At 38.8% G+C, this 60948-nt stretch overlaps 1 protein-coding gene across 1 annotated transcript; it reads right to left on the bottom strand.

Annotated features, from left to right (window-relative positions):
* Positions 1-18824: 18824 nt before the first annotated feature.
* LOC121507063 (ubiquinol-cytochrome-c reductase complex assembly factor 1) lies at positions 18825-50521 on the bottom strand. Its single transcript, XM_041783206.1, has 9 exons — positions 50310-50521; positions 44934-45041; positions 40591-40698; positions 34850-34922; positions 32208-32265; positions 32014-32122; positions 25388-25465; positions 24979-25092; positions 18825-19791 (listed from the first exon to the last, which is right to left on the bottom strand). The coding sequence occupies exons 1-9, from the start codon at positions 50382-50384 to the stop codon at positions 19657-19659; spliced, it is 858 nt and encodes a 285-aa protein (XP_041639140.1). The 5' UTR covers positions 50385-50521; the 3' UTR covers positions 18825-19656.
* Positions 50522-60948: the final 10427 nt, after the last annotated feature.

The raw sequence follows: 60948 nt of genomic DNA, 5'->3' as shown, positions 1-60948 counted from the left end.
GGCCTGAAGCAGGCCTTGACAATGGCCATGAGGAGGCGAGAGCAGTACAGGGCCAAGGCTGACATATCAAATTGCCAAACTGGCATATGCTCTCATACCTGACCAGACTAATCCTTAAGGTCTCATTTCATTTTCAAAAACTCACAGACAGCTCAGCAGGCAGGTCAGAAGTCACCTGCTCATTGTGTTATCTAACATTCCCTTTTTACTGTTCACTTAATTCCTTTTAAATCCATTACAAGTTTTTTTCCATGGTAAAGTCCATGGTATGTTTCTATCTAAACAAGAACCTTAAGTTTACAACATTAGAAATCCAAATTTAAATCCAAAATGATTCAAAAACAATTCTGAAAGCAGAACAGTAGAATTTTAAACTGTGGCAAAAAGGATGCATTTAATCTTGATTAACTACAGCAATTATGAGATAAATGTTTAAGAAAGTTAGATTAGAAATGATGTGGAAGAGTAGAAATTACAGCTGAAATATCTACTTTTAGTCCTTATTTGAACTTTCACTGATAAATAAGTCCACTCAGAAAGAGAGACTTATTTTTGCCAGCAGGTGTTTTCAGTGGGCAGTAATGAACCCTTTTGTCCTTCTTTCATTCAGGGAGTTAAATGAGGAACTATTTAATTGTCAATAATTGCGAGGCAGTGTTGAAGAATGGAGGCAGGGTGGCACCAACACATGCATCCTTTTGGAACAGATAATAACAGCCTCAGCATCATAGAGCTGATTCAACACCAGGATCCAGTTCTATCTACAGCTACAGAACAAGAGCACAAGCAAAGAATGCTGTTTTTGGTGCCTTTCTTCTGTAAGCAAATCTTTTCATTGTTCATGAGGCTGTTAGCTTAAAAACTATACCAGAAAAGATAAAAAGCTATCAGCCATGGCTAGTGTGTGAGTCTGAACTTCTACAGGGGGACTTTTCCCTCAAAGGAGTCTGGTAACCCTGCAAATGACGTAGCATGACCAAAATGATTTCGGTCAACTAGGCTGTAGATTTAGAGTCAAGTTCAAAGACACATGCGAGAGTCTCAGACATAGACAAGTACGAGGAGAAAATCCATTTAGGCCTGTGCACACTTATGGCAATGTGAATGAACGGCATTAAAAAATGGGAGGCAAATTTTGATGCACCTTTCTATTCACATCAGGAGGGATGCAACTCTCCCCTGGCATTCTCCTCTGGTAAATGGAAATATTTTAGAGTGTCGGTGCCATTTTATTTCACTGGATCATGATCAGCCCTGCTCCCTGCTCCTTAACAAGTAAGTAAACACAATATTGTGCTACCAAAGCAATCACACATCAGTTATCAGAGCAATGGATTAGAAATGTAGTGATAAAGAAAAACGCAAAAGTGAAATAAACTAAAGAAAATAAAACAGTACATCAGGATGTTTTTGATCAATTGTGAGACGAGCCTTTGTGTTCTTTTAAGTCAGAAGTGGTTCTGGCCTTGGAACTCTCCCATGGATGCCATTTTTGCCCAGTCTCTTTCTTATTGCTAAGTCATGAACACTGACCTTAACTGAGGCCAGTGAGTGGGTTGTCAGTGCACCCTTGGAGTCATTTTGGTGGCTTGGGTTCACCAATGTTTAAAGGTTTTCTCCATTTGTGGTTAATGGCTCTCACTGTGGTTTGCTGGAGTCCCAAAGCCTTGGAAACATCTTTGTAACCCTTTCCATAGTGATAGATGTCACTGACTTTGTCATTTTTCTTGAATTTCATTGGAAGGCACCCTGATGTGTTGCTTTTTGAAATCTTGTAGCCTACTTCATGGTCAGGCTGGTTCTATTTTGGGATTTCTGGATTCAACAGGTCTAGCAGGAATCAGGATGTGGGTGTGGCTAGTGAACTTAAACTCAGCTTTCCAAAAAAACTGATCAATCTGAGTTAACTTGTGATTTACAAAGGGGGAGATGACCTTTCACACTTTAGGCCAGGTAAGCATATGGCTTTTTCCCTTCATAAACTAAATCACTGTTGCTTTGTTGCAACTTTGGAAAAAATCGACCAGGGTCCAAAAAAATTCTTGCTGCATTTTTGAAAGTTAAAGTGTGAAAGCTTGGATTTACTTGCTTAAAAAGTTATTGTATGTAAATTAACTCAAAATCATGTTCCAGTCTTGCTTCCATTAGTTACACAGTACCAGCACCTCTGACTGTCTGTCTGTTTGTTGTCTTGTGCTTTTGTCCCTGTGGAGTGACAAGAAACCATGCAGAGACTACAGGAGGTGTCTTTGACAAGCTGAGAATCCGTCTGACGCTTCACACCTCCTCACAAGATCACAAATGGTTGTTTTTACTGCACTTTATGTAGACAGACAGAACAAACAGGATTGAAAGTGTTAAAACAGAAGCTTTGTTGGGGCTGAATGGTTGGTATTGATACCTCTAGACCAAGTAAATGAATCTGTTCCCTCCTGTTCCTGGTCTTCAGGCTGACTTAGTCGGACCTCTAGTAACTGCTTTGGTCACACGTGAATATTTTCTTCTTCAGCACAGACAGACTTTCACTTTCTCGCTCTCCACCCACAGCTCCCACACTGTGACAGACCGGCATTGATGAAAAGCAGCTCTGGTTAGCAGCTAAAGGTTACAGCTCAGACCACAGAGTGAGAGACTTTAGCGCAGCCAAAAGACAGTTTGTTCTCTCTGAGAAAAGAAAAGGTTGAAATTAAAATTAAACTTACAAAAGATCTTTTGTTGGGTCTGCAGGCTCAGAGCTGTGGGTGAGATTTTTAATGAAGCCATCAGTGAAAGCTCTGTGACTCTAAACAGTGAGTCAAGAGACTGACATGACAAAAACAATGGGTATGTAATATATCTGAAGCAAGTTACCCTCACAAATATGCAAAACCACAGAAAACTAGATGTAAGCAGTCTAATATGAATGTATCAGGCTGCAGAGCTCTAAAGGTTAGGTTAGTGTGGGTGTTGACTACATAGTTGTCAAACACAAAGACCCATACAACTGGACATGACCACTCCTATTCACCAGTTTGTGGAAAAACATTATCAAGCTTTGAATATGGAGATGAAACGACTGCCACCGTAGATCCACTGAGTCAGTAACTACATTTGGACCAGAGATGGGTACGAATCATTCCACACACGTGGGCAAAATTGTTTCCGCTAAAGAGAGAAAAAAACTCAGCCTGGAAAAAAATGACGGTGCCCTTAACTCAGTGGTTCCCAAACTTTTTCCTCATGGCCCAAGTTCCTACCTTTTTTATTTACCGCAACTTAGATCCTCAAAAAAATTTTTTTTTAAAATCTGACTCTCTGAATATGAAAAATTCCCTGAAAATGAAAGATCTGTCAACATTTTTTAGGACTGAGTTATACTTCCGGTCCTGCAATCATTTCAGTGATCCCTGTGATCTTGTTTTGTGCTACAGATCTTCTCAGGTCCTGGGTGCAATTGTGAGACTACCACTCTCTGTTCATTTGCAATGTCCAGCTTTTCTCTGTATCTTGTCTTGGTTGACATAGCAGCAGTAAAGCCCATCTCGCACTGGTAGGATGTTGCAAAAGGTAAGCATCTGTCCAGGGCTTACCTGCCAAAAAGTGGGCACTCTTTTTTACACTCCAGTCAAAAAACACATCTTGGACTTGAGCTGCACCCGCATTGTTGAATCTGGGGTGACATCAATTAACTACTCCCCTTCTCCTGTGCTAAAGTCATCAGCTGGTCTTGCTTAGCCTTGCCTTGCTGCAACCCCCTGTCATGACACCATGCCCCCCTGGGGGGGTTCACGGCCCACTTTGGGAACCACTGCCTTAACGTAAGATTTTGTTGCACAACCTTTTGAGGCAATCACGGCAATCAAGTGATTTCTGTTACATTGGATTGAGACTTCAGCACCTGTCCACAGGTATTCTGACCCACTCCTCTTGAGCAAACTGCTCCAGCTGTCCCAGGTTTGAAGGGTGTCTTCTCCAGACTGCACGTTTCAACTCCTTCCATAGATGTTCAAGAGGATTTAGATAAGCGTTCAGAGAAGGCCACTTCAGAATAGTCCAATGTTTTGTTCTTAGTCATTCTTGGCTGTTTTTAGCTCTGTGTTCTGGGTCATTATCCTGTTGCAACTGAGACCAAGCTCTCTGACACTGGGCAGCATATTTGGCCCCAGAATGCCTTGATAGTCTTGAGATTTTGTTGTACTTTGCACAGATTTAAGACACCCTGTGCCAGATGCAGCAAAGCAGCCCCAGAACATAACTGAGCCTCCTCCGTGTTTCACAGTAGGGACAGTATTCTTTTCTTTGTGTGCTTTTCTTTGTGTGCTTCATTTCTGCATCTGTGAACATAGAGCTGATGTGACTCACCAAAAAGCTCCAGTTTTGTCTCATCTGTCCAAAGGACATTCTCCCAGGAGCTTTGTGGCTTGTCAATATGCATTTTGGCATATTCCAATGATCTGCTTTGAACAGTGGATTCTTCCTTGGCCGTCTTCCATTAAGTCCACTTTGGCTTAAACAGCGACGGATGGTGCATTCTGACTCTGATGTACCTTGGCCTTGGAGTTCACCTCTGATCTCTTTGGAAGTTGTTCTGGGCTCTTTGGTCACCATTCGTATATCTGTCTCTTCAATCTGTTATCAATTTTTCCTCTTGGGGCCACCTCCAGGGTGGTTGGCTACAGTCCTGTGAACCTTAATCTTCTGAATAATACGGTCAACTGTAGCCACAGGAACATCAAGCTGCTTGGAGATGGTCTTATAAGCTTTTACCTTTAACATGCTCGTGTATCATTCTCTTTCTAATCTCCTGGGACAACTGTCTCCTTAGCTTTCTGTGCTCCATGTTCAGTGTGGTACACACCATGATACCACACAGCACACTGAGTACTTTTCAGCCTTTAAATAGGCAGACCAGTGCTTCTGTATCCAAACGGGAAGTCAGTCACCCTTAGTTTAACACAGTAAAAAATTCCAATGGAAGAAAACCAGTTTATAGGCAAATTAGTGGAGTTTAAAATGCATCAAAGAATACCAAGTAAATCTTATTTACCGGGGAACTTCTGAGATTAATCAGAATTTTTTGAAACATATAATTCTTCAACAGCCCTAATTTTTACGTGATTTACTTTCCAACCCTGATATTTAAAAACTCTGTCATCTGGGTCACATTCCTTATTTTAACCTTAAACAATCATTCATTCTGTACTAGTGTTGGACCAATCACCAAACAGACCATCAGTTTGATCCCTAAAGCCAAGAGCAAGCATGGCTGCAAAAGCTTACATCAACTGTTGGTCTAAGCCTCAGTTTCACCCATCCACACCCTTTTTCCTCTCTGCAGTAAAAGCACGCTCTGTCCCACACTTAGGTATTCCCCATTTATGAAACATGCTGTTACAATAACTGTAGTGTGTGTTAAGGGTGAGAAAGCAAACACTAAGCACTTATAAAACCAGGACAGGACAAACAAAACTTCACACTCAGATACAGAAGCGAGAGGGGATCTTAAGGGCTTTAGGTCCACAGGTGAGTCAAACACTGACATGTATAGTTTGAACTGATAAGCCTTAAATTAGGTCAGTAACACTGGGACTGATCCTGGCTCGGCTTTAATGTACACACGACTGAAACAAAGAAATAACTTGGTCTTAAAGCAGTTTGACGGCTTGACTGTGGACCAGAAGAACTAGAGGCCAAACCTTTGTGGAAAAGCCTCTAAAGGCTGAGTGGAAAAAAGTGAAACACCTCTACTGACTGAGTCATGAGCTGCTTTATGAAACACCATGTGCTAAAAAATGTGCCGGCTGTGTGAGCATGACTATTACCCCAGTTATTACACAGTATGCAAACACTGCCAGTCTAACAGCTGTCATGTCAAATAAAAGCCATGTAGTCATGGTCAGACATTGCTTTATAATGGTGTTTGACAGCTGGCTTATTCTGCGCTGATAAGTTCACCTACAGTGCTGTGAATAAGTGTTTCCCCCTTCCTTATTTCTTTTTTTTTTTTTTCATTTTTGTCACACTGAAATGTTTCAGATCATCAACCATTTTTTAATGCAGACAAAAATGGTCTGAGTAAATATAAAATGCAGTTTTTAAATGATGATTTCATTTATTGAGGGAAGAAGTCATTGCCCTCCACGTTAAATCATAAATTAACTGTGATTTACCACATTTTTCTGTTAAGCTGAGTTCAAATTTACTAGCCACACCAAGGCCTGACCACTGCCAGATTTGTTGAATCAAGAAATCTCCTGAATAGAACCTGTCTACAAATGATGCAAAACTCAAGAACAGATGAGAAACAAAGACATTATGATCTATTAGTCTGGACAGGGTTGCAATGCCATTTCTAAGGAGTTGGGGCTCAAGCAACTGTACGGAAAAAGTGCAAGTAATTTATCTACTTACTGTAACACAAATGCTGTAAGAAAGCACTGGTTAAATGCTTCTCTTCTTGTGCATATTGCACTAATTAATCTACCTGTTTTAATAACTTTAAATCTATTACCCATACTCAAACGCTACAAGTAATTTATCTATTCACTGCAACTCAATGCTGCGAGAAGGCTCTCTGTGGTAAAAAGCCTAAATTCTTGTGCATATTTGCGCTAATGAATCTACTAACTATATTCAAATGCTGCAAGAAGGCTTTCTGTGGTAAAAGCCTCACCTCTTCTGCTCATTGCAATAATCAGCTATCCTAAATTGTCTTATCTCCCTCATGTAAATCTGCCTACATCCTTTCATATTTTTAGTTAGCATTTATAGTACCATCCTTGCAACCATACTATCAATGCTTACAGACTTGTATATGCTAGAAATAGTACCAACAAAACCTTGTACATATCTAAATCCTTATTTTGAAATTTTGTAAGTTTATTTACTCTTGTATTTATTGTTCAATCCCTGTATACTGAAAGCAAAGCTAACCGCAGTCAAATAACTTGTTGTGTAAGCATACCTTGGCCAATACAGCTGATTCTGATTCTAAACCATGGTGAGAGCCATTTCCCTCAAATGGAGAAAATCTGGAACCTGGGAGCGGCCAAAATAACTCCAAGAGCACATCAAAGACTTCTCTAGGATGTAACAAAGAACCCAGAACAACGTCTAAAGAACTGCAGGTCTCACTTGACTCAGTTATGGTCAGTGTTCACGATTCAACAATAAGAAAGTCACGGGGCAAAAATGGCATCCATGGGAGAGTTCCGGGGACAAAACCACTGCTGACAAAAAAAAAAAGCACAAAGGCTCATCTCACACTTGACTGAAGACATCCTGATGACCCCCAAGACTTAGGGAAAAATATTCTGTGGATTGACCAGACAAAAGTTGACCTTTTGGAAGGTGTGCGTCCCGTTACATCTGGAGTAAAACTAACGCAACATTTCATTGAAGGAACATCAAACCAACTGTCATAAATGGTGGTGGTAGTGTGATAGTCTGGGGCTGCTTTGCTGCTTCAGGACTTGGACCACTTGCTGTAGCTGATGGAACCATAAATTCTGCTCTCTAGCAGAAAATCCTAAAGGAGAATGCCTGACCATCAGTTTGTGACTTCAAGCTCCTGCTCACTTTGGTTATTCAGGAGGACAGTCATCCCAAACACAACACAAGTCCACCTCTGAATGTCTAAAACAAAACAAGGTTTTGGAGTGGCTTAGTCAGAGTCTGGACTTAAATCTGATTGAGATGTTGTGGCATGCCCTTAGACAGGCCGTCCATGCTGCATGTGCCTAAATTAAAACAATTCTGCAGAGAAGAGTGGGACAAAATTCCCCCTCAGTGATGTAAAAGACTCATCACCAGTTATCATTAACACTTGCAGTTGCAGGGTGGAGCATCCAGTTATGCAATGACTTTTCCCATAGGGCCAGGAAGGATGGCTTTTTCTCCTTTCTCCTTTTTTCAGCAAAACAAATACTAGTCTGTCACGTCTATCTCTGTGATGAAGATAACAATTAAAGGTTAAAAAAAAAAAAAAAAGTTATACACAGAGACAAGAACATGTTATATCACAGACAGGTTTCGTGTTCCAGCAGGTTCAGAACAACTGAAAGTATTCCCTCATGATCGTGTGAAGAGGACAAACGTCTCTACGTTTTCCCAGACTGGATTTCTGTCTGCATGTCGTGTGTTTAGGGTGAAGTCGTTAATGTGCACCTAGAGCTGAAAAATCAGATTTATGAACAGATTTATGAGATGATTCAGTCTGTTCTAACACGTCTGAGCAGTGATCATTAGAATCAAACCTTCTCAGAATAGAACACCCAGTCCTGGGTTAACAACCCCTGAATTAATGAATCCAAATTAGGCCAGTTCAAATAATTAATGCAAACGTTGCAACTCATTAAAATTCTGCTGTTTAATTTGGTAGCAGGATTTATTTTGGTGCCTGTTTGGCTCCGTTCACAGAACAAGGACCTGCATACAGAGGCTACACTCCTCATCACACAGGTCAAAGGTTTGCATGGTGCTTTCCACACCCCACTCTCTCCAAACACTTTCTGAGAGTCTACAACTCCATTTAAGATGTAGCAGAGTTTTTCATCTTTCAAGGATCATATTTCTTGTAAGCAAAGCTGCACATAAGTGGGGATAAAGGGACAGCTTTCTGGGGCACAGCCAAACTAGGGGCTCATGGACATCAGCAAATCATGGTCCGTTTTTTGAATAAAGTTGTGATGATAATATTTTTTTTTACTTGAAAATAACCACTCTTATCAGAGCAACCAAATGTTTTTTTTTTTAAATTATTCATAGACTTTTCAAAATGTAGACCCTTTTTTATGAAACACACTACCTTTTAATTAGTGATGTTAACAATGTGGATGGACACACTGAGCTAAATGATTAGGAAAGTAATGTCAGACTTTATAGCTAGGAAATAATGTGCACAAATGTCAGGATGCCAGAAATCAAAGTAAAAGAAACTGTGACAACCTTTTTGGAAAAGAATAGAATAATTGTGACAAGAGACAAAAAAAATGATTTAAAAAAGTAGCAATGGATTAAAATAGTAAAATAAAATGGCATTGATGGATTAAAAGTGGTGAAATGGGTAAAAAGTGTTAAAAAGAAGTTGCAGAAATTTGCAAAACATGAAAAAAGTGAAATAAAAAAGTGTTAAAAATGGGTGAAGTAGGCAAAAGTTGCAAAAAGATGTTTGCATGTTGTCCCTGCATGCATGGGTTCTCACCAGCCCCCTCCCACAGACCAAAAAACATGCTTGTTAGATTCATTGGTGACTCTAAATTTCCCGTAGGTGTGGGTTGCGTCACACCTGGTTGTCTCGATACTACAGCCCTGCAAGTGACTGTCAACCAGTCCCCCGTTCCCCGCCTCCTGCCAAATGACAGCTGGGATTGGCTCCAGCCCCCCATGACACCCAACAGGATAAGCAGTGTAGAAAAAAAAATGTAGGGATTTTATATACCTAGATATGTGTTTTTGACTGAAATTTGCTATTTGGTCTGGTAGTTCTCAACCGTCACCTGTCAAACAACAAACTCAAAATACTGATTTTTTAAAATCCCTTTTCAGAGACAGTCATTTGTGTTCAAATTATGGAGTATGGAGTTGTTGCCTGTTTTTGCTAAGCCACATAATTCTCATTGCATTTCTATCTTTCTGGAACATTTTTTATCCAGAGTTTATTCAGAGTTCTGGTACTACAAACTTGCATCGCTAAATTCATAATGATATATCATAATAATACTTTTGTTTTTTTTTTTTTGTGTGTGTGAAAATCTATGTTTTTATCTGTCCTCCATTTTGACACCAGAAGCGAAAATCAATAACTTCCTTTTACCCGTTGGCCAACCAAGCTGCTCCAATTTCTTCTCTATTTTTTTCTTGGCTGAAGAGACCATCAGGCCAGCCAAAGATAAACAATAGACAAGATAGTTATCTACCAGTTAGGCAAGGAAAGAAAAAATGTCCCATATTGAGAAGGCATTTGCATTCCTAAAATAGGATTTAAATGCATTCATCCCCATTGGCTCAGCCAGTTAAGCAGCTAGCTGGTAAGTTCCACAACCGGGGAAGAAAGTGAACCAAGGTTTGAATCTCGCTATTACCACAATATCCTTACTATCACTAAAAAAAAGCTTATGCATGTGTGTTGTGGTGTGGAATAATGTACTATTTAGTGGCTAGATAACTCAAGAGTACCTTGCTGCTGACAAGATGGCCGACATACATCCAAGAAGTCTCAACCGGAAGTCCGTACGTCTAAGGTTAGGCTTAGGCATTAAAACCCGAGTGGTTAGGTTCAGGGTAAGGCAGTGGGGAAGGTGATATAGTTGAGATCCAGCACCAAGGGTTAGGCTTAGGCGTGAAAAAGACTGACAAACACTGGCAGCTGAGTCCAACACAAAGAAGAAACTTCATCTTGGGACTTCCGGCATGGATTGGATGTATAGCGACGCCCATGGCGGCCATCTTGACTGCAGTTGGGTCCCTCTCAGATAACTCAGTGGTCGCTGACTTTGCTACAGGAGAATCAGGGTTAGAATTCCTGTTCAGGGTACAATCGGTTCCCAGTGTGGGTCCCTGGGCAAGGTCATTTACACCATTAACATTTGTTCCTGATTGAACAGACAAGGCTTGTAGGAGGTAAATACAGATGTGAAAGCTTGTTGATTGTTGATCTGGGTGTGATGTGTAATAAGTTCTCTAAGATTCAATTTCTGTTTGTTGTTTTAGATGATCTTTCTGGTCATGTAACTTTTGATACTTTCATTTAACATCTTTGCAGCACAAATATTCTGACAGTCTGGGTTGTCCAGGACAAAAAAATTCCTGTAAGTTTTTTTTTTTTTTTTTTTTAACAAGGTTGAGATTCTGCAGGCATTTTTGCATAAAAAAATACAGATGGACCAAAACTAGCAAAAACTGGCTTGGTGTTCCAAGGGTTAAATCGGTTAAGCTATGAAAATCATGTAGTAAGTATCCAGCTAATGATGGGTTTATTGAAGCAGGTTTGTGGAGTGTGGTCGGCCAGACAAAGCAGGACAATAGCAATAAAACTGATAAAAAAAATATCAGGATCCAAACTGACAATACTCACCAACTTATCAGCCTCACAGAGACAGAGATGACACAGAAAAATATACTTTTCGTTTAATTTGCTGCCTGAACAACCAGCTTTCTGATCTGCAGCCGATCAGGAGGTTAAAGCTTCTCTGTGACCCAGATGTCAGAACTAACAGTCACCCAGGGATCCTCCATAATGAATCCTGGTCTGTGACCCAGTTCAGCATCCAACCAGGGACCGAAATCAACACCTGCAACCTGCCAAAGAAAGCTGAATGTTGGCGTGAGCAGGTAAAATATCAGCTCACATGCCAAAGTGGCATAAAGGTTGTACTAAATGATGTTTTCTAAACCAAAAAAAACCTTAAAATAGTAGCAACAAAGTCAATCTAACAGCGCAGCCACTTTCAGCATGAAGAATGGCATCTGTATCTTTTCCACGGAGTGCCCTGGCCACCTGCTTTCAGCACCATGTAGCTTTAGCAACGTAACTTTGGTTATAACTAATGAAACTTCAGCACTCTAAGTGGATTTAAAGCAGTAACTATGAACCTAACTTCATGCTGAGTTTGAACTCATAACTGGTAAAAAGAGAGCCAGTTTGATGGCATAGAAACTCAGACTTCAGGCCCAACAGACCAGGCTTACCCTCTAATCTTCCTTCATGGTTAACCCCCCTGGTTAGAGCAGACGCTGTACTCATGAACACAGCTCAGTTCTGTGCTTCAACATCCTTGCCGTGACATGTTTTCAAAGTCTGTCTGCACAGCACATGTCACTTTGGTGTTCATTTCATGCATTCTGACACAGGGTGTGTGTCTCTGCAGTGTAAGCTGAAATACCTCCTGTCAGGGCGATGCCTGCTATTATCACTGTCTGCACTGATTATCTTTACTGTGGATCCTTCAGGAGATTTTAATGTCCTGCATCTGTGGAAGACTCATCCATGCACAGTCATAGTTTAGGATGAAGAGTGCTGCAAAAGCTTTACGTGCAAAATCAGACAGAAACACCTGCTGATATTTTAGTTTAAACATGACCAGCAAATTTCATGCATCAAAGTCAATTGTTGCGAATCATTGCCATCTCAGGCCCTGATAGAAATAATAAGCAAATACTCCTTTAAATGTAGTTTATGGAAATTATTGTATTTTTTTAACTGTGGAGTTTTGGGAACATAGTGGCATTTAAAGTGTTAAAAAAAAAAAAAAAAAAAAAAATGTCATTAACATATGATGTAAATTTTAGGCTGAAGTAGTTTTAAAAGACTGACTCGTTTAGATGGAAAAAATATTAATATATATTTTTTCTACAGGAAATTTTGGGAAGCAGACATATGTTAGGATATTAAAGGAACTCTTAAGGGTTAAAAGTTCTAAAGCCACTGAAATGCTGCTTCAAAAAAAAAATATATATATATAAAGGATGATTTAGACGTTCAGCACCAGTAGTAGATATTCACTATACAGTCGCAAAAAAAAGTATGTGGACCCTTTGGGATTTCTTGGATTTCTGCATAAATTGGTCATCAAATGTTTTCTGATCTTCATCTAAGTCACAACAATAGACAAACACAGTCTGCTTGAACTAATACTGCACAAAAAATGTATTTTTTCATGTTTTTATTCGACAAAACATGTAAACATTCACAGTGCAGGGTGGAAAAAGTATGTGAACCCCTAGGCTAATGACTTCTCCCTAATTGGAGCCAGGAGTCAGCCAACCTGGAGTCCAATCAATGTGATGAGATTGGATGTGTTGGTTAAAGCTGCCATGCCCTATAACAACAAAAAACAGTTTTGAGTTTGCTGTTCTCAAGAAGCATTGCCTGATGTGAACCATGCCTGCACAAAAGAGCTCTCAGAAGACCTACGGTCAATAATTTTTGACTTGCATGAAGCTGGAAAGGGTTACAAAAGTATCTCTAAAAGCCTTGATGTTCATGTGTCCACGGTTAGACAGACTGTCTACAAATGGAGAAGGTTCAGCACTGTTGCTGCTCTTCCTAGACGTGGTTGTTCTGTAAAGATGACTGCAAGAGCACAGCGCAGAATGCTCAATGAGGTGAAGAAGAATCCTAGAGTGTCAGCTAAAGACTTACATAAATCTCTGGCACATGCCAACATTTGTGTTGACAAATCTACAATAAGTAAAACATTAAACAAGAATGGAGTTCATGGAGGACACCACGGAGGAAGCCACTGCTGTCCAAAAAAAACATTGCTGCATGTTTGAAGTTTGCAAAAGAGCAGCTGGGTGTTCCACAGCACTACTGGCAAAATATTCTGTCCACAGATGAAACCAAAATTGAGTTGTTTGGTAGGAACACACAACGCTATGTGTGGAGAAAAAAAAGGCACAGCACACCAACATCAAAACCTCATCCCAACTGTGAAATATGATGGAGGGGCCATTATGGTTTGGGGCTGCTTTGTTGCCTCAGGGCCTGACTGGATTGCTGTCATTGATGGAAAAATGAATTCCCAAGTTTATCAAGACATTTTGCAGTAAAACTTTAGACCATCTGTCCACCAACTGGAGCTCAACAGAGGATGGGTGATGCAACAGGACAACAACCCAAAGCATAGAAGTAAATCACCAACAGAATGGCTTCATTCAGTCTGGAAGGAATTGGGCTGGAAATCAGAAGGTCCCGGTCGGAGCATGTCTGGACTTCGGCCTGGTAGCTGGAGAGGTGCCAGATCACGTCCTGAGCACTGTCGAAGTACCCTTGAGCAAGGCACTGAACCCCCAACAGCTCACGGCGGTGCTTCAATGAGAGCAGCAAGGCCATCACTCATCACTGTCTATGTGTGTGTAGCATGTAAAACAAAAAGATCAAAAAGTATGACTTCACTTCAACAGAAGAAAATACACCTTCTGGAGTGGCCCAGTAAGAGTCCTGACCTCAACCCAATTGAGATGCTCTGGCATGACCTCAAGAGAGCGATTCACACCAGACATCCCAAGAATATTGCTGAACTGAAACAGTTTTGTAAAGAGGAATGGTCCAAAATTCCTCCTGACCGTTGTGCTGGTCTGATCTGCAACTAAAGGAAACATTTGGTTCAGGTTATTGCTGCCAAAGGAGGGTCAACCAGTTATTAAATCCAAAGGTTCACATACTTTTTTCACCCTGCACTGTGAATGTTTACATGTTTTGTTCAATAAAACCATGAAAACATATTTTTTGTGCGGTAAATGCTTAAGCAGACTGTGTTTGTCTAATGTTGTGACTTAGATGAAGATCAGAAAACATTTTATGACCAATTTATGCGGAAATCCAAGAAATCCCGAAGGGTTCACATACTTTTTCTTGCAACCGTATACTACAACAGATAAATAAGATAATATTATGAATAACATGCACTGAGCTGTGATGAGAAAACGACACCTGTAACAATGACGTAAAAAGTAGTTTAATTGGGCTTTTGAAAAAAAAAATCTACTTTAATTTACACCTACATCTGTTTTAAAAGTAGGGCTGTTAACATTAACGCATCAACACTTGTGATTAATCTCTAAACCTTAACGCATTAAAAAATGAATAACGTTATTTAATCATATAAAAAAGACCAGCCACACACTACAAGATTTTAAGCCTGATTCGAGGCAAGATTTGGCTCCTCGACGATTATGGCGCCTGTCGCAAACAGTTATTTGTCTGAATAATCTGCATGTGTGTGGTATCAACACGATCTTTATACTGCTCCAAATCGCGTTGTGTTCTCCCAGATGCCTAATCGTAAAAATTAAACATGTTTGATATTTATGATTCTAGTTCGTAGTGCCTCTGACGGAGTACACACAGCAACCAATGAGAGTGAGCAGACGGGGGAGCATCACAAGCTGGATCATACATAATTTCACCACTCACAACCATAAAACACAACTGTAGCTTCATTCCAGCCAGGATTTTCATCCTGAGTCTTTCCCTTGCTGTAGGATTTTTGTTGCACCTGTAATGCATGCAAAGACAGCATGTTGTGGAGGGACAGCAAGAGGATATAATGACAGACATCCGTGTTTGTTTTTTTCACATGATCACTGAGGTCGCTTGCGGGTCGGCAGGTGCGTGGTCTCCAGTGATCTGACAGTCTGGCTGACTTGTATAGTGTGTGTGTTCAGACGATTAAAGATGTGAAATTGTTTAATATTGTGGTCTCCCACATTTTTAAAATTGTTTCAGATTTAAAAATTGTCTAGTGTGTGGCTGGTCTAAGCTTGACCACATCTTGCCCCTGTAGTCCTCCAGCGCGGATGTTTATGTGCCTGGGGGTGAAGAGGTGAGAGGATCAGACACATCCAGCAGTGATGAGTGAGGAGACAGACCCAGGTCCGCTTAACAACAATTTTTCTTTTTAAAAAGCTGGTGAATGTTAGTTAAGATAAAACCAAAATAGTGGGTACATGCTGCAGTGATGAATGTCTTTACACAGAAGCCAGAGTCTTATGTAACACCTTCGGGCAAAGTTCATCTTTGTTAATGCTAGCAAAGACGCTAACAACAACACAGGATCAAGCCATGGTCATACCACTCTCCTCAGCTGCTTCAGGACAGTTTTCTTCTTCAGCTGCTCAGATAAATGCTGAAAAGTGCTCCGAAACTTTGAGCAAGTCCTGTTTTCTAACAACATTAATCCAGTGTAGAAATCCGCGGTGGAATTGGCAAATTGAAGTTTATTAGCAAACTTTTTGATGCATTCAGGTAACCTCAGTAAATTAGACGATCGTGTTTTATATGTTATAATGTGTTCAAATGTCACATAAAAATGGGAAAATTAAGTTTTTGATAAGAAACTTCAATAAATACAGTTGTGGATATGTGTTTATATTTGCGGGATATACAATAGATGTGACAGACTGAATCAGTTTTTTAACTCAAGCACTACTCAGCTAAAACCACTTGTAGTTTAAATGTTTGCCCGTACTTTGTCTTTCCACCAAACTACAGAGAGTATCAGTAAGGACTCAGATCAGCACTTTCAATGTGCTGTACATAAAAGTGTAAAAATAAAACACTTGACAATAACAACCTTTAAAAATCTAAACACATAAATATACACTTCAACTATTAAAAAAATGCTGTGATTATTCATCATGAATCACAGCGTAGTGATGTGATTAACTTGATGAATTTTCTTCAGGATGTTTGGATGATTTTTACATGACGTTAGTGATTGAGAGTACAATAATGTGGGTGAATTTTATCTAGTGTTAGTGTTTTTGAATTAAATCTGGCGATGTTATTACTTTTTAACATCGTTCAGCCCCACCGTATTTATTGTCTCAGCTATCATCCTGTCAGACTTGGAGACTTTGGCACGGCAGCAAGTGAGTGAAGCATAACTCAGCTTCATATCTGTCACATCAGCTTAGAATCCTCATCTGTAGCATGTGTGACATCCCTGGCACTCCTGCAGGCAAGGCAGGACCAGTGGCATCAGAGAGCAGTGAAGAGTGAAGAGTGCTGACTGTAGATATGAAGATATGACACAGGTGTCCTGACTGCCTACTACCCTGCCTGTACAGACTACATAAATGGCATCAGGTATGTTGCGTGTAACCCTTTGGTGAAATGTTATGAATAAATATTGCTTAGTGGTCATTTTGAAGGGAAATCATTGGGCATAAAAAGAATTCAGTCAGCTGGTCATTTATCCCCTCTTTAGAAATGCCATTTTTTGTTTATTTTTCCCACAGTTGTCAGTAATGCAGGAAGACTGTGCCTTCACCAGACACACATTTTCACATTTCCAAGAATGGGTGGACTGAAGAACAAGTAACTAACTTTTATAGCATGTTTACAGGGTCCCCCATGACACCTATTTGGTTTTATGAGACGTTGTATAGGGGAAAATAAAAGAAGAGTACTTGAATTTGTCATGTATTGTTGTCCTTAAATATATTTTGATGAATGGTGTTTTTCTTTTAATAATAAATTGGGTAAAATGTGCCTGACGTTAGTGATGGTGTTACTAACTGCTCGTTAGGAATCCAGGGAAAAATAGAAAAAGCAAAGGAAAGTGTAAAAGAAAGGACAACTGAACGGAGCATGGAAGAGTCAAAGAATAAAGAGCAGTTTTACATCGGTGAACATGAAAACAAAGAAGTTCCTCTGTGGCATATCGTCCTGTGAAGACATGACTCAGTCTGACCACTTTTTGTTTCAGCTGACCGCCTGTTTGGACTCTGCTGTTAGAGAGACTCCACAGAGAGGAGGCTTTAACATCCTCAGACACGTGAAGGTCAGGGAGGTTTCCACCGATTCTGAAATCACACAGGAACTCAGAAACCCAAATTAAAGCAATTAAAAAAGTTGTTTCCCTTTTTCTTTGGCTCATTTCTAAACGTTGGAGATTTCCATGAACAAAAAACAAGTCAGTTGGTTGATTAACAAAGGACTGGCTGCTCTTCAAGGCTGCATGGTGGTGCAGTGGTTAGCACTGTTGCCACACAAGCCTGGGGCTTCCTGGTATGAGTCCCAGCTGGAGTAAGCTTTCTTGTGCTGGGACTTCATGTTCTCCCTGTGCACATGTGGGTTCCTCCCCTAGTCCAAAGACATGCTTCGGTTGACTGGACTCTAAATTGCCCGTAGGTGTGATAGTGAGTGTGGCTGGTAGTCTTTTAGTGTCAGCCCTGTGATTAAATTTGCCACTTTTTCATAAAATTGCAACAACTTTCATCAAGTCAGCCTCAAATAAATCAAATACTTCATAATGTATAACTTCCTTTTTTTCATTTCCTTTTTTATATGCAGTATCACAAGTTTTGTAAAATCTTTTATAATTTCATTTTTGGGTCTTCCACCCCTCCTTGAAGCCTTTAAGGAAGACCAAGCACAGCATCAAGATCAGCTGGCAGACACCAGACTTTATCATAAAGTGGAGTGTGGCACCCTCTGCTGGATCAGCACAGAGCCCCAGTTATCGGCAGGAATCCAGACCTCCTACATTTAATGACCACTTCATAAGGTACACCTGAACAAATGATCATTAGCACAAATATCTGATCAGCCAATCACATGGCAACACTCAACGCCTTCAAATCAAACATCAGAATATGGAGGAAAGCTTATTCATCCTCACTGAAACTACCAAATTAAGGTCAAAGCTTAACCCCTAAGGTTATCGTGAAACCTGAATTTAAACTTCCATAACACACCAGTAAAAAACTCGATATATTTAGCACTAAAGGCATATCATTCAGCTGTTTTCTATCAATAAGTTCAACCTGTCTAGGTACTTTTCCCGGCCTGCCCCAGGCAGACATGCTTCGATTGACCAGAGACTCCAAATTGCCCACAATTTTCATTTTTACATTAAATTGGGAATCGGACTTGCCACGTTGACTTAGCTTGCTTCTTGTTAACAGGCGTTTTATCTATGTTTCTGCTTGAGTCTTTGAACCCGGTCATGTGATGAGTTTGTAGCAGCTGCACAGCAACAGGTAGAGGATCAGTTGTTCAGCTTTCTGTCATACATCTTTGCAGCCCTTGGATGAAAAAAATCAGACAGAATATGTACTTTTTTAAAGATTTGTTACTTTCTGCACTTTTTTTTTTTTTTTTTTTTTACATAAAATTAAATGGCATTTACCTCATTTTAAAACGTGGTATCAAAAAAGTATCGAAGGATGTTTTTTTTTCTTATACACAGCCTTATAAACCACAGCAAGGTAAAGTCTGGGGCCTATGGAGGGTTTTCGAACCAGAAGTAGCTATGAGGGGGGCTCTCTGATTGGTGGATCAGTGAACCAATCAGAGAGCCAAAAAAGGTTCAACAGAACAAACCAGAAAGTCAGGATTATTTTACATCCAGAGAACATTTTATTGTCTTTTTAAAAACAAAAACAAATCTTATTTTTATTTTTAAAGCAGTGACAACGTACAAGCTTCCTGTTCGGGTCTGAGAGCATCATGGGAAAAAAACAGAGAGAGAGAGACAAACAGCTGAAAAATTCCCTTACAAAGATAGACTTAAGTCTTTCGTTTGTTCATCATTTCACCTTACTTCATTATTCAGAGTAAAACTTGTTGTAACGTACAGTGAAGGACAGAAGAAGAGCGTAAACATGGAGATATACAAAATATTTTACAAATACAGAGTGGCATTTCTGGAAAAAACAAGAAAATATAAATACAGTGTCTTGTTCTCTTGTGTGTTCGTCCCTCAATAGAAGCTTCAATAGTTTAAGAAGGCTCTCAAAACCGACAGGAAACACTTTAGGATGATGATAAATGGCATTTCCTGGTTTTTGGCTGGCTTGTTTCATGAATTTATGGATTTAATAGAAGATTTGTGTGTGATAAAGATCCCTGACTGTCTATCCTGACTATACTGGACCTCCAGAAACAGAACTCTGAAGAACAGAGGAGGAAAAACTGGGTTTGGGTATATGAGAGAGAAGAAAAAGACAAAGGATGGAGAAAAGGACAGCAACAGACTGTCAAATTTAAAATCCTTCCTTATATGACAGAGTACAGCATGACACAAGGGAGCGGGTACATTACCGAAGGGGAAGAAAGAGGGGAAAAGAAAAAAAAAAAAAAAAAAGGAATAAAGGAGAGCGAGGGGAGAGAAGAGGTCAAAGGACGGGGACTTTGGATGAGAGGAAACAGGAGTCCGTCTCTTCGCCTCACAGTCCCGTGTCGTTATACGTGGGTGTGACCACCTTCAGGATGCTCTGAGCATTCTCCTCCACCAGAGGGCGCCACTTCACCTCTCCAGTCAGCAGCAGGTCCTCTCCATCCAGAGCATCGATGTACTGCATCTAAACAGAGAAGAAGTCCACAATTATGGTCACTGTTCCATTTGGAGTGACCCTTTAACGCCAGAATAGGTCTGACATGGGGACATGGAGTAATAAAGCCACAAAATCACACTTAATCTTTACACCATTCTTCTTCAAGTGATTAAACTTAGACAGTAAATTATTTTTTCCCTTCCACAGCGATCTGTGAAACATTTGGTCTATTTAAGTATCTGGTTTAATGATATAAATCTCTACTAGGGCTGCCAAACAAGTTTTTTCCTTTCAGTTTAAAAGATTTCGGACCTATAGACCTATCATGATTAATGCATTAGCATTGACAGTCCTGACTGATACTGGTGCAGTGCTGTATAAAGTATTTTTCCCCTTCCTGGTTTCTTCTATTTTTTTTTTGCATATTTGTAACACTTCAGAGTTTCAGATCATCAAAAGAATTTTAATATTAGACAAAGATAACCCAAATAAATTCAAAATGCAATTTCTAAATAAGGATTTCATTTATTGAGGGGAAAAGGCCACCAAAAGCTGCCTGTCCTTATGTGAAACAATCATTACCCCCTAGTTAACTGGCAATGAGTCTTTCGCAGCTCTGTAGAGGAATTTTGTCCCACTCTTCTCTGTAGAAGTGTTTTAATTCATCCCCACTGGAGGGTTTTCCAGCATTACTTTAAGGTCATGCCACAGCATCTCAGTCAGATTTATGTCCAGACTGACTAGGCCACTCCAAAAAATTCATTGTTTGGTCAGCAGTGGTTTGGTCCTTGGAACTCCCCCATGGATGCTGTTTTAGTCCAGTCTCTTTCTTATTGTTAAATCGTGAACACTGATCTTAACTGGGTCAAGTGAGACCTGCAGGTCTTCAGATGTTGTCCTTTGTGACCTCCTGCATGAGTTGTCAATACACCCTTAGAGTCATTTTGGTCGGCCAGCCAGTCCTGGGAAGGTTCACCACTGTTATAAGTTTTCTCCATTTGTGGATAATGGCTCTCACTGTGGTTCACTGGAGTCCCAACCCCTTAGAAATTTCTTTGTAAGTCTTTCCAGACTGATAGATTTCAATGATTTTGTTTCTCATCTGTTTTCGATGGCGCCATGATGTGTTGTTTCTGAGACCTGGGACCCGGTTTAAAAAAAAAGTAGCATTTCCAGCCTCCCAAAAGGTCGTTTCCATGTGGATGACACACAGACAGATTAAAACTTTTGCGTATACTCCTGAATTTGAAATTACATCATCATTTAAAACTGTATCTTGTATTAACTAAGGTTACATTAAAATTAGTCTGATAGTCTGAAACATTAAAGTGTAACAAATATGCAAAATAAGAAATCCGGAAGGGGGAAAATACTTTTAGACATCACTGTATATGATCTCTTACACTGTATTTGTTGGGGAAAATATAAACACTTCAGATTAATTGTTAGCAGTGAGCTAAATAAAGTTTAAGCTAAACGTGATGTGCATCTCTGCATGCATGTGTGAGCGTTTGTGCCCAAATGTGTTTCATGGCGATGTCTAAACGTAACAGCAGTTTTACGAGTCACAAATGATGGAGCAACAACGATTTACTCAACAAACTTGTTTTATGTGTGCATTTGGTGTTTGTGTGTTACACGTTTGTAACCAACAGGCACACAAACTTCCAGGGTGCAGTGTGTCATTTGTTTGTTTTCTGACGTAACACTCACACAGGCAGCAGGAGAGCCTTTACTGGCTGATTCAGTTGGACACTGCTTCCATGACCTTTAACACACCTGCAGAGTGGTGTGTTTCTGGTTTTGGCTCATGACAGTAAGGCGTTATAAGACGATGCAGCAGAAGTTGGGCAGCATGAATATTAAAGGTAAAAGCAGCAGCTGGATGTAAACAGAGCTGCGAACAGAGGGGCTGCAGAGATCGGATGAAAGGAGGTGAAGTTAAAGGAGAGAGGAGGTCTGGGAACACATGGCCCGGGCAGCAGATGGAGGCCTGCAGGTGTTTCTGAAAGCAGCAGAGTGTTTTCAATCTCACAGAGGGAAAGAAAATATACAAAAAGGAGAGAAAGGAGGAGGTGAGGAGGTTAGCAAAAAGGGAAAGTGCTCATTTGAGGTGGGGGATGCAGAAAAGGAGTATCGGGTTATAGCAGTGGGTGGGTTCTCAGGGACACTGATGGAGTTGGCAGATGAGGACTGGATTAATTAGCTGTACCAACAGAAGAAGATGCAGAGCCTCTGCTGAAGTATGTAAAATAATTTCTTCATCGTTTTACACAGTTCTTGTCTGTATTTTCTTTGGTATCTATGATGCAACAATGTCTGCGCCACATTTTATAGCTTGAGCAGCCTTCATGGAGAATACAGCAGTGACTATAGACTTCAGATACAGCAGTGATGTTGATGGATATGAAGCCTTTTTCTTTGGATACAGAGGTTAATCTTCAGATGTATAAGCCATGATCATCTAGCGCTTGTGTGAATGTAGTATTTATATGTAGTATACATCAGTAATGCTTGTTACTCTACAACAAGGGTTCCCAACCTGAGGTCTGAGGGAGGCATAGGACTTTATCTGCTTGGGTTTTTACTGAAAACAATCTCTAATGAAATAGGTAGGAAACACTGCTCCACAAAAGGTCATTCTCAAGTCATATAGATTTTGATTAGTGTGAAGTTTAAAGCCTGTAAATCCAGGAAAGTCTTTAGTACTCAAGATATCCTTGTTGACATCATTCACTACTCCTTCACCTGCACACAAGTTGTTCTTGGCTAAAATAGTTTCTATATTGTATTTGTTTGGTACCATGGCTCAGCAATAGCCAAAACAAAAAAACACTTTAAGACAAACTTACAGTCTATTAAGAAATGCTGTAAATAAAAAAGCAAGCAAAAAAACCCCCCAAAACTTCCAAAACAAACTTGCTGCAAAAAGCAGAAACAATTTTGTTAACATTAAAACCACTGCCAAAGACAAAATGCAAAAAATAAAAAAATATGCATACTCATAAGCAACTACATAAAAAAACTGCAAATCCAGAAGTCCTTCGGCTCTTTGGGGCGCTCTGCAAAACAGTCTACTATTGCTGGGAGGAAGTGAGGGAAAGCAATGTTTTGTTTAGATAAGAGAGTTGCATTGTTTGATGACAGAGTTATCTTAAAATTGCAGCAATAAACGGTCCTACAGCATATCCGACAGAACTCTGACACCAGGGTGAGACAGCTGAGCTGTCATTCTGTTGGCACAGCCCGAATGCTTGGAAGTTACGTTAGCTGTAGAGCTAATTAGCTCAGTCTCACACATCCCACTGTCACAGCCTGACCCACCGTGCCTTTACCATTCCTGCTGTCAAAATCCAGGTCACCTCACTGTAAATCTCTGTCTATCCTATAAGATAAATGTTGGCAACTAAAAAGCAGTTTAATCAAAATCTAAGCTGCTGTATGGTATCAGAATTGTATTCTTCATGTTAGTTTATCAGTTCCCAACATGGGGTCCAGGCACCCCCCAAGTAGGGCTGCCAGGACTGTGTGTCAAAACTAGCCCAATGGCTGATAAAAAAAACAAGTTCAGTGCTAAAATTAAAATAAGCCAGTAAAACCTCTGCCACACCACATATTGCTTGTGTGCAGTCAGGCGTGCTGCTTCTGTATGTTCTTTATTTTCCTGCTTCTCTGCTGGTTGATTAACATGTATTTGAGGGTAAATAAAGAAGTTTATTGTGCTTTGTCAAGATTAAACATGCATATATTCTTTTAATTATACATTTAGAACAATGGTGTATTAGGGCCACCAAAACAACAACAAAAAAAGAAGATCTGTTTACTTCTTGAAGAAGTCTGTTTTTTCTTTCTTTTTTTTAGCTTACATTTTTTAATTTTTTACATTGGACATTTGTCACCAACCAAACTGAATATTTCAGAGTTTAAAAAGCAGAAATTTATGAGGAAAAAAAGAATAATTTTCTTTCTAAAAGGTCTAAAATGATATAAGTGATTCATTTTGATTAAAACTCAAAAAAGTTTTATCAACTGTTGTACTAGTGCAAGGAAAACACTTTCATCTGGTATGATTTTCTTCAACTTAGTCAGCTGTTTTTGATATCATAAGCCTTGGGTCACATAAACTTAAGACTGAGAAAGTAAACATAAATCTTTTCTTGTAAATTAACAACTGTCTCAACTTGAAAATGATTTTTTGTCTCAAAAATTAGCAGATACTTGTTAACATTTTATCCTTTAAAGTGGTGCTTACACACTGTTGTGGTAATGGATAGTTTACACATAGCCTGTTGTGTAAGTAAGCCCATTATGTTGGGATTTTTTTCCATCAAAATCAATTTTATATATATATATATATATATATATATATATATATATATATATATATATATATATATATCATCCATATTCCTGTAATCTAAAGGTTCAACCTTTCAGACATCATCAGACCTCTGTGTGAATGATGTAACTTTATTGTTGCTATAATGTAAAATATTACACGCATGTATAAAGTAGAGGATGTCAAAATGATTGTGTCCCTTTACTTTAATGGCAAATTGGAAAATAACAATAAACTACAATAGAAGAAATAAAGTGTGAACACCCAAAATTTCCTGGGAGAGGATCCCTAAAACCCCAAATATGGCATAATCTAATGTCATTATTTAACTTCCTTTCCTTGTAACGTTAAGAAGAAACTGTCATCAGAACTTCACTGCACTTGTAAAATATATTTTCTTTAAAGAATAATACCAATTTTTAATATAGAAGTAGTTCATTTAAGGGACCCAGCTCCTTTTCTCATTTCTCTAATACTACTTCTCTTGAAAAAGCCAAAGTGACTGATTAAAAAATGCAATATTTCTTATTAGAGTACTCGATTAATCGTCAGAAGAATCTATAGAGTACTCGACTATGAAAATAATCTATTGCTGCAGCTCTAAAATAATTTTAGCCATCCTTGTACCTTGTGTGACATAAATTGTACATAGCTGCTGCTAGAGGCCACAGGAGAAAGTGAGGAGTGATGTGGCAAACCAGATAAATAACACAGGAGGATCCTGAATTTAGGTTGTAGTAATATGATTGTTTTGTTTACGGGAAGCTTTTGAAGTAAAAAAAAAAAAAAAAAAAAAAGCTATGCTTTGTCAGCATAGCTGGAGGACTTTGTACACAGGAAGGAGCACACAGAAGTCAACTTCTACACAAACCTACCTGTTTGCGAACGTACTCCACCATTAACTCGAGCTGTTTGGGGTCTTCACAGTCACGGTTAAACAAGTTTCTCCACAGAGCTGCAGCCAGGACACAGTCATCAGACAGGATTCCCTGTGAAACAAACACATTTATCTCATTTATGTGTCTTTAAGTACATGGCACTGGCTTTGCTTTGCTAGGAAAGGAATCCACGTTTTGGGCTATTTTGGGTTGTATTCCTCCATTAAACTGGAAAGAATAACCTTTCATTCACCAGTGATTCTTTGATATTTTAAGTACATTTTGTCTTTTTTAAGATGTATTAAATGTTTTACTCCAGTGCTGTCTCTCTTTCTGAGAAGTATTTATCAAAAATGTAAGCTTCTAAGTTTTCCACTGTATATGTGTTATGGTAATTGTGTCTCACCTCATCATATCCAAAAATTGCTGCATAGAATGTCTCTGTCATTGCTTTTGTTGCTTCCTTTCTGTGGATGGCATCAATCTATAATCACACAAAGAGGTGGAAAAACAAATGAAGCACAGTAAAAACACATTAGATGCTGGTAAGTTACAAAACATTCTCACCAACTATGTTTTTAAAGGCCTTACATCACTTTGATCAAGACTGCTATCAAGTCACGAAGGTTCTGTGACATAACATTTTATCATGTGACTGGTGCAAAAACAAACACTGGCTCTTGTAAGGGTGAGTTTAAGCTCAAAGCACATCAGCATTGTGCATCAAAACCAAACAAAAATGTAGTACCTTCATGGTCTGCTTTAAAAAAACAAACTAAAACTTGGAAGCTCTGCTTAATAGATGCTCCCCTGGGTTGTATGCTTTGACTTTCCAGGGAGGGCATGGCTAGAAACATGGATAGATGCATTTATGACAGTGAGTACTGAATACACAGAAATTAGCTCAAAAGCAATTAATCTACAGCATGAATCTGAATGAGGGTGCAACAAGCTTTATGCTATAAAGGAGGAGGCTGGGGTGGAGGAGGTTCAGCTTTGCCAGCAGGAGCATAGTGCATCAGCATTAATGCAAGGAGGGATAAGTATGAAGGACGTCATATTTAAATACACCACTGTGCTGACAGAAAGAGGTGTGATTGGCTGTGGGAGCTGGTAATTAGAATCAGCTGGCTGTCAGCTGATCACGGCTGGGCATATGGCTACTGTGTCCAGCATGAACTAACACTTCAATTATCAATAGTGAACAGTCACTTTAACAGTGAAAAGTGCTCCTGAGCATTGCAGCAAGTCCTGTTAGTTAAAAATTGTACTCCAGTTTTGAAATCTTTTGAAAAGTAAAAAAGTGACGGTAGATCAAACGTCAGTGGTGGAGACCCTGGGGTCAAAGAGCAGAGCGATCGTTACGGAGGTAATCTAAGCTAAAAGTTCTAACTTAGATGCTGGAAGAAACTTTAAACTTTTGCCTGAGAAATCGCTTACTCACTGAAGCCGACACTGAACTTAATGACAGCGAATCCAGGGGTCGGTGCTTTTATTGATCTGCCTCGGCCCACAAAGAGGCTAAAGAATGTTGCAAGGCTCCCCCCCTGTGTCGGAGACATAAGGCAGCCTCTCGCCAGCTGGATGCATACAGCGACAAGCAGGAGAGGATGTGGGCGTATAGGGAGGTCCTGTAGAGGCCGCCCACTCCAGAGTGTGAATGGCATAGCAGTGACTGGAAGCATTGTTATTTATTTTACAATAAAATAACATTTGTAATACAATTTTCAGATGTCTTTTATGTCATTGAAGGCAAAATTATAACATTCAAATCACTGTTCTGCTTGACAGACTCTTTCACAAAAATGCATTTTTCTCAGCTTTCTAGAAAAAAAGTGGTCTTTTTGGTGAATCTAGCCTCTATTCAACTTCAGATAAATCAAGAACAGAACAAGCTATAAACAAACGTTTTTTTTTCCATGATGAAATAGAGAGTTTCTTCTTTCATTTAAGCTATTTGGTTTTTTCAGAATCGTAGTACAAAATATTCTGTGGGTCTTGAAAGATGACTCAAAATGGCCAAAAACACTGGCACAAGCCACTTTCCATTTTATAAAAGGGCTGGCACTCAATGAGTTAAGAAGTCTAACTCCTGGTATCACTTTAAAATACAATTAAATCAATACATCTTGTAAAAGGCCTTTCTTTTGTCCAGCTCTCCTCCGTCTTATCAGTTTGATGTATTTTTTAAAATGAAAGATATATTTTTGGGGCTTTTCATGCCTTTATTTAGAGAGAAAGACAGTGGGTAGAGATGGAAAATAGGGATGAGCGGGTGGGGATGAGACATGAAAGAAAGAGGTCCCAGACCAGGCTTTAACCTGTAAAACAAGTTACAAATCTTTGATATCACCTTGTCTAAAAAGACCTTTTATGTTGTAGCCTTATGGGTTGAGACAAAGAAACATGTCAATTATAAAACAACCATTTAGCACAAGTAAATATTAGAATGTCTTTACAAAATACCTGAGTCTATCTTAGTCTACTGAACCCCTGCTTTAAGTCCTTTAATTTTTTAAACAAAACAGAGAATAATCCAGAATACGACTGAGGTACAATCAGAGTTTTAGCAGCAGGTCAGCAGTGAAGAAAGGAACACCGTGGTGGTTTCAGACTTTTGGTTGGTCTCAGCTTGTTGCAGCAGTAATTATGAACATGGAGAAAATGACCAATGTTTTTATTGCTCCTCACCACAATTAACATGAAACCTAAGAACAAGTCCAATCAATGCTCCTGGTTGTGTTTGTGTTGTAAAAATATATGTGCTGCTGCTGTGGAGCTGCACTGAGAACATGGTATGAGTAAACTCTGCTGGGTCCTTCAGGTTGATACAACGTTTATATGGTTTAATTAAACATCGCAAGCAAGCTAAAGCACATGCTTTAGTGTGTGACACAGTGTGTGTCTTTTTGTGACAGGGTGAAAAAACATCCTATATTGGAGTATAGAGCCTTAAGCATACATAAAGCATATCATGTTTACACAAAAAGGTCACTGTTACTCCATCTGTGGAGTCCCTTGTCCTTTAATAAAGGTCAGAACTTCCCCCCATCCTTACTTTACTCTTATTTACATTTTTCTCTTCTCTGCCAAAACAAGCTTGGTCCAATTCTGATTAAACTGCCACTTTCCTACAGGTACATCTGAGCTAACAGCTACCACAGCAGCAGCCATTGGAAACACCGGCAAACCCAACCTGTAACGATAGTAAAGAAAAGCTGAAGCAGACTGGGAGGAGAGAAAAAACATCATTTCCATCATGAAAGGCTTTCAGTGTTTCTCTCTGCCCCTGTTTTGATGAAGGAATATTGTCCAGTTTTTACAACACTGGCGCTGTGGCTAAGTCAGAGCTAATTACCCCACTAGCAGCTATTGTATATACCCACTCATAACAACTAACCCTTTCCCCCCATAATTTTCACAAACTAATATGGAGGCAGGTCAGCAGAAGAGGGGAAAACTCTTAACCATCATGTAAAGCTTTTAGTATTGTTTTTATTCTTTATTTATACAGAAATGTGGTCCAGTTCTAGTACAACTGACGCTATGCTTAAGCTACATCTGAGGTAATCACTGCACTGGAGGCAGCCATTGCAAACGGCTTCGGGTACAACTAAACACCGCCAATAGCTACCGACTCGTTCTCCTCAACTGATGCTGATTGGACGAACAGTGTTCAGTTTGGCACTAACGTTGTGGATTGGAGCTTTTAAAGATGGATTTACCTGATGGCAGAGAAGGAGTCTGACAAATCTATCTGCTTTACAAGGTTACAAACATTTATTAGCTGAAATGGATGTCATATAAATGTGGCTTCAGTGATCAATGGCATGTATATTTTCTGTAAATGGTAACCATGAGTGGCTGCCTGGTGCTCGGATTACATTTCAGGCAGGATTGTGAGTTGAAGTTGTGGTTTCTGTCGAGGTCACACTGATGAACTTTTTTTAATTTGCAGTCACATGTGGAGGCTTGTGCCAGCACACAGGGATACACACATGAACACATGCTGACAAAAGTTCACATCCACAGCTGTGAAAACACCCACCACACATGTACCCCCTGTGCTCTGCCCAATGCATGCAGGCTCACACGGCGAGAGTGACCACACAGAGCACCTCTGTAATTTCTCATCTCTGACCTCTTTCTGTCACACAAAACAAAGTGAGCAAAACTAAAGAGCTCATATATGTACGGCCCTCTGAACCCTGGCTGCACTTCAACCATCCTGCTCAGTTAACATCATGAAAATGTCAGAGTGGATTTTCTACTCATCAGCTGCCACCGAGCTTACTCTGTATGTACATACTAAGTCTGATGTGTTTTTTATAACAAGTAGAGAAAATCTTGATCTTTTAACTCAAAACCAAAGTGTCTGACTGACCCCAAACTAAGGGCACTTGATAGGACGATCTCAGATTGTAAAGGAATAGAATGTAGTGGCGATCCGCTACAGCGGTTTTATCATAGAATCAGCTCTTTTACGTCTAGCTCTATGCTGCCTCTCCACCTCTGCTTTCCAACACAGCGGTAATTTGTGGAACTTATGAGTTAGTCCTCAAAACTATATGGAGCTGTCTTGTGGTTTTCTAAACCAACAGTGTGCAAAAAAACATTTATTTGCACAACGTTTCCAAATTGGTTTTGATCAGCTCAAAAGGAAGCATCCTTAACCATCTGCCAAGGTTCAAACAGGGAAGAGAGGGGAAACACACAGTAGTCAGTGGAGGAGAGTGGCAGATGCTGTTTTTTAACCATTACAGCCATCATTGGTTTGCTTTCCATCGTTTTTCCAAGATATTTATAAACTTTTCCAACTCTTTGTGAGGTTTACCTGTTGGAATAACGAATCACGAGTGAAACTTTATAATAACCCTGTCTCTTTATGGAGGGAAGTGGTGATGTCCGTGAGGTTTGGACATTGATGGTCATTAAAAAATGTTTTTAATGGTATAATCATTGATTACCATGAGACTAAATGCATGATTAATGTTAGAGGTACACTGTCTTGGATTTTGTCAATATCAAGTTATGTTAATCCTGAACTCCAGAATTTAAACAAATGAACTTAAATGTTTCATTGGATGAGAAGCCTATTTTGTTGCCCTGTTTGTGAAATGTGCTTCACAAAGCCTTCCTTGTTTCTGGGGTCTGGAATAAATTCAGTTGAAATAGACAAAACAATGGCATGTCTTAATAATGCATACCCATGCAAATTTAGGTTGTGCATTATTAATAGGTGTTTAAAATGTTTGTCACTGGTAATGATTTAAAAATAAACAGATCTGATAAAATATCTACGATCCAAATTGATTCCAACCACTAGTTCTTTAACATAATTCTGATTATTTTGTTCTTATACGTTAGAAAATTGACTATTTTCTATTTTTTTTCTCGGTTTTCTTTCTGTTTTATTATTTTAACACACATTAAACAAGGTCAAACCATTCAAGGCTTAAAACTCCAAGGCTCCTTGGTACAGCGTAGAAAAATTTCCCTGCACTGTGCAATGAACTTATGTTTGCTGGAAAATTTTGGCCACATCTTGTGAGAAGCAGTTTTGTTTCAACCTCCGGTAATGGCTTTATAGGAGGGGGAGCTCAAGGCTTAGGTCAATGAAATATCCCGAAATATGTTCCTAGCAGTTTATTTGTTGCAGATGGATTTGAATATGCTCCTTAGTACCACTTAAGTTAAAGGCCAGAGCATCCACTGTTTGGTCAAATATCATAAATACACATGCAACTACAGCATGTTTGTGTATAATTAGAGTTAATTCTAGAAAATTTGTGTATGAGAAAATCTTTCTGAAAGCTCCATCTGAGCGGAGCCAGGTTTAAACTCTGTGATGTCAATGAGCAACACTTCCTGGAGCTGCTCTGCTGAGAAAGAATAGAGGAGCAGCTTTGTGAACACGATGACCGCTGCCAGGCTCGCTCTCCTGGGATTTGGCTAAACTCTCAGCTTGAGACTGTTGGCACAATTATTCTGATGTCAAACTTTAAATAAACAAAATTGCTTCCTCTGTAGCATGCAATGTCACAAATAAAACTTCATGCTCTGTTGCATCAGCCCAAAGCAGAAATGTTTCGAAATAATGAACATTTATTTAACTAAATGACATCTAGTTGGTTTAATCTGGGCTCTATGGTTGGGAATTCAGGAATTCCTTTTTCTGGTCATTCAGTTCATGAAGTTCTTCCTCTCTATCTTTCTCGTGCTGCTTATTAATCTGATATTAAATCAAGCTCACCACAGTGGGCTGGGATGTGAAGACTTTGTGGGACTTTTGGGGGACACATTTCAAGGTACCATCAGTTTATTGTTGTGCAATGAAAACTTTAATAATCTACAGATAAATCTGTAATATGTACACTGTTTAGTCTACCTCTCATCTGCTGATCCCCCTACCTTTCTTTTCTCTCTTTCATCATCTACTACTACTCCTTCTCTCCCTTTACCATCTGCAGCTTTCCCACTATATAAATGCAGAGCATTAAGCATGTGTGAGAGCCAAAATAATGTGCTAATCAAATGATAGGGCTGGAAGCACAAAGATGATCAGACATCAGTGTTTCCCACACATAGGCTATACTTCGGCCCAGGTAAACTGACACCTGCCCAAGTGACAATAAATATGAGGCTTATACTTCATACTGTAGTCCCTGCATTAACAGCAATAATCTAACACACACTACTAAATCAAGCTGAACAGAGCTGCTGTCACCAAATTTCTTTAGTCCCTCAGAGCCAAAATTAGTCAAGGTGTTGTGAACTGTAAAGGGTCACTTGTGTTTCCATAACACTGCATGTACAGACATATAGACATCAGTCTGTGTGCTAAATTTAGGAAATACTGACCCTGTGTGTTATCACAGGCATGCTGTGCCTCAGGCTTTACATGCAGTGTGATGTAGAGCATGTAGAGTATGTCTTCATGGTGGGAATGCTGTCGTATGATTTTAATGGCTTCTTTCTGCAGAATGAGCTGATGGTGACCATGAGACTTTTACAGACAGAAACAGAACTTACCCCCAAGATCTTGCTCCTCTGCTCGACATCCTCCCACATGGAGTGCACAATGTAACGGCACATGTACTTCCCTGCTCTGCCCTCCTGACGCATTCGAACCAAACACATCCTGATGGAGGAAAGAATTAGAAACAACAAGATTAAAACTGTGAAAAAGAACGTTGGGAAGAAATATGGCTGTACGCGTGACTCACCAGACGTGCAACTGGGCTACCAAGAACCAGGAGTTGAGTGTGTCAGGGAGGGAGCATTCTGAAAAAAACACACAGCATTAACTAACATTCAAAGCTCCAAGTTTACTCTCGTCTTTTTCTTCACAACGGACTTGAAGTATCTGGAGCAGGGATATGTATTTTAAGGAAAATAATTCTTCTAAAGTCACTGGCAATTATTCAAAGAATATTTAAATATTCTAAGAGATTGGACAGAATGTACTGTATGTCTGATTTTGTTAGCTTGACACTAACAGATAATGGAAGTTGCCAGAAAAGGCCTAACACAGCACTTTTCAAAGTGTGGGCTGGGGCCCACTGGTCCCAGCAGTGGAGTAGGTGGGGTGTGAGAGGTCATTTACCAAAAATCATAGAAATTTAAAGAAAATCCAATAGTGTTTTGATGACCATAAAATACTTGGTTACATGTTATTATCTTAAGACTCAGGAATAAACATGGACAGAAGTTTTAACTCGTATCACCTTTTTATCATTTATTTTGTTTGATGTACAACAGTTTAAGTGGCGTTGCATTAAAAAGTGAAACTCAAGTAAACATTCTATTCTTGATTTATTAGTGTCTTCAGGGACATGGATGCTACTTATATTCATGTATATTTACACTGACAAATACTGTATTAAAAAATTTTAAGTGACTTTGTCAATGTCTGATTAAAACAAAACAAACTGCATTGATTAACTATGTTAATTCAACTGAAAGCAAGCATTTGGATTAAAAATTCCTGATTATAAAATAAAAATAATAAAATGATACAAATATAGATATATTCTATTATATAGGCTAATAAATATTATTTTTTCATATACATCATCTATTTTAATATTATATAAACATATATAATAAAATATATCTATGTATATTATAATAATTTATAAATAACGATAATTGATAAAATGTAAATGTCTCAGTCTCCTGTTATGATTGTACCAGGGTTTTGGTCGGCGCAAAAACATTTTCAGGTCTCAAACTGGTGAACAGCACACTGAAGTCTGGGAATGACTGGGCTAACAGATTTAACTTTGCTTTACATTGTTTTTTACACAAGAAACAGTGTGTTTACCTTCACAACACTCAGTAAAGTTAAGTGACTTTTAACATAAAATTGTTCAGTTAAATAGATCGCTTCCCAAATTAAGAGTAAGGCTGACTTATTTAAAAAAAAAAAAAAAAAACTTGTGATTTTTTTTTCTTCCAGTATTGCGACTAAATATTCAATTATTTTGAGGTTCCACAAGTTATGTACTTTTAAACAAACATGAGCAACATATCATATTATAACCAACATTAGATAGGTTAAACTAGGGTTAAACTACTTAGAAAAAAATCCCAAAAAATAAGGACTTTTTTAATCTATAAAAATTAACACTTGAACATTGCAATGATGTGTAGAGCATAACATTACTAATCAAAAAAATATTTAATTGGTATTTTTACACATGTCAGGTGTGAAAAAATATTGCATCTGGGATTTAGTAAAAATAAATAAACAAAAGTGTTTACTTTAATGGGAAAAAATGCTGATCAAAACAGAAACATCTGGTAATGACCAAATTTCAGGACAAAGCAAGTTTAACACAGAAGTATGAGCATATATAATCTCTTTAATCTTGGGAAGTTAAAATTGTGATTGAAATTTGAAACTGATTAATGATCCAGCACTAATGCCTGCTTTCTTCTATTTCTGTTACTTGTTGGTGTTGAGCAAACAGCTTTTAGATTGACATCAGCCTCGTCTGGCAGTAACACTGTATTATAACCAGGCATCACTAAAAACAATAAAGAGTATATTTAAGAGGAGTAAAGTTGCATGAAATCTTCCATTTTGTTTTAACAAATGATTGAACATTCTAAAACTGTTGCCCATCTAGTTTGTAATTACAATTATTGAAAGTCAAAGGAAAGAATATTGATCAATTATTTAAATATTTCTAAAGAAAGATGTCACACGTCTTATTTCCTGTGGATAATCTTTCTTTTATAACATCACAATGAACATTTTTATGTTTATTGACTCTTACTCAACTAGTAAAACAGTAAAAGTGAGACTTTCTTGGTCTGTCGTAAGGTAGTTTTACTTTTGCATCACTGGTACTAATGCAGCTGCAAATTCACATTAGAGTGTGTGTGTATATAATATTAGTGAGCTTTTGTGTTTGTCTCTGTGTGCCAGGCTATAAAGTGTCAAGTAAATGTGTCAGGCAGGTGATGACAGTGTCCCTGAACACCAATCAACTTCATTTGGACTGGAAAGACGGCCAGCAGCTCCATGTCCAGAGTTTGGATGAAGACTAGCACTGAAGCATGTATGTCTGTTAGTGTGTGCTCTAAGTGTGTTCTAAAGGGATTATAAAAAAGATTTTCCCTCCTGTTTTTAAATCATAAATATTGACTATCTTTATTGTGTCTTCTAAGAGAACTCTAAACTGGGCATCTGAAAGAGGATTTAAGAGTAATATGTCTTTAAACCTAAGAGAACATGTGGATTTTAATACCAGATTGTTTCTCTTCAGACTGAAACCACGTTCAGCTTGCCTTTGATGTCTTAAACATTCAGCACACTTGTTTATTCCCTTTGAAATCATTGAATCTCTTCTGCACTTACTTTCAAAGAACTCGTCATAATTGATTCTCTCTACACAGCATGTGTACATCCGCAAGGCAGCAATCTTGATTTTCTGAGGAAAGAAGACAGGAGAAAAGAAAAAGTTAGAACCTTTGATCAACAAACTATTGAAGGGTTTGTGTTATTCTTTTCACCATTCCTTATTCAGTATCAATAAGAGATTCAGTAAGTAGGACCTGCAGTATCGAACATGCATGTGCAGAGGGGGGAGTGCTTAAACATCTGCCACTTCATTCCCTGACATCTAAAGTAGGGCTGGGCAATTAATCGCAAAGTAGATTAAATTTCAATATGGCCTGCTGTAATTTTCAGATCGCAGAAGGTGCAAAATTTCTTTAACCTGAAATTTGCTAAGAACTTTTTTTGCAGCAGAGATATGGTACATTAACTATCATGCAATCATTCTAGTGCCTTTTTTTCAGAATAGTGTACAGAAAAATCCTATTTTCTTTATTTTTGTATGTTTTTCAGTTCAGTTCAAATTTGTGAAATGAGTGAAATGAGTGAGTTTACTCTAACATTGCGTTGGTTATAATGTAGAATGAGCTATTGCTGGTTTTTGTTGTAAAATGCAAGAGATGAGGAACTTAAGAAATATCACATATTAAATCACAATTGCAATATTGGGTAAAAAAAAAAATGGCAATTAGATAATTTTCCCAAATTCTTCAGCCCTAATCTGAAGTGCTCCTCACCAGGACGACTTCTTAAATGTAATTTTATTTTATTTTGAAGGGTCACGTATTAAGGCCTGGTTTTGCAAATGACTAATGATGAAATTGCCGTTTTTAATGTGTAAGTTTAGCTACTCTGTATGCCTTATTGATTGCCGAAATGCTTTTAAGCTACTATATGCATCTGGAGAGCCTAAAACAAATTTTCCCCACTGGTGGTCAGTGAAGATTTTATTGTCTTCTTATTCTGTTCTAAAGTCATTATGCAAGAGGTACTACAAGCTGGCCGCTGATAGTTGGCGTCATATGATAATCTTCGCCCAAGGGCACCTGTTGCATGTCAGATGCAGCAGAGAGACACCCAGAGAAACGAGAGATTGCTGTACATCAGCGGTTATTTCTAATGCTGCTGATGTTTACAGCACCATTAATAACCACTTTTATTTATCTTTAACTTTAATTTACACATGTAGTGTCTGCAATCCAAAACAATACTTCATCCTAAAAGACACATGCTGTTCTTCCTCTTTATACCTGTGAAAGACAGAAAATAGGCTGCAGAAAAGCAGCTAAGTTTCCTCATTGATACCCTAAAGATAAAAGGAGATCACTGAGTGGCATTAAGTTAATTTCAACCACCCTCAATTTACCAATGCATTGTTGTATGTGTAGTTTGCCTAATTAATTTTTTACCTGCTATCCCTCTGAAGGTCATTAATCATGCCTGACAATGAAAAAGCTGTAGTTTATGGGCTAGATTTGATACTCCTCCATAATGTCTTGTTCAGAATTCCCAGACATTTCAAGCATTCTTCAGCTTACTGGTCAAACTGCACCATTATAATCATTAAGTTTCTGTGCTGAAACACTGCCAATTAATTTGCGACAACGATTTCTGTCTTTCTCTTTAGGTAGCTTTGGGTTACATTATCACAAAAGATATGGTTTTCCTTTAAAGCTTCAGTACTTCCTCATACTGTCTTTCATCACATTAACAGTTTAGTTGTTTTAAAAACTTAAGAGTACCAGAGTTTCAGTCAACCTTTGGTCAACTGATGTGAAGTAACTGAGAATATTTTGTGCACTTTTGGTTAGGTCTGTGATGTTAATAGTGTTGATGTTGGCAGAATGACCCTAGTACACCACGCAAATTAACTTGAACAACTCCGTGAAGAAATCAAAACTACAGACGTCAACAGGAGCCTCTGAGAAAACAGGACATGAGGTCAGAGACGTGTGAGTGCTGCTGCCAAACTCTGCCAGGCGGACGTGTCGCCAAGCTCTACACGCCACGACGACGCACATTCCTCTGCATACACGCCACCTCGTTGAAAACCATCAACATCACCAAACCTCGCTGCAGCTGTAAATGTTTATGCTCCACTGATGTGTGAATTCTTGGAAACAGATTCACTACAAGGGTGTGATGCAAATAACAGTCACAACCCTGAACAATATTAACTGCCTTTTTATGACTCGATTTAACATTTGGCTTTCTGCTTTCTGCTCAATCTGCCAGCAGGCTAATAGGCATGCAGGTTTACATATCTTTATGAATTTATGGACGTGTTAACAATCAACAGACTGTAAAATGGTAATGCATGATGCAATATGAAGAACATGTTTTTCCACACTAACGGTGTTCTTTTAGGCATACTGACCGAGTAGAAATTGTATTTTAAAAAATGTGTACTGCTACAAATGAAAAGTTTCCCACCCTGTTATCATTTCATAAACATTAGAAGCCTGTGTATCTGTATGAGGAGACTTCTCCCTCATCTTGGATTCTCTTTTCTCTTGTAAGAGGTGTTACTGGAAGTCAACCTTTGTGAAGCTGTAAGGAGCAGCCAATGAACAAGGGCATGCAGGGACACAAAAACAATGTATAGCAATGACTTTACAGCACTTTTGCTGTAGATGTTGATTCATACGAAGAGTAACCTCTTTTCAAGTTCAAGTATGAGCACTAATATTTAAATCAAAATTATAAATTCTCATTGAAAAATCATCAAAATACTTAAGATTTGCCATTTGCATCTGTGCAAACCAAATGTGTTTCCTATACACACACCATCTCTTATTGTAAAAGACACCAAGTGTCTCCTATGTAAAAAGAGGCCGAGTCAAGTAGAGCTGACTCAGCACAAATGTTAGATTGGAACTTTGCGAGATGGATCTGCCTGTTGAGTCTGGCAAATCCATCCAGTTTGCAAGGTCAGTGGCAAGTGGCTGTGTTACAGTACAGACACAGGGTTTGACTGGGATTTTGAGCCTGAAATGATAAAAAAAATATTAATAGTCAGCTTAACTGATTCATAATTCCAGTGTCAATGGGGGGAAAAAACAGAATTTCATTTAACCCTTTACCTACGGAGCCAGTGGCAGCATTGTGTCCAGAGTATTATTACCATAACTCTGTTAAAATTTGTCCAATTTGAAAAATTCCAACGGTGTTGGAAAGCTGAGAATTGTGGGCATGCGCACATATATGGTTCATTATGGTACTCGCAACCATATAACGTGGGCATTCATAACAATACACCTGAAGTTTGGAGAGACAGCTACACGGATTCTCAACACCGTGACTCCTCGAAACTTTTCTCAATTTAAAAAATTCCAATGCTGACAGAGAGCTGAGAATCTGTGCTTTCTGGCAATATATGATGTGTGGTATATATATTATGGTAATGTCGAACAGCACAGTGAAAACGGCAGCTTTGGCAGAAGACAAGTGAGAAAGGAGAGTGAAGAAAGAGAGTAAAAGGAGAGCGAGTGAGAGTGGTGTTTTGTTTTCAAAAAATAGCGTTAGATAGTGGTATTGTGTGTCTGTGTTTTATTACACACATTTATAATGTTGGGAAGACCATCAAGAACGGTAAAACAGCCGCTACGGTTCATAGAGGAGGACAGGAATTTGGAGGATGCATCTTCTGAACTGAGGTAGGTGAAGAGCATATATAGTTCTCTTTTGCACACCCAGAGTCCTAGACTCAAAAAAATGACTGGTGATTGTTCTAAACATGTATAGGTTCACATTTCAAATGTCCAACCAAAACTTCATGAGCAATACCAAAATTTCTTCTCATAAAAGCCATGAAAAAAAAATACATTTTTCTGATTTTTCTTCTTTTAAACTGCTGTCAATTCCATATAACGTGCAATAATCATTAACCAGATGTTGAAAAGTCAAGTTCAAGTACTCCTGGGAAAAGGGACCAAAACTCTCAGACTTAGGGCATTTCCTGACTATTTTACAGCCACAATAACAAAATATGTCCAAATCACCATTTTAAGCCTCAGTAGGTAAAGGGTTAACCTTTATTTAAGTCTCGAAAATCATTGAGGTTTCCCTCATTTATAATGATGTCGAGATACAATCAGACACAAAAACAAACAAACAAACAAACAAAAAGAAGAATAATACTCAGTTAAAACAATCACATAATGAAGTGAAATGATTTGAGAGCATTTCATTAAATTGCCCAAGAGAAACTAAGATGCCAATCTCGAGAGTTTCCTGTAAATTGTTCCACATTTTAGAGCATAAAAGCTAAAAGCTGATTTCCCAAATTCAGAGTAAACCCTTGGGACCTGCAGCATTAAACAGTCAGTAGATCAAGTATTATAATGTCCAGCGGTCCAGTTCAGCATAGATGTTATATATGAAGGTGTACGTCCAATCAGGGATTTATAAATGAAAACATCCAAGTGTTTATCACGCCTCTGTGAATTTGACCATTTCGCTGGCTAATCACAGGCATCCCTGCTTTAAGTGACTTCATATGGTGGTTTTTAGAAGTTAACACACTTTTAAAGTAGTATGTGCACTGATATAGACTTATCTGGGTTTGTTCAAAAGTCTCCTTCATTCTCTGAGAAGTATTCTGACTCAGGCTCATATTTCAACCCCCTGCTGGGAGGTCAGAGCTCTTCGGTTCTTCTCTGACCACCACACAAAGACACAAACACACATTAACACTGGAGTCATATAGCTGTCCTGTAAATGCTGACTAGCAGCAGCTCTCTGTTCACTGACAAACACTGAATTAGCTCATCATCCTCTCTGTAGGAGGTAAACTGAGACCAGACACTTGGCATTGAGAATCCCATTTAAGAATCTATTGACTGGGTTATTTTTCTATAAATAACTTACTACACTCCTGCCCCTCTGGCCTTTATCCTCATTCTTCCTCGTCTGTTCTCCTATCTATTCCTCCCTTCCTTCAATGTAGCCCTTGGGGTGTTGACATATTTTTACTCAACTAACAGGTCAAATAAGGGCTAAAGGTGTAGCTGCCGTTGTGTTTAAACATGTTCACACAGGGCTGCCTGTGGCCTTAGCTTTATTATACGATATACATCTTTAAAGCACAGTGAAAGCTATCCTAAATGTACACAAAATCTTCAGGTCAAAATGGCTTTTCACTGGAAACAGGGCTGGGCTACTCTAGATCCGGGATGTGCATGATCAGGTGAATGAACGACAAACTGTAAACACCATCACCCACTGCAAGCCAAGGCTGTAACTCTAATGAAAAGCTGATGCTATAATACTCGGCTACTATGGCCATTTTTGTTACCAATCAACAGTGAAATCCTGTCTAGTATCACCATCAGCAGTCAGAGAACTGAGCATTGTGTGCGCAGTCTGTGTGTATCACTGCATAGCCCATAGACTACAGTTGACACTGTTACATCACAGATACATCAGCATGACTCTCCAGGCAGATGCTAAACTATGTAAGACAGATCTTAAGTGAGTATTTCCCTTCTATTAGCAGCCCCTCATTAAACTTGGAAGACTGACCATATCAATTAAAAATAACTTTGAGCACTGCTTGATATGATGGAAAACATGTAAGTAACACAAAATTCAGCATCCTTCAGCCCTAGTTCCAAATATCAGTCAAGCTCAGTTCAGCATTATGGAGATGTTCTTTAATAAGTATTCTCTAAAATGTTAGAAATGTTATGATAAGGTGCTAGTTCAGCTCTTTTTGCATGTTATTTCTCATCTTAACATCTCTAATTTCTATCATCACTCACCCATTTGTTGTATTTAAGAGGTCCAGTGAAGCCCATGGCCTCAATGAGCTTTGTGAAGGCCCCGACTTCTTCCTCTGTGTGCTGGGGCGTCTCCTTCACGCTGTAGAGCTGATGAGATTGAAAACACAAAGAACAGTAAAAGAGATGTTCACAGGATAGATGAGAGTGTAAGAAAAAAGGGAAAAAGGGCAAATAATATACAGAGGGATTAAAAGAAAGGTGAGATAAAGCTGTTCTAACGGAGCAGAATAAGAGAAGAGAAATAAGTGAAACCAGCCTTAACTAAAGTGACAAAACCCTTTAAAAAGTCTTTTAATTCCCTGTATTCAGGCTGTACAACCCTCATTAAATCAACAGCACACACAGTTTCAGTATGACAACACACACCTGGGGAGCATGGCCTTTACTGACCATGCAGCTGTAGAGTAAATTAATATACTGACCTATTCTGAGCTGCATGTTGTCTTCATGCTTTGACAGTTTTATTACAGTCACCATGACCCCGGTTACTCTTCATTAGTGCTCGCAGAAGTTTGGCTTTAAAATGACTTCACTAACTTTTTCTTCTGAATTTTTCCATTACATATTTTCTACACTGATGATGATGCTAATTGCTAAAAACAGCATAGTATTACAGCATATATGGACTGTTCTGACTGGTCTAAGAGCTGTAAACTTCAAACAGCACAGCTAGGAGGTATACTGAGACAGTAAAGCATTTTGACTCATTGATTTTGTCCTCTGATACAAAACGTACTCCTTTTACTGCACTGATACTTTTATTGTTTTTATTCAGTCAGTTGACTTATTAATTGCATCTAATATCAGTAGGGGTGCACCAATTGCAATTTTCTGGCCGATCACTGATCTTTAAAAAAGCCTGACCTGCCGATTCCAATTTTTTTTATAACTGACAGCATACATCTTCAATGGTCCAACCTTATTTTACTGAATAACATTGAACAATACCTATGAAACAATACAAACTTGTTGTTTTAACTGCACATGAGCTAGTTCTCTCAAATATAAATGAAAAGTTTAAAGCATTGCTGTCCAAACTACTAAATTATATCAGTTCCTTTAGTCTTTCATTTTTCACATTTTAGTAGGTAGAGGCATATGAAACCGATCTTATCCACCGATCTTATTTACAAGGATCGGCCGATCGCCGATCTCCTAAAATTAAGGAAATCAGCGCCGATACTGATTTTGGCCAATCGATCGGTGCACCCCTAAATATCAGTATTGTTTAAATCCTATTCTATCTTTTCAGCTAACATACTGTACTCTACAAAAACTGTTTAATTTATGAATGAGCTTTAAACTTGCTTTACTGTAAATTTCATAAAGCTCTTCTTGTGTTGTTATCAACATGACTGATTCTATAAGCATCTTACAGGAGAGAGCTTAGTGCTCCTGTCTTCAATTTAATTTAGATTTTGATTCTCGTTATCATCTCATCATCAAACGTTAGTAGAATGGTGCAATGAGGGCTGCTGGCATTTCCAGATCTGTCTGGATCAGTGACGGAAAAGAAATGGTGACATTTCCCAAAACACAAATTTCAGAATGATCCAAACCTGTACAGCAACTGGAGGAAAGTATTCTATCAACTAAAGTCTTAAGTCGTATCCATTTCAGTCCTGCAAAGACCAGTCCAGGGGACACCCCCTCAGCTGCTTTAGCAGCATGTGGGCTTCAAGGCTTCTTACGTTCTTATTTCTCAGCATGCACTATCAGGGTTCAGCAGCTTAAGGATCAACAACATGGCACAGACACAGGTGCAGCAGCTCTTAAGAAGATGCTAGAAGTGGGGATGAAGTAATTCACTAAAGCAGGGGATCCCAGCCTGGAGTCTGGAAACCCCTAAAGATGGCCACAAAGATCTCAGGGGGGCACAAGGATCTGCCTGCTATGAGTTTGTCATTTACAGATTTACAGATACTTACTTAAATCATCATGAGTTGCTGAACACAAAGGTCTTTTGCTAGGAAAACGTGTTGACATATTCTCTTTCAGTGTTTACTTAGCCACTCTGAGTGCTAACACAGAAACATGTCAGTGCATACTGCTCAGCATGGTGCCAATATCACTGCTCCAAGCAACCAATCATTTACTTGATGGGACAGGATTAGTCGCCTGGGTAAAAGAGGTAACTAATGATGCACAATATTATCCATTTGATACTGGCATTGGCACATAGCTTAAAAACCGATATGTAAATGTTGGCTGCATGTACGAATAACCTTAAAGAGTTTAAGGCAGAACTAATAGACTTATGTCAATGTAAGTCTTCTTTGTTCATCCTCATTTGTTAATATTTCAAGTGTGATGTAAGTCTGAACTATATCTATTTATCGGTATCAATAACAGCACTGGCTAACTAGAAAATAACCCTAATATTGGATATCAGCAAAAATCCAATACTGTGCATCCATAGATAAAACAGAAACTGGCAAGAAGATTCACAGAGAATAAGTGAATTTGTGAAAATCACCTGTGTGTTGTGGTTGATGTTTGTTTAAAAAAAAATTGGATGGAAAAAAAAAGTCAGGACTGGCATGATGTGTATTGTTTTTAATAATATTACTCATGATATTCTCTCTCCTACTGTTTGATTCAAATATTATTTGGTTTAAAAAGTCTGACAAAATCCTAATAACTAATAGAATCAGATCATGATACTTTTGGGATTGCAATCCTTCTGAATTGCAATCTAACTGAAGTGGCAACCAAGAATCATCCACAACTCATAATGGGACTAATACTGGCCTTGCACCAGAGGACTTTGCTAAAACTTTAGGAAGACTTTAAAAAGACTAACACCTGAGACCCTCTCATATCTACAGACAATTTGTCAGCAAGTTTTTTTTAATCACAGAGGTTTTCTGAAGACAGGGGGCCACTAACTAAAGGATCAGAATAAGATTCCATTTGAGATTATTTCCCATCAAGTATCTTGTGGAAATTCACAACAACTTTTGGGCAGCAAACAAGGTGGAAAAGGAGATCACATATGAGTATTTATCTCCTATAACCTGTTGTTTTTAAATCATTTAAATGGAGTAGAAACGAAAGGAAAGTTGATAACTGAAGCAACCTTGCAAGTTACTGCAACAACCAAAGAACTTTCCCGCTCACAAGTCAGAGTAAAAATATACCGTTAGAAAATGAGGGTTGTCTCTCCACAGAAACAAACTGATCAGGCTCTAACTTTGAAAAACCCAATGGAGGTTTACTGCACCAGTCATGCCAACCTGGAATGAACTGACAGGCAAGATACATGGACGGAGGTGCAGAGATGCAAGATCAGACTAAAGACTTAAGATAGTATCAAACATGTTTGATATTGTCGTGATACAAAGACTGAAGAAAGGCTGCCTTAAATTGCTTGGATTGAGTTTTATGAACACTTTACATTTAATGAGGAGAATCCTTTCTTAACCTGCCTTTATCTAATTTCAGTTTTAAAACTGTTTTCCCCTGACTTAATTATTTGTGTTCTTTTGTGATTTTATGCCTTGACTAGTGGAACCTTGAGCACTTTAACCATTTGTACTGTTTTAATCATTTTTTATCCCTTGTTTTAGTAGGTTTTAAATAGTCGTCCCTCTCTTTATTGTTTTGTTTCATGTTACTTATATTCTGTGATCTGTTTGTCATCATGGGTGTTACTGTTGCACTGGCTGCAAAACAAATCTACCTACGAGTACAAATAAAGTAATCTGAACTTGAACCTGAACCTGACCTGCCAATGTGTGCAGCAAAGAGTTCTCTTTTTTGTTTCCTTGGTAGAGTTCTCTGAAATACAGGTAGTGTAAATCCTCTCCTGAAAGTTGTGTTGATTTAATGACTGACAATGTATTCACTCCAATTTTAATGGCTAGAACAAGTAAAAAAAAAAAAACATCAAAGTGTTTGGAGAAGTTGCAACATGCTTTACAACTGTCCTCTAAACCCTAATCATAAAATATTCAAGTACTAATGGATGTTACTAAAAGATGAGTCAAGGTAAGCACATTAAGGCAGGAAGAAATTCAAAGTTCATACTGTCTGTGTGGCAGCTCAAAGAGGCAGCCAACGTTCACCAGAAAAGCAGCAGGAGACTTTGCCCATGGAGCCACAACAAGATTATGCAAAGTATTTGCCACTAGGGTGGCAAATCTTCATTATAAAAAACTCATCAACTCATCCTAGCACAGGGATAAAGTGTGGTTTTTGTTCATTCTGAGGAAACAGCGTAGATACGCATGGAACGCACTGTGAATTCAACATTTCAATAGTGCTAACCCAATAGTGCTACATCCGTGCGTTTAAACTCTGTCAATGTCAGGAAACCTTACCTGTGTGTTCATGTGCAGTGAGCGACATGGTGTTAGACAGGGGGAGGGGACTCTGGCCAGGTGGCAAGCTGCCAAAGCTCGAGCAAAAGACGCTTCTTGACTTAACACCTGGATGGAGATGGAGACACAAAAGAGAGAAGGAGAAAGAGATGTATTACTAAGAGAATGACATAATCAATTTCAATTAATTTATCCTCCTCTGTACATCACATCAAATTCCTGTTATGACTGCTTAAATGCCCAGTCAGTACTGGTAAAAATGATGGTTGCAATACTTTTTATTTCAGGTAAAGTGACATTTACTGTCACGTAGAAGCAAACCAGTATGATTGATAAAAGGTAACGTGAATTATATCAATCTTTGCAGTAAGTTATCAGGGGTCAAACATGTATTTGTTATGATAGTAACAGCTGTATCTGTAATCCAAGTTACTTAAAGTCCAGTGTTTTAGTTTCCATAGTCAGTGATGGTTTGGGGTGCCACGTCATCTGCTGCTGTTGGTCCACTGGTCTTTATCAAAGCCCAGAGTCAACGAAGAAAGAAGGCTAATATGATGATGTATGCAGATGATACAACAGTCTATTTTGCTGGAAGAACTATAGAGGAATTAAATGAAAATTTATGTGCTGAAATGAAGTTGGTTTCAGAGTGGGTCAGCGGTAATAAACTTATTTTAAATGTGGCTAAGACCACCAGTATGGTTATAGGATCAAACTATTTATTGCGCTCAAATCCAAAGCTTGATGTAATAATTAATGATCAACATATCAAACAGGTGAATGAAGTTAAATTATTAGGAATTATCATAGATCATACATTGTCATGGGACTTGCATGTTAAGAGGATAATAACCAAAATTGGAAACATTCTTTCAATGATTAGGAGATGCTCTAAATATCTAACAACAAAAACCACCAAACAAGTAATCCAAGCTTTGGCTTTGTCACATATGAATTATTGTGCAGTTGTTTGGTCTAATACCTCACTAGCCAACATTAGAAAATTACAACTTATACAAAATAAAGCAGCACGTGTTGTACTTTCCTGTGGAATGAGGACAAACATTTGTAAAATGCATGTAAGTCTCTGTTGGCTGGATGTTAAGAACAGACTGACATATTTGTTGATGGTATTCATCAGAAATATAATCACAACAAAGATGCCAAACATTTTTTATAGAAAATTATCATTTTGTTATGAGACACGAGTACTCAACTCAACAGGCTGCTGGTGGTTATTTTATCTTACCCAGATCACTTTCTCAACGTACAGTAATATACAGAGCTATGATGGAGTGGAATGCCCTTCCAAATTACGTTACACAACAGAAAAACATGGCAAATTTTAAAATAAAGCTAAGAGATTATTACTCTACTCATAATTTCATCTGTTAGTGCTCCCCAAGAAACTGTAGGGGTACCACTTGGGCCCATATTATTTTATTTTATTATTATATTATATCGTATTATATTATATCATCACTTATGGTGTTGCTCCAATTTAAATAATTATGTATGCTTTTGTTTTTTGTTCTTAGTGTTGGGTCAGGGCATCTTTTTTGTGTGACATATGTGTTGCAATGATTCAATTTTGGAGCTTGTAATTTTGGATTTCAGTGTTCGTCTTGAGTGTTATGTGTGTATTGGTATATTAGTGTGTGTCCTTATAGGTATTTTCTTCTGTATGTAGTTTGTGTCACTCATGGAAATTGAAAAGACCCCAGGAAGAATAGCTGCTGCCTTGCAAAAGCTAATGGGGATCTAAATAAACAAACAAACGCTGTCAGCTATCTACCAGGAGATTTTAGAGACATGCATGCTTCCATGTGCTGAGGAGATACTGACTTCCTCTTCCCCTGCCAGTGAAGCCAGAAACCTGGTATTCTGACCATCGTATTGCTGTGTTTGATTGGCCAGCCAACTGACCTCACCTGACCTGAGGAAATGTCAAGAGGAAGATGAGAGACACCAGACTCAATGATACAGATGAGCTGAAGGCTGCTGTAAGAGCAACCTGGGCTCACTAACACCCCAGTAGGACCACCAGCCGATCGGCTCCATGACACCCTGCATTGATGTGGGAATTCATGGAGAAGAAGCCCCAACCAAGTACTGAGTGCATAAATTTGTAGAATTTTCTAGAAATTTACTATTTCTGCATTTTATGTGCTTTGTTTGGATTGGCTTTATGTAATATTATAATACTCTGAGGAGCTGTATATTTCATTTTCTTGAGCTTTTAAGTTGGTATCAATGATATCAGTATCGGCAGATGTGAAAACTTCTGCTGGTATTCACAACCATATATAGGCTAAAGCTTTTTAATCTTACCTGACACACCAGATAGACTACCAATGTATCCATTGCATGGATATATTTCACATTCACCTGGGAAACCTCCCATAGAAAGCATTTATGAAGGGCAGGACTTCTAAAAAAAATTCCCTAAGGGTCACTGGATGAACTTTCCATCTGTCACATTTTCTTATGGGCCAATCAGAGTGACATGACAAATGAGGTTATACACATGCAGCTCTGGTAGTAACCTGCATTTGACAGGTAAATTTACTCACTTATGAGTGTATTTATAACCAGCCATTCCCAAAGCTGGAGTCAAAACACGGAAGAAATTCTGCTGGAGTAAAACTTTAACCACCCCCTTTCAAGTTTTATTCAGCGGCTATCACTCACGGACGGTCACGGCTGCAGCTCATTAGGTGTCCCAGCTGCAGATAATCCTTGGCAATCAAGATCTCTTCACCTGGTGATGAACTTTCAAACACCTACGTACTACAGCACCTTATCAGGTAACCTGGCTCCTCTTTAACTTTTAATCTACTGTCTTACTCCATTTTGTCCTCTTTGTTTCAGTGTCTCCATCTTTCTGCCAGTGATTCTGCCAACCACAGCCAGGACACCATCATTTGCATTCTTGTTGTCTAATAAAGTTCTTTAAATTTGCTGCCTCATCTCATGCTCTGCTCCTGGGTTTTTGTCCTATCTTCATCACAACTGTTTCTTAAATATTAAGCCACTATTTCTGATACTGATATACATATAGGCAAGAACCCCTCTTTTGTTGGTCTCTGTTAATAGGTGGAAAGGTAGCAGAATTATCTTTTAAGAGAAAAAATGTAGCTCTATATAGAGAGGAACATCAATCTATCTAGGGTAAGATACAGCTCTACATAAGCGTTACCCAATTCTACATGGAGAAGAAATTGTTCCATAATGAGTGGAGAACCTTTCTATAATGAATGAGAAACAGCTCTGAAAGGACTAAGTGCAACACTGTATTGAGTTGATTGCTGTAGAGTTGTTTCTTTTTGTTCATCATGGAGTACATAATCATCATTTAGGGTTAAACACAAACACTTTTTTTAGAGTAAAAAACAACACTGATTAATCTGCAAGCAAAGTAAACCTTACTCCAAATGGACTGGGACCAAATTTTTTATTTTTCAGAGTAAAATTTTATTCAATTTGAGTAAAATTGACTCAGGTAAATTTACTGTGTAAATGCATCAAGAGGAAAATGATATGGAGCACTTATCCTCAAACAGATATTATGGTATGCATGTGCTAACGTAAATAAAATAAAATGTACACATTAGTTCTCGAAGGGAGAAAAGTAGGGATTCTTGTAATAGATGATGCAGAGATAAGAAGCAAATGTTCTCCTGTTGGTAGGCATCAGGATTCAGTCCTAGTTTTGCTGAATCATGGTCGTAGGCCTTTTTGGATGTGTAGTTAGTTATGTCATACTACAAGACCATTTGTCGTTCCCGACAAGCAAAATCGGGCCAGAGATATAACGATGAGCTGTGACATTACAATAGGGTCAAAAACTGACTGAATCCGTGTAGTCGGGGCTGGCCTTCAGTCTAGTCTTTCTCAGGGAAAAAAGGCAGTAGATAAACATTTTTACTCATAGTTTTAGTCAACAATATTAACACTGGTCTAGGCTTTGTTGATACACCATCTTTAATGTGTTAAAATTAGTAGTACCAATCTGATGCACCAGTAGTGTAAGATGTACTTAGTAACTTAATAGACTGGGGGGAAAACAACAGCCACATCAGTGGCTGACAAACAAGATAGCTGATTATTGTCCAAAATTTCAAGCCAGCTGATCAGGTTTCAGAGGGGCCCTGGCTGGCCCATACAGCTAGATCTGCCTCTAGTCAAGATGAAAATGATGCTCCTTGCAGCAGGGCGGGGAGATGCTGACAACTCATCTCCACATTTAGACTCAAAACAAGAGGAAACTGCATGAGGTTGACACACTTTATAGTGGTGTTGGTCCTTTGAAATGATTAGCATTACAGGCTTTGTAAATGGGGACCTTGAGACAGACCAGATGGAAAAGCAGAGGAAGGTTGTTTTTGTCCACTGTAATCTGTCTGCTGTTAAATAACACTTCCAATCACCCTACTATCTCAACTTAGTCATGCAAAATGAATAATTCTTCTTGTCAAAATGTTTGTTTACAGAATTAGCACAGCAGTACCATCTAGTGTCAAAACTAAAAGATATGGTAGAGTTGAGCAGAAGCTTCATGGTCTACTGTGGGCCATATTCAATCTTATTTCCAGAATTTGCAGTGGGCTAATAAAAAATGCATCACAGGCCGCATCTGGCCCCTGGTTTATAGTTCGAACACTTTTACCCCCCATAATCTAAAATTTTGTTCCTGTTCATAAGAACATGCTTGTGTGACAATACTCAGAGCAAATTTTACTATTAAAGAGTCGAGACAATAATATGCTTATTGTTAACCACTTCAGCTGAACATAAACAACTCTGGTGCTAGGGTTTTCATGAATTATACCTTCTAACTGTCCCACTTCATCAAGTCTGTCAAACCGAATTTAACCCAGTGGTTATACTGGGAATTGAACCATTCATAAATATGACATTGTTTGGTATATATTTGTGAACTTTTATAAACTGTGAGTTCAAATCCTTAAAGAACACGATGTGTTCAGAGTTTGAGTTAAACTAGGTCAGATGTTATGTGTTTCCACTGAGGACGGTTGGGGGATTGTTTGAGTTAACGTTGACCGACAGTAACGTTTAACGGTTAATCTGTGTGGTCAAGTTCACCTGCACCAACCAGCTGATAACAAACACAGGTACTTCATCCTTTCAGAGTCACTTCTTTATGACATGGAGGTGTTTTGTTTCATAATATACTGATGTAATCACTAAATAAAGCATTATAGTTCTACTGTCTTCATGGCCTCATGTTGTCATGTCTTGTGCCCGTGTCTTCACCGTTATCTCCGGTCACATTGAAGTGATGTGTGGCGTTTAAGTTTACTTAGCTTAAATCCTATTAGCCTGCTAAGCTAACGCTAGCAGCCCCATAATTACCTTTCTGTAGTTAGCTCTGGAGGCGGACACGTTCATGTAGTTTCTGACGGCAGACTGCAGCGGCCGCCGATACATGACTCCACTCAGTCCGGACAACACAGCTCAGAAGCGGGCTGCCACTTTATCGCGGCTCCCTTCAATTAGAACCTTCAGGTTTGGTAACGCCAGTCCTTCCCCTCCTCCTCCTCCTCAGCAATGTCAACGGAATCTGTCCGGCGCCCAATTCTGTCCGGGTAGAAAATGGGCTTAGTGTGAAAAGGTCCGCTCATTAATCCTGCATTTTCTGTCATTCTTTAGGGAGGAAACGGGATGAGCACGACATTGAAACATGAAAAATATCGATATTATGAAATGCAAAGAAAGCACATCCTTGTTTTTTGTGTTTGAACTGTTTTATAACTTTATTGTTGGTAGTTTTACCATTAAGGAAAAGCCTCAGGCTCCAAGGAGCATCAAGATACAGTCTAAATAGGTGGGAATCAAGTAATAAGGTCTGCCTATAGGTAAAAAAATACCAATAAGGGTATATAGTGAATTAAAACATCAGAAAGGGCCAAGCAAGTTTACTCACAAAGCAAAATTCACAGCAATTCAAAGTTTTTAAGAAAAAGAAAGAAGTCAGAAGTCATAATAGGCTATATTATAAGGGAAACTCGCAGCTTAAACTCCATTGTTAAACATGTTACACACACAGAGGCTGAGTTACATGCAAACATGCACAAAGAGGATCCCATAGACATGTACTAATAGAGAGATGCTAGAGAGATGGCCTTGCTGCTCTTAGTGAAGTGCTGCCAGGAGCTGTTGGGGTTTCAGTGCATAGCTCAAGGCAAGCCCTTGCACCTCCCAGCTGCCAGGCCAAAGTCCAGACATGGTCCACCCAGGACTTGAACCGTTGACCCTCCAACCCCTCAGCCCAAAAGTTCTTTTTGGATAAAAGAACTAAAGAAAATTATATACAGTGGAAATTGCCAATGTAAAAACTATACACCACTCAAAAAGTTGATTGATATATAAGATTATGCTCACCAAACATAAAAGATGAGAGGATACTGAATGCATATTAATGCAGCAGTAAATAAAAATGGTTTAAGACCTGTTTTAAAAGAGCTACCAGACATAGAAAGGCCTCAGGTTCTCTTGCATCATTAATAGGTGCATTGTTGTTCAGTATATGGCATGCGTTAATACAGAAATATTATGTGTTGCCAAAGAATGGATATTGCACCAGTAAGCATACAGTTTATTTCATATAAATGAATAGTCAGTCCCTGAAAAAATACCTGACATTTTTTAGCTTTTTCAAACTTTATGTTTCATTTTCTTTAAACATGTGAACTTTAATAATATCTGGGATTCACTTGATCAGCTCTTCAGTTCTGTAAATCTAAAATTCCATATTGATAATTTATATTAAATTAATAACAAAGAATCACCTCCATGATAGATTCCAGCAGTGAACAGAATGTTTAAAGCTTGTTTAGTCATTCAAATGTTTGTCTGTCAACAAGCCTTCTTTTACGTTGTAAATTAGACCTACTAACCTATAAATATATTTCAAACTGCACTGATAATCTCACAGCACTTCATATCAGCTGATAAATCATGCTATACTTCATATCACTGATTAATCTGACCAACCTGACTCATTAGCCTGTTGGATAGTTAGAAGCTTGGTGTTAATCTAGCATGCTATCATTTAATCTCTCCAAATCCACTGCAAAAGTTACAAAAGTTACATATTTTTAACATATTTGTGATGCATTCCACTTAACAGGCACAGCAGACATCATGGAGATTCTCATGGCAGTGTTAATTTTGGCTGCAATTTTAAATTTAGTCTTAAAGCACTGCAAATAAAAGCCAGGAAATGGAATCATTTGGAGGCAAATTTTGACACAGCCCTATGCACATCATGAACAATATGCTTATCCAGATAAATTCTTCACATTTTAAAAAACAACTTGTATTGCTAAAGTCTGCAGTGTTTATTTCTATCTTCTGGTAAAACGAGATGCTTAGAAGCAGAAGATAAAATTGGGTTTTTGCCTCTTTCTCCTGCTGTCCATGTATAACAGCCCCTTTACACACAGGTAAGAGGTCAGTGCTGTTTAATGTCACTGTTTCATTCGCTTCGCTGCTCCTTTTTTAGCCATGTTGACTGGAAGAAGAAACTGACTTTTCATTCAGACTATAAACTCAATAACACATTAAGTATGGATAAATCATGAGGATAATATTGATTAAAGGGACACACTCTTGTAGAGAATGAAGCGCGATAACAGACAAAGAATGGAACGAGGACAGAGAAATGGACTAAACAGAAAGTGGGATTGCATAATTAAAGAAGAAACCTGCTGTGTTAGGCATGCCGATTTCTCTTTAAGGTTTTCTTCCTTTCTGCCTATTGTTTATGTTCATGCAAGTGATTTAAAGAACACAAGTTTAGATTTCAAGAGATAAAACCTTTGATTTCCTTTAAAATTATTAAAATGCAGGAAAAGCAGGAGCACTGTATTTAATTCTGTTTCAGTATGCATTGAAAAGTGGTTAAATTTAAGAAGCAGTGAACTTGTATATAACCTTATAAAAATTGCCCAAGGTACACCAGTTCAAAATCTACTTTATTCTAAACTTAAGCTTTGAATAAAATCTTAAAAAGAAAAGGAAAATAGATATAAAACAAAGATGAAAGAGATAAAGTCCTAAAGAACAAGGACTTTCTTTTATTATTTATATTTTTTTGTCTTACAATTTCTGCGAAAATTAATTTTATCTACAAGTTTAACCAATTTCAAAAATATATCTCATGACTGATGAACCAGGTCTCGAGATGATACAAAACTGGAAATGGTAAATTACAAGGTGGAAAAATAGGAATCACAGGACTTTATGAAGTAATAGAAATACCGAGGGGGTTGGAGAAGTCAAAGCTTTCTGCTATACTTGAAAAATGTGTTGTTACAAACGCTTTACTTTGTTCAACAGACAGTTTCACAGATTAGATTCACGGCCTGAATCTAATCTCAAGCTGTGCTCATGTTGCAGGTAGATTTACCGGTTGTAATGCTTATTTTTGTGCCTGATGGTTCTGTTCTTTCAGTAATAACTCTTTAAAATCAGGGGCCATGTGGAAACAAGGCACTCACACACTGTGGTGAGACGTTCACTGACTCTTTACCCCGCAGAGGGAGCAGATGATGAAACAGACACACACCACATAAACACAACGCACAAACACTTTACTACGTGCTTTTGAGCAGAGGCAGGGCCATCACTCACTGCTGTGTGCTCCTATTAGTCAGTGCCTGAGTATAAATACATCCCTGACCTTTGTTTTCTTAGCAGTTTTTCTCGTATGGGATTCTGTTAAAAGTCGACTCAAACACACTCAGAGTGTAGCGTTGCAGGCAGGATGGCGGGGTGGCAGTGGTTATTTATGTCTGCTTTCTTTAGCGAGGTTTCTCACAGGAACAGGAGCCGAGCAGGAATCCGACGCTTCCTCTGAGTCTGCCATTTATCACTCTTTATTAACACAAAACACACACAGGGAAATACACACGCTAAAGACACAGTTGCAGACCAGACAATTACACATAAATAAAAAATTTAACACGAAAAGAGAAAAGGATTAACGACCCATGAATATCTGATTCAGAGAGTCACATAAAATGAAAAACAGCACAGACACGGAGCCTCAGTTTGGGTCAGTTTTGAACGAACATACACTATATTGCCAAAAGTATTCGCTCACCTGCCATGACTCGCATATGAAATTTAATGACATCCTATTCTTAATCCATTGGGTCTAATATGACATCGGTCCACCCTTTGCAGCTGTAACAGCTTCAACTCTTCTGGGAAGGCTTTCCACAAGGTTTTGGAGTGTGTTTATGGGAATTTTTTACCATTCTTCCAGAAGTGCATTTGTGAGGTCACACACTGATGTTGGACGAGAAGGCCTGGCTCTCAGTCTCTGCTCTAATTCATCCCAAAGGTGTTCTATCGGGTTGAGGTCAGGACTATGTGCAGGCCAGTCAAGTTCACCCACACCAAACTCTCTCATCCATGTCTTTATGGACCTTGCTTTGTGCACTGGTGCACAGTTATGTTGAAAAAGGAAGGGGCCATCCCCAAACTGTTCCCACAAAGTTGGGAGCATGGAATTGTCCAAAATCTCTTGGTATGCTGAAGCATTCAGAGTTCCTTTCACTGGAACTAAGGGGCCAAGCCCAGCTTCTGAAAAACAAGCCCACACCATAATCCCCCCTCCACCAAACTTTACACTTGGCACAATGCAGTCAGACAAGTACCGTTCTCCTGGCAACCGCCAAACACAGACTTGTCCATCAGATTGCCACATGGAGAAGCACGATTCGTCACTCCAGAGAGCGCGTCTCCAATGCTCTAGAGTCCAGTGGCGGCGTGCTTTACACCACTGCATCCGACGCTTTGCATTACACTTGGTGATGTATGGCTTGGATGCAGCTGCTCGGCCATGGAAACCCATTCCATGAAGCTCTCTATGCACTGTTCTTGAGCTAATCTGAAGGCCACATGAAGTTTGGAGGTCTGTAGCGATTGACTCTGCAGAAAGTTGGCAACCTTTGCACACTATGCGCCTCAGCACCCGCTGACCCCATTCCGCCATTTTACGTGGCCTACCACTTCGTGGCTGAGTTGCTGTCACTCCCAATCAATTCCACTTTGTTATAATACCACTGACAGTTGACTGTGGAATATTTAGGAGTGAGGAAATTTCACGACTGGACTTGTTGCACAGGTGGCGTCCTATCACAGTACCACGCCGGAATTCACTGAGCTCCTGAGAGCGACCCATTCTTTCACAAATGTTTGTAGAAACAGTCTGCATGCCTAGGTGCTTGATTTTATACACCTGTGGCCATGGAAGTGATTGGAACACCTGATTTCAATTATTTAGATGGGTGAGTGAATACTTTTGGCAATATAGTGTATGTTCACATTTAAAGTCACTTCTCTTGTTTTAGAGGATTATTATACATGTTGGTGTTTAATATTGGACAGTGTCCAAATCCTCAGTCCTTTTACAGTCCTTTTACGGTAAAGTTAACTGGCAAACATCAAACAGTTTGGGTCAATCTTAAAATCATAAGGTGTCAGTCTGAAGCAAATGGCAAAAAGTGATTGGTGGCGTGTCTTTCTGCATTTTGCTGTCTTTAAAGTCTGCCATTTATCACCCTTTATTAACACAAACACACACTGGGAAAAACACAAGCTAAAGACACAGTTGCAGACCAGACAATTACACATAAAAAATTTAACACGAAAAGATAAAAGGATTAATGACCCATGAATATCTGAATCAAAGAGTCACATGAAATGAAAAACAGCACATACACAGAGCCTCAGTTTAGGTCAGTTTTGTACGAACATATGTTCACATTTACAGTCAAATCTCTTATTTCAGAGGATTATTTTACATGTTGGTGTTTAATATTGAACAGTGCCCAAATCCTCAGTCCGTTTACTGTTTAATGCCAGTGTTACTTAACTTAATGCAGTGTGTACTGTAAGGTAAAGTTAACTGGCAAACATCAAACAGTTTGGGTCAATTTTAAAGGCATAAGGTCTCAATCTGAAGCATGTGGCAAAAAGAAATTGGTGGCGTGTCTTTCTGTATTTTGCTGTATTTAAAGAGCATAATCCAGGAGCCAACTAGGGGCGTGGCACATAGGGGTAAAGGCCTGATTACCCAGGCCCTGAGTAGGGTGGGGCTTTTGGGAAGCCTGGAATGAAAACTGTGTTTTTATCTTTTTCTTAGGAATTATCATCATTATTGAATCAAAGCCACTAAATGAATTTATCAAAAGACTGAAATGTAAATCAAATAGAGTAAAATAAACCATCTAAACCTGGGATCCTGGTGCCATGCCTTCCATGTTTAATCAAGCCACTTAAGCCACTGTCCCAGAGCATAAGCTTTAGAGAACAACTTTATGGGATTGATGGGTTTTAACTTGTTTTCGGCTTGATTTATCATATTCATGTCTATTTTGGCTGAAAGGTATGCATATTTCACAGAAAAAAACAGGAAAGCTGTCTATTCCCTTGATTCTCTGCATACACACAAGGACAAAATTGTTGGTATGCTTCAGACAGAGAGTAGAAATTCTGTCTTGTTAATAAAGAAAGAAAAACCCACAATGGTCACTGAAATAACTCCAAACTGACAAAAGTTATAATAAATTTTAAAAAATAATGAAAATTAACTAATGAAAATCAGACACTGCTTTTGAATTTTGGTTCAACAGAATCATTTTACAAAACAAACTAATGGAACTGACATGGACAAATATGGTGGTACCCCTAATACTTTGTTGCACAACCACCATCTATGACATCCCTGCGATTGTGGCAATTGCTTATCCTCTGGCTGCAACCCCACTGAATGTTCAGGCCAGCTTTCAGTTGACAGGGGTTCAACCTTACAACAAGGATGTGTTCTTGGAGATGGAATTTGCACCATCTTATGTCTCAGATCATCCCTATCAGGACCCAGACTTACCAGGCCCAAGCACAAACCCAGTATTCTAGGCTCTGACACTAACCCATCCTCTCCAGGCCCAAGCACCAGCCCAGCTGTTTCAGGCTCTGAAACTGACCCATCTTCTCCAGGCCCTAACAATAACCCATCCATTCTAGGCCCAAACACCAACCCGGCCATTCCAGGACCCAGCACGGACCTTGGGTCCTGGCTACTCCAGGCTGAAGCACCGACCAAGCTATTCCTGGCCCTAACAAGCCAGCCATCACCTCACCCTTTCGTAGTCATGCCACCATTGGTCTACAGAGCCCAAAGTCACCGTAAGTGATGTGTATCGACTTGTATGAGCCTCAAGCTATGCCCCAAGGAGCAAGAGAGAAAAAGGTTTTAAGCTGTACATATCAAGCTACTTTGACAACTACCAAGGTAAGCAAAACAACATTAGCATGCTATTGGGCTAGCTGACAGAGTAACAAAGAAATGAAGGTTTTCCTAAAGGGTAATATATTTATGTTTTAACTGATGTCTACTTCCTCGCGGCTTCGAACAAGGATCCATCAGGGAGAGTGGGTGTTGGCCAACTTGTCTTGTGCATGAGAAAGAATGAGAAGCCTCCTGCCCTCAGATAATGGAGAAAGAAATACAAAGTCTTCACCGTTTAGTGGTTCAGAGTCTCAATCTGTTCATGCTTTGGGCTTTTGGTGTTCCTAGGGTAATTTGTCAGGGATACAGGAGTCAAATAGGTCTGTATGATGTTTTTGTAATATTGCTGTGACTGCCAACATCTATGCTAACTGGCTGTAGCATTAGGAGGCTACAGCATTGGTTCTACAACATTGTGTTGATAAATTACCTAAACCTTGCTCCACAAAAACCCCAGATCCGAAGCTGGTTCAATTGTTCACTGTTCTTTTTAAATGTGACTAAACTGAGGTGTGTTGAAGGCTGTACAAGCTAAGCCCTATCACAATGCTTAACAAATTTATTAGACCACCACCCAAAGCAAGGTTTATGCCACAGCTGCCCTAAATTAACAGCATTGGTAATTACCAAAACAAAGTCTGAGATCCTCTGGCAGGATAGCCGAGGCGCCCTACTAGCAAATGCTCTGTCGCCTTTTGTTTTAAAGTTTGAGGTGGGAACAATAAGGAGGTTCCTGCCTGAGGTTGTGCACTGGATGGTAAGGGGACAACAGCTCAGATATATATTCAGGGGCCAGACCATGAAGAGCTTTAAAAGTAAGAAGTAAAATCTTGAAATCAATCCTGAAAGAAATGGGCAGCCAGTGCAGTGTCATTAAGACTGGAGTAATATGCTCTCATACCTTGGTTTTAGTTAAAAGTCTCGCAGCTGAATTTTGTACTGTTTGGAGATGTTTTCTTAATATCTGATTAACACCTGATAAAAGACCATTAAAATAATCCAGTCTTGAAGAGATAGAAGCATGAATAACGGTTTGTGTATCATTAAAAGTCAGTGCTGATCTTATTCTGGCAATATTTCTGAGGTGATAGAAACAGGACTGGATGGTTTTGTTGATATGTTTTTCAAACGTGAGGCTGCTGGCAAAAATTACACCAAGGTTTCTGACATGGGGTTTTACATTTACTGACAGAGAACCGAGGGAGGACTTTATGGTGTGATGGAATTTATCTGGACCAATGATTAAGATTTCTGTTTTGTCAGGATTCAGTTTTAAAAAGTTTGCAGACATACACATCGAAATATCATTTAGACAGTTTGTAAGGTCAGAAAGATTTGTGCTGATGTTTGATTTCACCGTAAGATACAACTGTGTGTCATCAGCATAACAGTGGAATGAAATATTGTGTCTCCGTATAATTTGGCCAAGTGGTAACATATATAATGAAAATAGAATTGGTCCTAAAATTGAACCCTGCGGGACTCCACAGCTCAGTCCAGAGTGAGAGGACACATTTTCAGAAAGCGACAAAAAAAAAAACTATAAATGAAACCAATATGAATGTTATGCTTGATTAATTTCTGACTTCTCAGAGAAGCCCAGTGAGCCGGCTCAAATTTGGGTGAATTCAGTTTGGAATCCCTTATTCCTGTTCAAAATGGTAAAAGGTGGAGAGCTGACTGAAAATGAAAGAGTCTGCATTAAAGCGCTTCATGATGCTGGATGATCTCTGAGACAAATATGACAGGTGATCTAATACATTTGTTAAGCACTGTATATTAAAATTGTTTATCATCTACAAAGTTTGATCAATCAGATGGCTGTCACAGCGCTGTTTAATGTCTTTCTTTTGGTCAAAAAGCTTTGCGCTGTTTAGGGATACTTGGCTGAAAAATACTTCACAGAGGGTACATGACTGAAAAGGTTGAGAACCACTGATTTATGGTATGTGATGCAACTACAACCTTTCCAAAACGTCCTCCCATTGTAAGAACATTACTGACCTTGAAAATGTATCAAGCTTTATCTAAATACACACTTGAATAATTTCTTAGTTTAATAAAAAAAAATACTGATAATGTAATTTGTTTTTTTTTTACATTGTCTCCCAAAGACGCAATGACTTGGACAACACAAGAGAAAAAAATGGAAGATGTTGGCCTGGCGGCTGAGGCGCTCCAGAAATCTCACAGACCTTGAGAGACCTTGCTGACCTGGCCAGGTCCAACAGAGTGTTGACTGTCGCTGACACAATCCAAGGCTGAACAAGTCAAGGAAAGCTTAAAATGCATCATATGCAGAGGTGTGTTTTTTTAGGCGGTATCTCTGTCATGAATACATATTTTCACAGCAATGTTTCAGTTGGTAACAGATTTTTGAGAAACGCTCAAAGTTCCTAGTACAATAACTATAGAAGTAATAACTGAAAGATAGACTTATGTTTGTTAGGTAACTCAATCTGGTGACATCTTAATGTATAAAACATATGACAGTACATTTAAAAGCAATACTTAAAAAAAAACATAATTTTTTTGAGGAAAAAAAATAGAAATGGCTCAATATCTATAAAATGTGTTTTATGTTAAGTTGGGTGGTATGTCTGGGTGCAAAGTAATTGATTATCCATTTATAGTGTAAAGCGTGCCACACATGAAAATTTTTTTAATCATTAACAGATATTTCTCAGTGTGGGTGATTGGGGGATTATCAATTTGTGTTGTTTGCTTGACTTGACCCTCAGAGTCCTTTTGTCTAGCAAAAAATGGATGTATATTGGCAGTAAATAGAGCTGAATAATTCAACTGTGACTCAACATTTGTCAACAAATGCACAGTGACTGCCGCCTAAAGGTTTGCACTAGTCTACTGCACATCTTTTCTTTTTTTTTTTTTTGTGCCATCTGATATTGCCAGCCTCTTAAGAGCCAAAACATCCAGTTCATTTTTATGTTTAACACTGTGCTTTTAGTTAACTTTCTCAATTTACAGTGCATTCAGAAAGTGTTCAGACTCCACTCGCTTTTTTCACTTACCCCCATGTTGCATCCTGATGCTACAGTCAAAATAAAAAACATTTATTGTCATTAATATACACTGACAGTGTCTCTGTGCTGGCATGGTGGGTGGTGAGAGCCGGCATGGAGGGAGGTGGCTCTGGGATGCTGGAGATCATTCTTCAGCCCTCTGGAGGTGTCGTGGAACTAACTGGAAGAAACACTGGCAAAGGAGGTTCCCACTTGACAACCCTGGTGAAGTGCAGGTTTCTTACTAACCATCTGTCTGCATGGTTGACTTGTGGAGGCATATATAAATGGATTAGGTATTTCTTCACTGAGCGCTGATCCTCTTTATAGGGCACAGGTATCTTGTTTTTTATTCAGTTCCATTATTAATGCTTTTATCTGCTTCCTGTTTGCATGGTTAGTGCAGCAAATGTTCACTGTTTAAGACTGCTTCCACTTGGTCAAATTAGTGCTTTTAAATACTTTTAATCTTCTCTCGCTTTCAAAAATAGAAGATAATCCTTGTCACCCTCTATGAATGAACCCTCTTTTTTACTTATTTAAAATTCCTCTACTGTTAACAACTAGTAAATGAAAAAGACCCAAAATTGATGTTCAATTTCTGTGTTTCTCTTGAATCTTTCAGATGTCATCTCGCGACCTGTTGTGGGGCCCTGCTGCCACAGAC

This window comes from Cheilinus undulatus, linkage group 3, assembly GCF_018320785.1.
Source record: "Cheilinus undulatus linkage group 3, ASM1832078v1, whole genome shotgun sequence".
Lineage (NCBI taxonomy): Eukaryota > Metazoa > Chordata > Actinopteri > Labriformes > Labridae > Cheilinus > Cheilinus undulatus.
The sequence above is the reverse complement of the archived record's forward strand: the minus strand, read 5'-3'. Positions and strand labels throughout refer to the sequence as shown.

Coding starts and splice junctions, on each gene's coding strand:
- LOC121507063 (XM_041783206.1), bottom strand. CDS start 50,384: ATGTATCGGCGGCCGCTGCAGTCTGCCGTCAGAAACTACATGAACGTG. Junction 32,266..34,849: donor TTATGACGAGTTCTTTGAAA/GTAAGTGCAGAA, acceptor TGTTTTTTTCAG/AATGCTCCCTCCCTGACACA. Junction 32,123..32,207: donor GTAGCCCAGTTGCACGTCTG/GTGAGTCACGCG, acceptor TTCCTCCATCAG/GATGTGTTTGGTTCGAATGC.